The sequence below is a fragment of the Salmo salar genome, chromosome 13 (assembly GCF_965601325.2).
Source record: "Salmo salar chromosome 13, fSalSal1, whole genome shotgun sequence".
NCBI classification, from domain to species: domain Eukaryota; kingdom Metazoa; phylum Chordata; class Actinopteri; order Salmoniformes; family Salmonidae; genus Salmo; species Salmo salar.
The window spans coordinates 103,698,126-103,770,214 of NC_138303.1; the positions used below are offsets into that span (position 1 = coordinate 103,698,126).

Here is a 72,089-nt window from a genome sequence, read left to right on the forward strand (position 1 = left end):
CTAACAGACTCTAACAGTCTCTAACAGACTCTAACAGTTTCTAACAGTCCCCTCTCTCTAACAGTCTCTAACAGTCTCTAACAGACTCTAACAGTCTCCTCTCTCCAGCAGTCTCTAACAGTCTCTAACAGTCTCCTCTCTCCAATAGTCTCTAACAGTCCCCTCTCTCTAACAGTCTCTAACAGACTCTAACAGACTCTAACAGTCTCTAACAGTCTCTTCTCTCTAACAGACTCTAACAGACTCTAACAGTCTCTAACAGACTCTAACAGACTCTAACAGACTCTAACAGACTCTAACAGTCTCTAACAGTCCCCTCTCTCTAACAGTCTCTAACAGTCTCTAACAGTCTCTTCTCTCTAACAGACTCTAACAGTTTCTAACATTCTCTAACAGTCTCTACCAGTTTCTAACATTCCCCTCTCTCTAACAGCCCCCTCTTTCTAACAGACTAGCAGTCTCCAACAGTCTCTAACAGTTTCTAACTGTCACTTCTCCCTAACAGCCCTTTCTTTCTAACAGTCCGCTCTCTCTAACAGTCTCTAACAGTCTCTAACAGTCCCCTCTCTCTAACAGTCTCTAACAGACTCTAACAGTCCCCTCTCTCTAACAGTCTCTAACATTCTCTAACAGTCCCCTCTCTCTAACAGACTCTAACAGTCTCTAACAGTCTCTAAGAGTCCCCTCTCTCTAACAGTCTCTAACAGTCCCCTCTCTCTAACAGTCTCTAACAGTCTCTAACAGTCCCCTATCTCTAACAGTCTCTAACAGTCTCTATCAGTCCCATCTCTCTAACAGTCTCTAACAGTCTCTAACAGTCCCCTCTCTCTAACAGTCACTAACAGACTCTAACAGTCCCCTCTCTCTAACAGTCTCTAACAGCCTCTAACAGTCCCCTCTCTCTAACAGTCTCTAACAGTCTCTAACAGTCCCCTCTCTCTAACAGTCACTAACAGTCTCTAACAGTCCCCTCTTTCTAACAGTCTCTAACAGTCTCTAACAGCCCCCTCTCTCTAACAGTCTCTAACAGTCTCTAACAGTCCCCTCTCTCTAACAGTCTCTAACAGTCCCCTCTCTCTAACAGTCTCTAACGGTCTCTAACAGTCCCCTCTCTCTAACAGTCTCTAACAGACTCTAACAGCCTCTAACAGTCCCCTCTCTCTAACAGTCTCTAACGGTCTCTAACAGTCCCCTCTCTCTAACAGTCTCTAACAGACTCTAACAGTTTCTAACAGTCCCCTCTCTCTAACAGCCCCCTCTTTCTAACAGACTAACAGTCTCCAACAGTCTCTAACAGTGTCTAACTGTCGCTTCTCCCTAACAGCCCCCTCTTTCTAACAGTCCGCTCTCTCTAACAGTCTCTAACAGTCTCTAACAGTCCCCTCTCTCTAACAGTCTCTAACAGTCTCTAACAGTCCCATCTCTCTAACAGACTCTAACAGTCTCCTCTCTCCAACAGTCTCTAACAGTCTCCTCTCTCTAACAGACTAACAGTCTCTAACAGTCTTTAACAGTCTCTAACAGTCCCCTCTCTCTAACAGTCTCTAACAGTCTCCTCTCTCCAACAGTCTCTAACAGTCTCCTCTCTCTAACAGACTAACAGTCTCTAACAGTCCCCTCTCTCCAACAGTCTCTAACAGTCTCTAACAGACTCTAACAGTCTCCTCTCTCTAACAGACTAACAGTCTCTAACAGTCTCTAACAGTCTCTAACAGACTCTACCAGTTTCTAACAGTCCCCTCTCTCTAACAGACTCTAACAGTCTCTAACAGACACTAACAGACTCTAACAGTCTCTAACAGACTCTAACAGACTCTAACAGTCTCTTCTCTCTAACAGACTCTAACAGTTTCTTACAGTCTCTAACAGTCTCTACCAGTTTCTAACAGTCCCCTCTCTCTAACAGCCCCCTCTTTCTAACAGACTAACAGTCTCCAACAGTCTCTAACAGTGTCTAACTGTCCCTTCTCCCTAACAGCCCTCTCTTTCTAACAGTCAGCTCTCTCTAACAGTCTCTAACAGACTCTAACAGTCCCCTCTCTCTAACAGTCTCTAACAGTCTCTAACAGTCTCTAACAGTCCCCTCTCTCTAACAGTCACTAACAGTCTCTAACAGTCACTAACAGTCTCTAACAGTCCCCTCTTTCTAACAGTCTCTAACAGTCTCTAACAGTCCCATCTCTCTAACAGTCTCTAACAGTCTCTATCAGTCCCCTCTCTCTAACAGTCTCTAACAGCCTCTAACAGTCCCCTCTCTCTAACAGTCTCTAACAGTCCCCTCTCTCTAACAGTCTCTAATAGCCTTTAACAGTCCCCTCTCTCTAACAGTCTCAAACAGTCCCCTCTCTCTAACAGTCTCTAACAATCTCTAAGAGACTCTAACAGTCTCTAACAGTCCCCTCTCTCTAACAGTCTATAACAGTCTCTAACAGCCTCTAACAGTCCCTTCTTTCTAACGGTCTCTAACAGTCCCCTCTCTCTAACAGTCTCTAACAGTCCCCTCTCTCTAACAGTCTCTAACAATCTCTAAGAGACTCTAACAGTCTCTAACAGTCCCCTCTCTCTAACAGTCTATAACAGTCTCTAACAGCCTCTAACAGTCCCCTCTCTCTAACAGTCTCTAACAGTCTCTAACAGTCCCTTCTTTCTAACAGTCTCTAACAGTCTCTAACAGTCCCCTCTCTCTAACAGTCCCCTCTCTCTAACAGTCTCTAACAGTCTCTAACAGTCCCCTCTCTCTAACAGTCCCCTCTCTTTAACAGTCTCTAACAGTCTCTAACAGTCTCTAACAGTCCCCTCTCTCTAACAGTCCCCTCTCTCTAACAGTCTCTAACAGTCTCTAACAGTCCCCTCTCTCTAACAGTCCCCTCTCTTTAACAGACTCTAACAGTCTCTAACAGTCCCCTCTCTCTAACAGGCTCTAACAGTCCCCTCTCTCTAACAGCCTCTAACAATCTCTAACAGTCCCCTCTCTCTAATAGTCTATAACAGCCCTCTCTCTGTAGCAGTCTGTAACAGACTTTAACAGTCTCTAACAGTCCCCTCTCTCTAACATTACATCCTTCTGAGCAAGTCTGTGTGATGTAGTGTGAGCTGACATGGCTGTCTGTCTGTTGTTCATACTAACAGGAAAGTCCCGATGTTCGCTGTGGAGGCAATCTTCCGGAACTGCGTTCCCGTAGGTGCTCCAACTATGAATTCTTCATTGACAAGCAGATCGGATACGGATATATCCACAACCCTGACAGAAGAGTGGTGAGCAATGTATAGTTAGCTATACACACAGACTAGCTCCCCTGTCCGTGACTCAACTCAGCTCACCCACACACACTGTCTATGTCACTACCACCACCACAAGTAGAACGAACATTAACAGGCTTTTTATTCCTTCTTGGTTGGGATATGGGATTTATATTATAATTGGTTGTGTTCTGATGATTGGCAGACAGGATAACACTCTCCTGGTTTCCAGCCTTTTAGAAACGCCTCAGTGCTGCTCTGCTCTTCTGCCCCCTCTGGCCGTGAAGCTATGACTCCTCTCAGAGCTTGTGTGAAGCTATGACTCCTTTCAGAGCCTGTGTGAAGCTATGACTCCTCTCAGAGCCTGTGTGAAGCTATGACTCCTCTCAGAGCCTGTGTGAAGCTATGACTCCTCTCAGAGCCTGTGTGAAGCTATGACTCCTCTCAGAGCCTGTGTGAAGCTATGACTCCTCTCAGAGCCTGTGTGAAGCTATGACTCCTCTCAGAGCCTGTGTGTGTGTGTGTGTGTGTGTGTGTGTGTGTGTGTGTGTGTGTGTGTGTGTGTGTGTGTGTGTTCTGATCTGAAGCTCAGTCTCTCTCTATTATCAGTCATGAGTCATCATCTCTTGGATCTAGCCTGATCACCTCAGCCTACACACACACACACACACACACACACACACACACACACACACACACACACACACACACACACACACACACACACACACACACACACACACACACACACACACACACACACACACACACACACACACACACACACACACACACACTGAGCCTCTGCTTAGTAAAGATAGTAATCTGACTACTATTATTGTCTCCTTGTGTTGGAGCAGATTTCCAGCTCTGCATATAATAACACCACATCAGCATGTCTTGCATTTTAACAACTTCATATTTGATTCAGAATGATTAATGATTCAAATAAAATCAAATTATGTTGGTCACTTATAGCATACAGTTGAAGTTTACATACACTTAGGTTCGAGTCATTAAAACTCGTTTTTCAACCACTCCTCAAATATCTTGTTAAACAAACTATAGTTTTGGCAAGTCAGTTAGGACATCTACTTAGTGCATGACACAAGTCATTTTTCCAACAATTGTTTACAGACAGATTATTTCACTAATAATTCACTGTATCACAATTACAGTGGGTCAGAAGTTTACATACACTAAGTTGACTGTGCCTTTACACAGCTTGGAAAATTCCAGGAAATTATGTCATGGCTTTAGACGCTTCTGATAGGCTAATTGACATAATTTGAGTCAATTGGAGGTGTACCTGTGGATGTATTTCAAGGCCTACCTTCAAACTCAGTGCCTCTTTGCTTGACATCGTGGGAACATCAAAGTAAAAAAATTGTAGACCTCCACAAGTCTGGTTCACCCTTGGGAGCAATTTCCAAACATCTGAAGGTACCACGTTCATCTGTACAAACAGTACTACACAAGTATAAACACCATGGGACCACGCAGCCGTCATACCACTCAGGAAGGAGACCCGTTCTCTCCTAGAGATGAATGTACTTTGGTGCGAAAAGTGCAAATCAATTACAGAACAGCAGCAAAGGACCTTGTGAAGATGCTGGAGGAAACAGGTACAAAAGCATCTATATCCACAGTAAAACGAGTTCTATATCGACATAACCTGAAAGGCCACTCAGCAAGGAAGAAGCCACTGCTCCAAAACCACCATAAAAAAGCCAGACTACGGTTTGCAACTGCAAAGGTGGACAAAGATCGTACTTTTTGGAGAAATGTCCTCTGGTCTGATAAAACAAAAATACATATTTGGCCATAATGACCATCGTTATATTTGGAGGAAAAAGGGGGAGGCTTGCAAGCCGAAGAACACCATTCCAACCGTGAAGCACGGGGGTGGCAGCATCATGTTGTGGGGGTGCTTTGCTGCAGGAGGGACTGGTGCACTTCACAAAATAGATGGCATCATGAGGGAGGAAAATGATGTGGATATATTGAAGCAACATCTCAAGACATCAGTCAGGAAGTTAAAGCTTGGTCGCCAATGGGTCTTCCAAATGAACAATGACCCCAAGCATACTTCCAAAGTTGTGGCAAAATGGCTTAACGACAACAAAGTCAAGGTATTGGTGTGGCCATCACAAAGCCCTGACCTCGGTCCTATAGAACATTTGTGGGCAGAACTGAAAAAGTGTGTGCTAGCAAGGAGGCCTACAAACCTGACTCCGTTACACCAGCTCTGTCAGGAGGAATGGGCAAAAATTCACCCAACTTATTGTGGGAAGCTTGTGGAAGGCTACCCGAAATGTTTTACCCAAGTTAAATAATTTAAAGGCAATGCTACCAAATACTATTTGAGTGTATGTAAACTTCTGACCCACTAGGAATGTGATGAAAGAAATAAAAGCACAAATAAATAATTCTCTCTAATATTATTCTGACATTTCACATTCTTAAAATAAAGTGGTGATTCTAACTGACCTAAGACAGGGAATTATTAGTAGGATTAAATGTCAATAATTGCGAAAAACTGAGTTTTAATGTATTTGGCTAAGGTGTATGTAAACTTCCGACTTCAACTCTACATATGAGATGAGTAATGAAAATATTATTAAAGTGACTAGTGTTCCATTATTAGTGGCCAGTGATTTCAAGTCTATGTATATAGGGCAGCAGCCTCTAAGGTGCTAGTGATGGCTATTTAACAGTCTGATGGCCTTGAGATAGAAGCTGTTTTTCAGTCTCTCGGTCCCAGCTTTGATGCACCTGTACTGTCCTCGCCTTCTGGATAATAAAGGGGTGAACAGGCAGTGGCCTGGTTGTTGTCCTTGATTATCTTTTTGGCCTTCCTGTGACATCGGATGCTGTAAGTGTCCTGGAGGGCAGGAGGGCCCACGGTGATGCGTTGGGCAGACCGCACCACCCTCTGGAGAGCCCTGCGGTTATGGGCAGTGCAGTTGCCAGGTGGTGATACAGCCCGACAGGATGCTCTGAATTGTGCAGCTGTAAAAGTTTGTGAGGGTTTTAGGTGGCAAGCCAAAATTCTTCAGCCTCTTGAGGTTGAAGAGGCGCTGTTGCACCTTCTTCAAAACACTGTCTGTGTGGGTGGGCCATTTTAGATCTTCAGTGATGTGTACGCCGAGGAACTTGAAGCTTTCCACCTTCTCCACTGCGGTCCCGTCTATATGGACAGAGGGGTGCTCCCTCTGCTGTTTCCTGAAGTCCACGATTAGTTTACGTTGAGTGAGAGGTTATTTTCCTGGAACCACACTCCCAGGGCCCCTCGCTTCCTCCCTGTAGGCTGTCTCGTCATTGTTGGTAATCAGGCCTACTACTGTTGTGTCATCTGCAATCTTGATGATTAAGTTGGAGGCGTGCATGGCCACTCAGTCATGGGTGAACAGGGAGTACAGGAGGGGGCTGGGCACGCACCCTTGTGGGGACCCTGTGTTGAGGATCAGCGAAGTGGAGGTGTTGTTTCCTACTTTCACCACCTGGGGGCGGCCCGTCAGGAAATCCAGGACCCAGTTGCACAGGGCGGGGTTAACCAGGGTTTCTGCGGGGACATGTTCTTTGTGTATCTTAACTGTTAACCAGGGTTTCTGGGGGGCCATGTTCTTTGTGTATCGAAGCTGTTAACCAGGGTTTCTGGGGGGACATGTTCTTTGTCTATTGAAGCTGTTAACCAGGGTTTCTGGGGGGCCATGTTCTTTGTGTATCGAAGCTGTTAACCAGGGTTTCTGGGGGCCATGTTCTTTGTGTATCGAAGCTGTTAACCAGGGTTTCTGGGGGGCCATGTTCTTTGTCTATTGAAGCTGTTAACCAGGGTTTCTGGGGGGCCATGTTCTTTGTGTATCGAAGCTGTTAACCAGGGTTTCTGGGGGCCATGTTCTTTGTCTATTGAAGCTGTTAACCAGGGTCTCTGGGGGGCCATGTTCTTTGTCTATTGAAGCTGTTAACCAGGGTTTCTGGGGGGCCATGTTCTTTGTGTATCTTAACTGTTAACCAGGGTTTCTGGGGGGTCATGTTCTTTGTGTATCTTAACTGTTAACCAGGGTTTCTGCGGGGACATGTTCTTTGTCTATTGAAGCTGTTAACCAGGGTTTCTGGGGGGCCATGTTCTTTGTGTATCTTAACTGTTAACCAGGGTTTCTGCGGGGACATGTTCTTTGTACCACACATGGATTTATATGTGAATCCATGTGTATGTCCTGTGTTATTCTCTTCCGTACCCCCGCCCCCTTGCCACTACCCAGCCAAGCATGTTGTGACTCAGTGGATGACCGTTGTCTTGTTCACTAAGCTGCTGCTGGACTGTATGGTAGAGACAGGGCAGGCGTGTGTGTGTGTGTGTTAAGGCTGTGGTATGTTGGGGTTTAAGACACCACATCTCCAGGTCCCCTCCTGTCCCAGAGGATCTATTCCCCTCTCCCTTATCATTAGTCACACATCCCATCCCATCACATCAGCCCAACACAGCGTAGCATTAGAGCAGAGCAGCGTGTCAGAGTGCAGAGCACACAAACACAAACACACACACACACACATTCACACAGCCCTGGCCCTGGCCCAATGCTGCAGCCCTCCACAGGCCCCGCCTACGTTGCAGCCCACCACAGGCCCTGCCTACACTGCACCCCTCCACAGGCCCCGCCTATACTGCAGCCCTCCACAGGCCCTGCCTACGTTGAAGCCCTCCACAGGCCCTGCCTACATTGAAGCCCTCCACAGGCCCTGCCTACGTTAAAGCCCTCCACAGGCCCTGCCTACGTTGAAGCCCTCCACAGGCCCTGCCTACATTGAAGCCCTCCACAGGCCCTGCCTACGTTAAAGCCCTCCACAGGCCCTGCCTACGTTAAAGCCCTCCACAGGCCCTGCCTACACTAGAAGGGAGGAAGAGAAAGGAAAGGAGGGTGAAAGAGAGGAAAGGAGGGAGAGAGGGAATGGGAATCAGAGAGGACAGAAGGAGGGAGGAGAGGACAAGTGAGCGAGGGGATGAAAGACTCAGCATGAAGTACTGACAGGAAGAGAGACAGGAAGAGAAGAGAGAGGTGGGAAAGAGATGGTGTGAAATAACGATTTGGAATGGATCAGGCTAAGGAGGGTCTTGGCTAGGCTGGGGCCGGGGCCGGGATAGAGGCTAGGCCAGTAGACTTCCACTGCGGTTGAGCTAGTGTCCAGGCTTGGGCCTGGGTTAGACAAGCCTCCAGACAAGCTCGTTTGTGGAACAGAGCCAGGGCTACAGCACTGCGAGGGAAGGAAGCAAAGGAACAGACTCATCGGACCCGAATGGTTTTGACATTGAGACGTGAATGAACTGGTGTAAGTGTTTTGTGACCTCATCAGAGTCTATCTTAGACCTCTTTTTTAAATGTGGTTTTCATTAAAGAAAGAGACTACTCTTGGGTAGGAGCTTTCGGCCAGTAACCAAAATGTTGCTGGATCGAATCCCGAATCTGACAAGGTAAAAATCTGTCGTTCTGCCCCTGTTCCCTGGGCGCCGATGACGTGGTTAAGGCAGCATCCCCCCTCACCGCTTTGATTCAGAGGGCTTGGGTTAAGTGCGGAAGACACATTTCAGTTGAATGCATGCATTCATTTGTACAACTAACTAGGTATTCCTTCCCTTTCCCTATTTCCCTACTAAAATCCATTAGCTGATGTGTCCATGTAACTGTTGAATTGTTGGGAGCATATTCAGAGCGTGCGACTTCTTGTCTTTATTTTTCTACATTAAAGAAAAATTTATTATAAAATACTTAGCATGGAATAGTTATTTTGAAGAGAGGAGTCAGGTTTAGTTTAGCATCATTAAAAACAGTCTCAGGTTCTCTGAGCTGACAGTTCTTAAGGATGGATTAAGAACTGTCTTTAAACACTCTGGGACAATTGCAACCATCGATGAGCCACCAGCTTATCGCCAGCTGATCTCTCGTTAAACCATCAATACGCACTAAAACCACCTGCACTGCTGATCTCAATTGCAACCAATATTGGCCAGCAATTTACCACTACATAACTCGGATGTTGAGGTTATCTTTATTCTTGATGGCAGCCAACATTTTTCAATACTATTTCATCCTCTGGTTGGTATTATCCTTGGAACAACCCCTTACAATAAAATATTGCAGTCAGAGTGGAGTATAACTGCAATAACGTGTGCTGCAAATACCGTATTCTTATCGGCAGACTCAACAGCCTTGGTTTCTCTAATGACTGCCTCGCCTGGTTCACTAACTACTTCTCAGATAGAGTTCAGTGTGTCAAATTAGAGGGCCTGTTGTCCGGACCTCTGGCAGTCTCTATGGGGGTGCCACAGGGATCAATTCTCGAGCCAACTCTTTTCTCTGTATATATATACATGATGCCGCTCTTGCTGCTGGTGATTCTTTGATCCACCTCTACGCAGACAACACCATTATGTATACATCTGGCCCTTCTTTGGACACTGTGTTTACTAACCTCCAAACGAGCTTCAACGCCATACAACACTCTTTCCGTGGCCTCCAAATGCTCTTAAATGCTAGTAAAATGAAATGCATGCTCTTCAACCGATCGCTGCCCGCACCTGCCCGCCCGACTAGCATCACTACTCTGGACGGTTCTGACTTAGAATATGTGGACAACTATAAATACCTAGGTGTCTGACTAGACAGTAAACTCTCCTTCCAGACTCATATTAAGCATCTCCAATCCAAAGTTAAATCTAGAATTGGCTTCCTATTTCGCAACAACACCTCCTCTCATGCTGCCAAACTTACCCTCGTAAAACTGACTATCCTATCGATCCTTGCCTTCGGCGATGTCATTTACAAATTAGCCTCCAACACTCTACTCAGCAAATTGGATGCAGTCTATCACAGTGCCATCCGTTTTGTCACCAAAGCCCCATATACTACCCACCACTGCGACCTGTATGCTCTCGTTGGCTGGTCATATTCATCGCCAAACCCACTGGCTCCAGGTCATCTATAAGTCTTTGCAAGGTATAGCTCCGCCTTATCTCAGCTCACTGGTCACCATATCAATACCCACCCGTAGCACATGCTCCAGCAGGTATATTTCACTGGTCATCCCCAAAGCCAACACCTCCTTTGACCGCCTTTCCTTACAGTTCTTTGCTGCCAATGACTGGAACGAAATGCAAAAGTCACTAAAGTTGGAGACTTATATCTCCCTCACTAACTTTAAGCATCAGCTGTCAGAGCAGCTTACCGATCGCTGCAGCTGTACGCAGCCCATTTGTAAATAGCCCATCCAACCAACTACCTACCTCATCCCAATATTTGTTTTTGTTTTTCTGTTCTTTTGCACACCAGTATTTCTACTTGCAGATCCTCATCTGCACATATGTCACTCCAGTGTAAATTGCTAAATTGTAATTAGTTCGCCACTATTGGCCTATTTATTGCCTTACCTCCTTATTTCATTTGCACACACTGTGTACAGATCTTTCTATTGTGTTATTGACTGTACGTTTGTTTATCCCATATGTAACTCTGTGTTGTTGTTTTTGTCGCACTGCTTGCTTTATCTTGGCCAGGTCGCAGTTGTAAATGAGAACTAGTTCTCAACTGGCCTACCAGGTTAAATAAAGGTGAAATTTAAAAATGTTTAAAAAAATTAAATACTGAGTCCAAAATAACCGTTTTTTTGCTGCAGTAGTTTTGCTGTGTAACTGCAGTTACAGTGCAATATAACTGCAGTTATTCTGCAATTACTGTGCCAAAATACCACAGTCAACTGCAGTTACTGCAATTTCAAAACTGCAATATTTTTTTGTAAGGGAACTTAGTCCTATTTTATGAGCACACTAAGGTAGATGTTATCTATTTGAAAATCGTTCCATACAACTGAAATAAAGTATTTCCTCGTTTACTGTGGCAATTTACCCAACACGTTGAATGAATGGAAAACCTATGATAATGGTGTTGCCTACTTGTATTATTTTATTAACTATTTTTTATATAAAATTTTCCAATATGGTCATTTCTTATCAAGATTATGGCAAAAATATCCGTGGACAGTCCATATTTGAAATGTTTAACTAAATCAAGTAAATAGTGATTGACTTATTTAATCTATATTTTTTTAGCAAATTAAAATGGGGTCTAAAGTTATTTAGAATGGCATGTATTATACACTGCTCAAAAAAATAAAGGGAACACTTAAACAACACAATGTAACTCCAAGTCAATCACACTTCTGTGAAATCAAACTGTCCACTTAGGAAGCAACACTGTTTGACAATAAATTTCACATGCTGTTGTGCAAATGGAATAGACAACAGGTGGAAATTATAGGCAATTAGCAAGACACCCCCAATAAAGGAGTGGTTCTGCAGGTGGGGACCACAGACCACTTCTCAGTTCCTATGCTTCCTGGCTGATGTTTTGGTCACTTTTGAATGCTGGCGGTGCTTTCACTCTAGTGGTAGCATGAGACGGAGTCTACAACCCACACAAGTGGCTCAGGTAGTGCAGCTCATCCAGGATGGCACATCAATGCGAGCTGTGGCAAGAAGGTTTGCTGTGTCTGTCAGCGTAGTGTCCAGAGCATGGAGGCGCTACCAGGAGACAGGCCAGTACATCAGGAGACGTGGAAGAGGCCGTAGGAGGGCAACAACCCAGCAGCAAGACCGCTACCTCCGCCTTTGTGCAAGGAGGAGCAGGAGGAGCACTGCCAGAGCCCTGCAAAATGACCTCCAGCAGGCCACAAATGTGCATGTGTCTGCTCAAACGGTCAGAAACAGACTCCATGAGGGTGGTATGAGGGCCCGACGTCCACAGGTGGGGGTTGTGCTTAATAAATTGGGTGAATTTTGGCCCATTCCTCCTGACAGAGCTGGTGTAACTGAGTCAGGTTTGTAGGCCTCCTTGCTCGCACACGCTTTTTCAGTTCTGCCCCAAAATGTTGAATAGCATTGAGGTCAGGGCTTTGTGATGGCCACTACCAATACCTTGACTTTGTTGTCCTTAAGACATTTTTCCACAACTTTGGAAGTCTGCTTGGGGTCATTGTCCATTTGGAAGACCCATTGGCGACCAAGCTTTAACTTCCTGACTGATGTCTTGAGATGTTGCTTCAATATATCCACATGATGCCATCTATTTTGTGAAGTGCACCAGTCCCTCCTGCAGCAAAGCACCCCCACAACATGATGCTGCCACCCTGTGCTTCACGGTTGGGATGGTGTTCTTCGGCTTGCAAGCCTCCCCCTTTTTCCTCTAAACATAATGATGGTCATTATGGCCAAACAGTTCTATTTTTGTTTCATCAGACCAGAGGACATTTCTCCAAAAAATACGATCTTTGTCCCCATGTGCAGTTGCAAACCGTAGTCTGGCTTTTTTATGGCGGTTTTGGAGCAGTGGCTTCTTCCTTGCTGAGCGGCCTTTCAGGTTATGTCGATATAGGACTCATTTTACTGTGGATATAGATACTTTTGTACCTGTTTCCTCCAGCATCTTAACAAGGTCCTTTGCTGTTGTTCTGGGATTGATTTGCACTTTTTGCACCAAAGTATGTTCATCTCTAGGAGAGATCACATCTCCTTCCTGAGTGGTATGATGGCTGTGTGGTTTCATGTTGTTTATACTTGCGTACTATTGTTTGTACAGATGAACGTGGTACCTTCAGGCATTTGGAAATTGCTCCCAAGGATGAACCAGACTTGTGGAGGTCTACAATTTACTTTCTGAGGTCTTGGCTGATTTCCTTTGATTTTCCCATGATTTCAAGCAAAGAGGCACTGAGTTTGAAGGTAGGCCTTGAAATACATCCACAGGTACACCTCCAATTGACTCAAATTAGCCTATCAGAAGCTTCTAAAGCCATTACATTATTTTCTGGAATTTATCCAAGTTGTTTAAAGGCACAGTCAACTTAGTGTATGTAAACTTCTGACCCACTGGAATTGTAATACAGTGAATTATAAGTGAAATAATCTGTCTGTAAACAATTGTTGGAAAAATTACTTGTGTCATGCACAAAGTAGATGTCCTAACCGACTTGCCAAAACTATAGATTGTTAACAAGATGTGTATGTAAACTTCCGACTTCAACTGTATGTGCTGATGTAAAAAGGACTTTACAAATACTTTATTTATTTTATTTAACCTTTATTTAACTAGGCAAATCAGTTAAGAATAAATTCTTATTTACAATGATGGCCTACCAAAAGGCAAAAGGCTTCCTGCGGGGACGGAGCCTGGGATTAAAAAAATAAACAATAATAAATACAATATAAATACAGGACAAAACACACATCACAACAAGAGAGACAACATAGCAAGGCAGCAACACATGACAACACATTTGATTGACTGATCAGCCTTTTGGTTTCAATGCTCCTGATGGGTTGATATTTCATTGGGGGCGAGAGTAGAGAATCTAGACCAGCTGTCTGGTATCGTAGTCACTTGACACGGTAACAACAGGAGATCAACTAATCTGATGGTTTATCCTTGTAGGTTTTCCCTAGCAATCAAGCTTATTTTAACCAGGAGGTGAATGTAATCTCCTGTTTGTAGCGTTTTAAGACATCCAGTGCTAACCTGCAGGAGGTTAAGTTCTGCCTGTTCGTTGCAAAGCAGGTTAAGTTCTGCTTGTTCGTTGCAATCAAGCCTCAGAGGTGTTGATTTAACCATGTTTGTGTGTGCTCTCTCTCTCTCAGGTCAATGCTGACTTTTTAAAGATTGAGAAGTTCACTCTGGAGGGAATCGGAATGGTATTCGAGGCTAAGGCACACCTCAAGTTGCACTTTGACCCCTCAAACAACTGCGTGAAGGACATTTACCCTGCTGACCACCTTATCCTAGAGAGATATACACGGTTATCAAAACGTCACACCAGGGTAAGCCTACACAAAACATAGCCCTTATTTTAACTATTTCTAAAATTCCCTATGGGAAAAATGAATGGTGGAAAAACGATTGGAACCATTTCCCTGTTTGACCGCTAGGTTTTATGGGTATTATGACTCTTACTGTGGTACTCTATGTTGTGTCAATATTAGTGTTGTATACTGCGCTATGTTAATTGCAGAACTGAATACCCAGTGTATTCTTCTTGCTGAATTGGAGTCAATGATAATGAATTAACGAAAGATAATTACTTGCCTGTATAAAACAAAAGGTAGAACTGCTTGCCTGTGAATTCTTCAATACACTTTATTGATTCATTTCAAATGCAATGCAGGAATTCTTTCTTTGGGATGGACAATAATGTGATTTGTTAAGCATGGGACTAGAACTAGGCTTAATCTGTCTCTGGGTAACTAGTCCTATATGTCCAAATCAATTGAGTGACAGGTTTAGAAGACTTTAACATGTATCATTGATATGCAGTTCTTGATGTCAATAATTAACATACAGCTTAAAATGATAAACCACGATGACCAGTAAAATCAAGCTTTATATTTATCCACCATTATCTTCACCCATCAATGTGACAATGTTTTAAGATTCATTGGACAATAAATATCTGGTGAGAGATGTTGGAGTATGTTTTAATTCACTGTGTAAGAATACTGGAATGTGATGATGACAGAGCTGACATCATGCTAGTCCTTGTGTTGTTGTGGTGGAGGTGAAGTACATCACCAGAGAGAGAAAGAGAAGGAGGGGGTTGTTATTCAGACAGAGGAGAGGGTCTTCAGCAGGGCGTCAGACCTCCTCACCTCTATCAGGCTGCACCACGGTGGGCTCACTGCTCTGTGAGGGCAGCTTGCCCCCTTCACACGGGTAGCGGGGCCTCTGGAGCTGTGATGTCACAACAGGAAGCTCCTGCCTTTCCCAGTCGCCCTGGCACAAAACAAACACAGAAGCAGTCAGTCAGGCAAGGTGTGTGTGTGTGTGTGTGTGTGTGTGTGTGTGTGTGTGTGTGTGTGTGTGTGTGTGTGTGTGTGTGTGTGTGTGTGTGTGTGTGTGTGTGTGTGAACTTCATTGTACTGTGAAGACCTTAACTGTACTGTGAACTTTTGACTTGTTTTGTGTGATGGTTAAGCGCACATTTGAACTGTTGAACTGTGTGTTTGATCATGTGTGGTGGTATGTGTTTCTGTGCAGTGTTTCTCTATGAGAATATGCCCTATACGGTAGAGTTAGTCACCAGGTCCCTATACGGTAGAGTTAGTCACCAGGTCCCTATACGGTAGAGTTAGTCTCCAGGTCCCTATACGGTAGAGTTAGTCTCCAGTCACCAGGTCTATACGGTAGAGTTAGTCTCCAGTCACCAGGTCCCTATGCAGTAGAGTTAGTCACCAGGTCCCTATACGGTAGAGTTAGTCACCAGGTCCCTATACGGTAGAGTTAGTCTCCAGGTCCCTATACGGTAGAGTTAGTCTCCAGTCACCAGGTCTATACGGTAGAGTTAGTCTCCAGTCACCAGGTCCCTATGCAGTAGAGTTAGTCACCAGGTCCCTATACGGTAGAGTTAGTCTCCAGTCACCAGGTCCCTATACGGTAGAGTTAGTCTCCTGTCACCAGGTCCCTATACGGTAGAGTTAGTCTCCTGTCACCAGGTCCCTATACGGTAGAATTAGTCACCAGGTCCCTATACGGTAGAGTTAGTCTCCTGTCACCAGGTCCCTATACGGTAGAGTTAGTCTCCTGTCACCAGGTCCCTATACGGTAGAGTTAGTCTCCTGTCACCAGGTCCCTATACGGTAGAGTTAGTCACCAGGTCCCTATACGGTAGAGTTAGTCTCCAGTCACCAGGTCCCTATAGAGTTAGTCACCAGGTCCCTATACGGTAGAGTTAGTCACCAGGTCCCTATACGGTAGAGTTAGTCACCAGGTCCCTATACGGTAGAGTTAGTCACCAGGTCCCTATACGGTAGAGTTAGTCACCAGGTCCCTATACGGTAGAGTTAGTCTCCAGTCACCAGGACCCTATACGGTAGAGTTAGTCTCTAGTCACCAGGTCCCTATACGGTAGAGTTAGTCACCAGGTCCCTATATGGTAGAGTTAGTCTCCTGTCACCAGGTCCCTATACGGTAGAGTTAGTCTCCTGTCACCAGGTCCCTATACGGTAGAGTTAGTCTCCAGTCACCAGGTCCCTATACGGTAGAGTTAGTCACCAGGTCCCTATACGGTAGAGTTAGTCTCCAGGTCCCTATACGGTAGAGTTAGTCTCCAGGTCCCTATACGGTAGAGTTAGTCTCCAGGTCCCTATCTCCAGGTCCCTCTCCAGGTCCCTATAGAGTTAGTCACCAGGTCCCTATACGGTAGAGTTAGTCACCAGGTCCCTATACGGTAGAGTTAGTCTCCAGGTCCCTATACGTTAGAGTTAGTCACCAGGTCCCTATACGGTAGAGTTAGTCTCCAGTCACCAGGTCTATACGGTAGAGTTAGTCTCCAGTCACCAGGTCCCTATACGGTAGAGTTAGTCTCCTGTCACCAGGTCCCTATACGGTAGAGTTAGTCACCAGGTCCCTATACGGTAGAGTTAGTCTCCAGGTCCCTATACGGTAGAGTTAGTCACCAGGTCCCTATACGGTAGAGTTAGTCACCAGGTCCCTATACGGTAGAGTTAGTCTCCAGTCACCAGGTCCCTATACGGTAGAGTTAGTCACCAGGTCCCTATACAGTAGAGTTAGTCTCCAGGTCCCTATACGGTAGAGTTAGTCACCAGGTCCCTATACGGTAGAGTTAGTCTCCAGTCACCAGGTCCCTATACGGTAGAGTTAGTCACCAGGTCCCTATACGGTAGAGTTAGTTTCCAGTCACCAGGTCCCTATACAGTAGAGTTAGTCTCCAGGTCCCTATACGGTAGAGTTAGTCACCAGGTCCCTATACGGTAGAGTTAGTCTCCTGTCACCAGGTCTATACGGTAGAGTTAGTCTCCAGTCACCAGGTCCCTGATAGAGTAGAGCTCCCAAGTGGCACAGCGGTCTAAGGCACTGCATCTCAATGCAAGAGTCGTCACTACAGTCCCTGGTTTGAATCCAGACTGTATCACATCCGGCTGTGATTGGGAGTCCCATAGGGCGGTGCACAATTGGCCCAGCGTCGTCTGAGTTTGGCTGGGGTAGGCCGTCATTGTAAATAAGAATGGGTTCTTAACTGCCTAGTTAAATAAAGGTTAAATAAATAAATCAAAATAGAGTTAATCTCCAGTCATCAGATGATTGGCTGGCATATTGCCTCTGAACACGGGGACCTGGTTGGCAAGTCAGTAAGAGATCAATGGCCGCAGGTGAGGATACCATGGTAAATTTAACACTCACTAAATGCCTGCCTCACCTGCCACTATCCTTGTCTGTTACTGTCCCAGCAGCCATCAGCCAGGCCAGTCAGCCGCATACACACCTCTCCAGCCAGCCATGCTCTCACCCAGACTACTGGTGAATGATTTCAGACTGACAGCGATGGGGGAGGAGGATTGTTATGGTGATGCTCATATACGGTATCAGGGCCAGTCTGAGAGCCGAGTAGCAGTAAACTGTTACCGTAAATGATCAGAACAGACTGCACCCTGCAATCTATACTCCCATTTCATTTAATGGTGACGCAGCATGTGCTGCGCAAACTCTTTTTAAAATTTGATGAATATCGTTTTGGATTTCCAGCAGCAGCTCAGAGTGTGTATGTACCGGTACTGTACTAGACTTCCTGTACTATACTCACAGGGAAGAGCTTGGTGAAGGGCTGGTAACAGGCCATGGAGATGGGAGAGGTGTTGTAGAGAGTTCAGCACCTCTCCACTGTCCTGAACTATACATAACCATACTCTACTGTACTATATATACATAACTATACTCTACTGTATTGTCCTGTACTATACACAACTATACTCTACTGTACTGTCCTATACATAACTATACGCCACTGTACCACACATACTGTACTATACAAAACTATACTCTTCTGTACTGTCCTGTACCATACATAACTATACTCTACTGTACTGTCCCTGAACCTATACATAACTATACTCTACGGTACTGTCCTGAACTATACATAACTATACTCTCCTGTACTGTCCTGTACCATACATAACTATACTCTACTGTACTATACATAACTATACTCTCCTGTACTGTCCTGTACCATACATAACTATTCTCTTCTGTACTGTCCTGTACTATACATAACTATACTCTACTGTACTGTCCTGTATTAAACATAACTATACTCTACTGTACTGTCATGTACCATACATAACTATACTCTACTGTACTGTCATGTACCATACATAACTATACTCTACTGTACTATACATAACTATACTCTACTGGACTGTCCTGTACCATACATAACTATACTCTACTGTACTATACATAACTATACTCTACTGTACTGTCCTGTACCATACATAACTATACTCTACTGTACTATACAGAACTATACTCTCCTGTACTGTCCTGTACCATACATAACTATTCTATTCTGTACTGTCCTGTATTATACATAACTATACTCTACTGTACTGTCCTGTATTATACATAACTATACTCTACTGTACTGTTCTGTACATAACTGTACTCTACTGTGCTGTGCTATACTATAACTGTACTATACTATCCTGTACTCCAACTGTACTCTACAGTCCTGTACTATAACTGTACTCTACTGTCCTGTACCATAACTCCAGGTCCCTATACTGTCCTGTACTATACCTGTACTCTACTGTCCTGTACTATACTATAACTGTACTCTACTGTCCTGTACTATACAATCAAATCAAATTTTATTAGTCACATGTGCCAAATACAACAGGCGTAGACCTTAGAGTGAAATGCTTACTTACGAGCCCCTAACCAACAATGCAGTTTTAAAAAATACGGATAAGAATAAGAAATAAAAGTAACAAGTAATTAAAGTGCAGCATTAAAATAACAATAGCGAGACTATATACAGGGGTGGTACCGGTTCAGAGTCAATGTGCGGGGGTATCGGTTAGTTGAGGTAATATGTACATGTAGGTAGAGTTATCAAAGTGACTATGCATAGATGATAACAACAGAGAGTAGCAGCGGTGTAAAAGAGGGGGAGGGGGGTGTGACGCAAATATTCTGGGTAGCCATTTCATTAGGTGTCCAGGAGTCTTCAGGAGTCTTGAACCTAGACTTGGAGCTCCGGCACTGCTTGCCGTGCAGAAGCAGAGAGAACAGTCTATGACTAGGGTGGCTGGTGTCTTTGACAATGTTTAGGGCCTTCCTCTGACACCGCCTGGTATAGAGGTCCTGGATGGCAGGAAGCTTGGTCCCAGTGATGTACTGGGCCATTTGCACTACCCTCTGTAGTGCCTTGCGGTCGGAGGCCGAGCAGTTGCCATACCAGGCAGTGATGCAACCAGTCAGGATGCTCTCGATGGTGCAGCTGTAGAACCTTTTGAGGATATGAGGACCCATGCCAAATCTTTTCAGTCTCCTGAGGGGAATAGGTTTTGTCGTGCCCTCTTCACAACTGTCTTGGTGTGCTTGGACCATGTTAGTTTGTTGGTGATGTGGACACCAAGGAACTTGAAGCTCTCAACCTGCTCCACTGCAGCCCCGTCATTGAGAATAGGGGCGTGCTCGGTCCTCTTTTTCCTGTAGTCCACAATCATCTCCTTTGTCTTGATCACGTTGAGGGAGAGGTTGTTGTCCTGGCACCACACGGCCAGGTCTCTGACCTCCTCCCTATAGGCTGTCTTGTCGTTGTCGGTGATCAGGCCTACCATTGTTGTGTCATCTGCAAACTTAATGATAGTGTTGGAGTCGTGCCTGGCCGTGCAGTCATGAGTGAACAGGGAGTACAGGAGGGGACTGAGCACGCATCCCTGAGGGGCCCCTGTGTTGAGGATCAGTGTGGCGGATGTGTTGTTACCTACCCTTACAAACTGGGGGTGGCCCGTCAGGAAGTCCAGGATCCAGTTGCAGAGGGAGGTGTTTAGTCCCAGGATCCTTAGCTTATTGATGAGCTTTGAGGGCACTATGGTGTTAAATGCTGAGCTATAGTCAATGAATAGCATTCTCACATAGGTGTTCCTTTTGTCCAGGTGTGAAAGGGCAGTGTGGAGTGCAATAGAGATAGTATCATCTGTGAATCTGTTGGGGCGGTATGCAAATTGGAGTGGGTCTAGGATTTCTGGGATAATGATGTATATGTGAGGCATGACCAGCCTTTCAAAGCACTTCATGGCTACAGACGTGAGTGTTCTTGGGCACAGGCACTATGGTGGTCTGCTTAAAATATGTTGGTATTACAGACTTCGATAGGGAGAGGTTGAAAATGTCAGTGAAGCCACTTGCCATTTGGTGAGTGCATGCTCAGAGTACACGTCCTGGTAATCCATCTGTCCCTGCGACCTTGTGAATGTTGACCTGTTTAAAGGTCTTACTCACATTGGCTGCGGAGAGAGTGATCACACAGTTGTCTGGAACAGCTGGTGCTCTCATGCATGTTTCAGTGTTATTTGCCTCGAAGCGAGCATAGAAGTAGTTTAGCTCGTCTGAGAGGCATGTGTCACTGGGCAACTCTCGGCTGTGCTTCGATTTCATAGTCTGTAATGGTTTGCAAGCCCTGCCACATCCGACAAGCGTAAGAGCCGATGTAGTACAATTCAATCTTAGTCCTGTAATGACACTTTTCCTGCTTGAAGGTTTGTCGGAGGGCATAGCGGGATTTCTTATAAGCTTCCGGGTTAGAGTCCCGCTCCTTGAAAGTGGCAGCTCTAACCATTAGCTCAGTGTGGATGTTGCCTGTATCCATGGCTTCTGGTTGGTGTATGTATGTACAGTCACTGTGGAGACAACGTCATCGATGCACTTATTGATGAAGCCAATGACTGATGTGGTGTACTCCTCAATGCCATCGGAGGAATCCCAGAACATATTTCAGTCTGCTAGCAAAACAGTCCTGTAGCTTAGCATTTGCTTCATCTGATCACTGTTTTATTGATCTAGCCACTGGTGCTTCCTGATTTAATTTTTGCTTGTAAGCAGGAATCAGGAGGATAGAATTATGGTCAGATTTGCCAAATGCAGTACAAGGGAGAGCATTGAATGCATCTCTGTCTGTGGAGTAAAGGTGGTCCAGAGTGTTTTTTCCTCTGGTTGTACATTTAACATGCTGATAGAAATTTGGCAAAACAGATTTAGGTTTCCCTGCATTAAAGTCCCCGGCTACTAGGAGCGCCGCCTCTGGGTGACCGTTTTCTTGTTTGCTTAGGGCGGAATACAGCTCATTCAATGCTGTCTTAGTGCCAGCCTCTGACTGTGGTGGTATGTAAACAGCTATGAAAAATACAGATGAAAACTCTCTAGGTGGATAGTGTGGTCTACAGCTTATCATGAAATACTGTACCTCAGGCGAGCAACAGCTTGAGACTTCCTTAGATATCGTGCACCAGCTGTTATTTACAAAAAGACATAGTCCGCCGCCCCTTGTCTTACCAAATGCAGCTGTTCTATCCTGCAGGTGCAGCGTACAAAGCTTTATGTAACTTTATGTACAAAAATAAGTTACAAACAGGGCAAATAAACGAATAAAAAAACACAATCGGTTGGGGACACTTAAAACGACTGCCTTCTTCTCCGGCGCCATATTTAAAATATTTACTATAACTGTACTCTACTGTCCTGTACTATACCTGTACTCTACTGTCCTGTCCTATACTATAATGTACTCTACTGTCCTGTACTATACTCACAGGGAAGAGCTTGGCAGAGGACTGGTTACAGGCCATGGAGATGGGAGCGGTGTTGTAGAGAGAGTTGAGCACCTCTCCACTGAAGGAGTCCCAGGACAAAGAGGAGAACTGGTCCGTCACGCTGGTCTGACCACAGCTACACGCATCACCACCCTGGAACCTGAGAGGGGAGCGGGGAGGGGGAGGGGAGGGAGGAGGGTGAGGTAGGGGGAGGGAGAGAGGAGGGAGCAGGGGAAGGATGAGAGGATAGTGAAGGAGGATTGTTAGAGGGGAGGGAAGAGGGAGCAGGGGGAGGATGAGAGGACAGTGAAGGAGGGTGAGGGAGGATGAGACATTGAATGTCCAAGCATGGTCATGCTCATGTTAGTACTCCCTCATAGACAGAGCTTGTTGTAAAAACAAATAAGGAGCATACGGAGAACCAGGTTTATGTGAATGAATATGGAATGGGAGGTAGATCATCTATGAAAGAACTGGAATCTATCAAATACCATTACCTGTATCCTTTCGAATCCCTTTTTATACTGTGCCTTCAGAAAGTATTCAGAGCCCTTGACTTTTTCCACATTTTACTATGTTTCAGCCTTATTCTAAAATGGATTAAATAAAAAATCCTGAGCAATCTACACACAATACTAATGACAAAGCAAAAACAGGTTTTTAGATTTTCTGCAAATGTATTAAAAATAAAAAACAGAAATGAACATAAGTATTCAGACCCTTTGCTATGAGACTCAAAATTGAGCTCAGGTGCATCCTGTTTCCATTGATCATCCTTGAGATGTTTCCACAACTTGATTGGAGTCCACGTGTAGTAAATTCAATTGATTGGACATGATTTGGAAAGGCACACACCTGTCCATATAAGGTCCCACAGTTGACAGTGCATGTCAGAGCAAAAACCAAGCCATGAGGTCAAAGGAATTGTCCGTAGAGCTCCGAGACAGGATTGTGGGAAGGGTACCAAAGATTTCTGCAGCATAGAAGGTCCCCAAGAACACAGTGGCCTTCATCATTCTTAAATGGAAGAAGTTTGGAACCACCAAGACTCTTCCTAGAGCTGGCCGCCTGGCCAAACGGAGCAATCAGGGGAGAAGGGTCTTGGTCAGGGAGGTGACCAAGAACTTGATGGTCACTCTGTCAGAGCTCTAGAGTTCCTCTGTGGAGATAGGAGAACATTCCAGAAGAACAACCATCTCTGCAGCACTTGACCAATCAGGCCTTTATGGTAATGTGGCCAGACGGAAGCCACTCCTCAGTAAACGGCACATGACAGCCCGCTTGGAGTTTGCCAAAAGGCACCTAAAGACTATCAGACCATGATAAACAAGATTCTCTGGTCTGATGAAACCAAGATTTACTCTTTGGCCTGAATGCCAAGCGTCACGTCTGGAGGAAACCTGGAACCATCCCTACGGTGAAGCATGGTGGTGGCAGCATCATGCTATGATGCTATGGGGATGTTTTTCAGGGGCAGGGACACTAGTCAGGATTGAAGGAAAGATGAACGGAGCAAATTACAGAGAGATCCTTGATGAAAACCTTGTCCAGAGGTCGGTTCACGTTCCAACAGGACAACGACCCTAAGCACACAGCCAAGACAATGCAGGAGTGTCTTCGGGACAAGTCTATGAATGTCCTTGAGTTGCCCAGCCAGAGCTCGGACTTGAACCCGATCGAACATCTCTGAAGAGACCTGAAAATAGCAGTGCAGCAACGCTTCCCATCCAACCTGACAGAGCTTGAGAGGATCTGCAGAGAAGAATGGGAGAAACTCCACAAATACAGGTGTGCCAAGCTTGTACATCATACCCAAGAAGACTCAAGGCTGTAATCGCTGCCAAATGTGCTTCAACAAAGTACTGAGTAAAGGGTCTGAATACTTATGTAAATGTGATATTCAGTTTTTTTATTTATACATTAGCAATAAACATTTTAAACTGTTTTTGCTTTGTCATTATGGGGTATTGTGTGCAGATTGATGAGGTGGGAAAAATGTAATCAATTTTAGAATAAGGCTGTAATGTAACAAAATGTGGAAAAAGTCAATGGGTCTGAATACTTTCCGAAGGCACTGTATACACTGAGTGTTCAAAACATTAAGAACTATTTTCTTGACATAGACTGACCAGGTGAATCCAGGTGAAAGCTATGATCTATTATTGATGTAAATTGTTAAATCCACCAATCAGTGAAGATGAAGGGGAGGAGACATGTTAAAGAAGCATTTTTATGCCTTGAGACAATCGAGACATGGATTCAGAGGACAAATGGGCAAGACAAAAGATTTAAGCACCTTTGAATGGGGTATGGTAGTCACTGCCAGTCGCACTGGTTTGAGTGTGTCAAGACCTGCAACGCTGCTGGGTTTTTCAATCTCAATAGTGTCCCGTGTATCAAGAATGGTTCACTACCCAAAGGATATCCAGCCAACGGCAGGCCAGTGGTCGAAAATGGGTTATTAATGAAAGAGAACAAAGGAGGCATTGTGCAGAGCAATAGAAGGGCTACAGTTAGTCAACTGACAGTCCAACATTGGTGCCCAAAGAGCCATAAAATAATGCAAACTCGTTGTACCTTGACATGAATGGGGTAATGGCAGCCGACGACCGTATAGAGTTCCACTTCTTTCAGGAAAAAACAAGCAACTGTGGTTGCAGTGGGCTATGGAACATAAACACTGGAGAATTGGAAAAACATTGGCTGGTCCGATGAATCCCACTTCCTGCTGTTTCACGCTTAACTGGAGTATGGGGAAAACCCTGAGTACATGCATCCATCATGCCACGTGTCAACATTGCAGGCTGGTACCCAGGGTTGGGGAGTAACAGATTACATTTACATTATTTAGCAGATGCTCTTATCCAGAGCGACTTACAGTAGTGAATGCATACATTTCATACATTTTTTGTTCAGTACTGGTCCCCCATGGGAATTCAACCCACAACCCTGGCATTGCAAACACCCATGCTCTACCAACTGAGCCACACAGGATTACCCCAAAAAACAGTAAATGTAATCCGTTACCTTACCAGCAAAAATTTTTTTTATCAGATTACCGACACTTTTGAAAAACCAGTCTGAGATATGGCTTTTTCTTTGCAACTCTGCCTAGAAGGCAAGCATCCCGGAGTCGCCTCTTCACTGTTGACATTGAGACTGGTGTTTTGCAGGTAGCATTTAATGAAGCTGCCAGTTGAGGACTTGTGAGGCGTCTGTTTCTCATACTAGACACTCTAATGTACTTGTCCTCCCACGCCTCTTTCTATTTTGGTTAGAGACAGTTTGTGCTGTTCTGTGAAGGGAGTAGTACACAACGGTGTATGAGATCTTCAATTTCTTGGCAATTTCTCGCATGGAATAGCCTTCATATCTCAGAACAAGAATAGACTGATGAGTTTCAGAAGAAAGTTCTTTGTTTCTGGCCATTTTGAGCCTGTAATCGAACCCACAAATGCTGATGCTCCAGATACTCAACTAGTCTTTAAGAAGGCCAGTTTTATTGCTTCTGTAATCAGCACAACAGTTTTCAGCTGTGCTAACATAATTGCAAAAGGGTTTTCTATTGATCAATTAGCCTTTTAAAATGATAAACTTGGATTAGCTAACACAACGTGCCATTGGAACACAGGAGCGATGGTTGCTGAGAATGGGCCGCTGTACACCTATGTAGATATTCCATAAAAAAATCGGACTTTTCCAGCTACAGTAGTCGTTTGCAACATTAACAATGTCTTCACTTGTATTTCAGATCAATTTGATGTTATTTAATTGGACTATTTTTTTTGCCTTTCTTCCAAAAACAAGGATATTTCTAAGTGACCCCAAACTTTTCAACAGTAGTGTATATCCACTGATTCTTGAAGAATATAACTTAAATGCCTCATGACCTTAGTTCAATTGACACATTCCATGAGAACCCGAAATATAAGCTTGTTTTTCTCCAATGTTTATAAATATTGTAAATGTAAACAAACACTGTATAGCCTCATGACATGGTTAAAACAATACTTTGATATCATGGATGGCCAGTCCTTGCATCCGTAGCTCTGTCTATAAACCTCAGTGGTTACATTTCTCCAGGCCCTTCCCTCAGCTTTTTAACCAAAATAGAGGCGGGGCAACCGTTTTGTTTTTGTTTCATCTATGAATTTGCACTTCAAACAGATGCATATTATTAAGATATCAAAGGGTCACCAACAAAAAGGCAAACAATAGGCCTATAGCAAATGCAGCATATGGCATTCATTTTTCACATGTAAATAGCAGTTTTCAGTAGTGCTCAAAGCATGCCATTCCATGAGCACAAAATCATAATCAACAGAGTAGGGCTGGCTAATAAGTCCTTAGTTTTGGGGTTATACTCAGGTTAAACAATTTGGATAATCTATACTTCCATATTTCCAAGTCCTATTCTTGAAGATCAAGGGGTATAACATTTATTGGAATGACTGGAATTCTGATACACTTTGGTTTTTAACGTAAAGTTACAATGTAATCGTATTATTATATGTAGTAGAAAGCTGATGGGTTAGAAGAAGCCTACATAACCAAACCATAAAGTAAAAGTTTACATCCATGTATGGCAGCTATGTAAACTTTAACATTGATTTATCCTGCAATAGATGTCATTCAATTGGTAACATACAATTTTGTCTTCTTCTAATGCCTCTTAAGGGGAAAGTAATCTAAAAGTAACTCCATGTAATCAGATTACGTTACTGAGTTTGGGTAATCCAAAAATTGCGTCACTGATTACAATTTTGGACAGGTAACTAGTAACTGTAACGGATTACATTTAGAAAGTAACCTACCCAATCCTGCTGGTGCCAGGTGGTGGTGTGGGGTGTGTTTTCATGGCGCACATTGGGCTCCTTAATAAAAGTGGAGCAACGTTTGAATGCCACAGGATACATCATTGTCAATCAGGTGCATCCCTTCATGGCAGCAGTGTACCCATCTGCAAAATTATTTTTTCAGCAGGATAATGGTCCTTGCCACAAGGTTAGGATTGTCCAGGAATGGATTCATAAACATGACAGTGAATTCAGCTTACTCCAGTGGCCTGCCCAGTCACCAGATCTCAATCCAACTGAGCATCTGTGGGATGAGATGGAACGAGCTGTTGTGTGTAGATTGGTGAGATACATTTTTTTTAAATCCATTTTAGAATAAGGCTGTAACGTAACAAAATGTGGAAAAGGTCAAGGGGTCTGAATACTTTCCGAAGGCACTGTATATAGTTTATTTCCTAATCGTGCTGGATTCCAATTGTATCGGCCAATCTACCAATCACTCTAATCTTAATTCCAACCCTCAGATGTCCACAGACTAACCCATCCTTACCCATTTTACTCTTTCCTTTTGCAATACATCCCTCTATTTTACTGTGATGTCTTACGAGGGTCTGGAACCTCTCCATTTGTACCATTTCTATTGAGATTTCCCTGAAAATAAATACTTTACCAAAGAGTAAAATCCTATTTCCTTTTGATTGTGAATTTTCAGATCTCCTAACAATACTGTTTGTAGGTCCATCTGAACACAGACATTATGACTTCATAACCATCGAAGGACAGTACCAAGAGAGATTATCCATTCATTCTGTTTCCTCGTGGCAGTCTGCACAGTCTGACTGTTCAATGCCCCATATATAGATTTTTACATTTTTTTGTGACGATAATTTAATAATTTTCTTTAAATTGAATAGTTCGGATTGATGCGTACATTGCTGTTTTTGTATATCAGTTCATAAACACGATTCCATGGTATTGGGACATCACAAATTTGTTCCCAAACTGTCTTTGAATTTTATGTGACATAGCTGTCACACCTCTGGACCTTGTGTTGGTGATTGTTTTATATAAGGAATGGAATGAGTCGTTTTCTTCTGCTGGTTCGTGTGACATCTGTGTGGATTTAATCTGCTGAACAGTAACAGCTGTTTGATGAGGAGAATATTGATTGTTCTCCAGAGATTGATTCTCTAATGGTAGCTGAGTCAGCAAAAAACGGAAATGAAGACGCAGTGTGTGTTTGGTTAAAGATGACAGCTAGCTCTTCTTAATAAAGAGGATGGGTGTTACCTAGAAATGAAGCTATCCTGTGCGTGTGTTACCTGCAGATGAAGCTACAGTACTGTGTGTGTGTGTGTGTGTGTGTGTGTGTGTGTGTGTGTGTGTGTGTGTGTGTGTGTGTGTGTGTGTGTGTGTGTGTGTGTGTGGTGCACCCCTGCACACCCACTCCCCCAAGTTGGTGTGCCCATCGCAGGAGGTTGGTGGCACCTTAATTGGGGAGGATGGGCTCATGGTAGTGGCTGGAGCAGAATTAGTGGAATGGTATCAAAAACATCAAGGAATCGTATCAAACACATCAGGGAATCGTATCAAACACATCAGGGAATTGTATCAAACACATCAGGGAATCGTATCAAACACATCAGGGAATCGTATCAAACCCATCAGGGAATCGTATCAAACACATCAGGGAATCGTATCAAACACATCAGGGAATCGTATCAAACACATCAGGGAATCGTATCAAACACATCAGGGAATCGTATCAAACACATCAGGGAATCGTATCAAACACATCAGGGAATTGTATCAAACACATCAGGGAATCGTATGAAACACATCAGGGAATCGTATCAAACACATCAGGGAATCGTATCAAACACATCAGGGAATCGTATCAAACACATCAGGGAATCGTATCAAACACATCAGGGAATCGTATCAAACACATCAGGGAATCGTATCAAACACATCAGGGAATCGTATCAAACACATCAGGGAATCGTATCAAAAACATCAGGGAATCGTATCAAAAAATGCCATTTCATTGGCTCCATTCCAGACATTATTATGAGCCGTCTTCCCCTTTACCAGCCTTCTGTGGTGCCTGTGCACTGTATATTACCTGTTGATGAAGCTGAAGTACTTCTGCAGGTATCCAGGGTCAACGTTACTCTTACAGAGCTCTAGTTGAGTTCTGGGGTAGTAGTGTACATAGTTCACACACATCTCCTCCATGATCCCAAAGCCTCCCTGGATTAAAATGAGGAGAGAGAGACAGAGAGAGGTTAAAGAGAGATGTTAGAGAGAGAGGTTAGAGAGAGAGGTGTGAGAGAGAGGTGAGAGAGAGAGAGAGAGAGAGAGAGGGATACTTCAACTGGTGACTATCCAGGAAAATACAGAAAAAGGAGCTCTCCATTGCTGGGTAAATCTGATTGTTTACTTGTCCTGTCAATAAATCTATCAGCTTACATTTCCGCATCAATCGTTTTCTTCAGCGCTTTGAGTAGGAAAAAGGTGGGAGGCACCTATATACCTTCTCAGGGGACTGTCCCGCTCATCATGTCAATCAAACATGTCAATAACATCAATACTGTCAGTAGTAGCAACTACACAGGTTATTCAAGCAAGATTATGATCATCAGTCAAGATTCCTCCCAATACATTCCAGACTCCTCCCATACGTCCCAGACTCCTCCCATTACATTCCAGACTCCTCTCATACATTCCAGACTCCTCCCACACATTCCAGACTCCTCTCATATGTTCCAGACTCCTCCCACACATTCCAGACTCCTCCCACACATTCCAGACTCCTCTCATATGTTCCAGACTCCTCCCAATACATTCCAGACTCCTCTCATACATTCCAGACTCCTCCCACACATTCCAGACTCCTCTCATATGTTCCAGACTCCTCCCAATACATTCCAGACTCCTCTCATACATTCCAGATTCCTCCCACACATACCAGACCCCTCCCCATACATTCCAAACGCCTCCCATACATTCCAGACTCCTCCCATACATTCCAGACTCCTCCCCATCCATTCCAAATGCCTCTCATACATTCCAGACTCCTCCCATACTTCCCAAACGCCTCCCATACATTCCAGATTCTTCCCTATACATTCCAGACTCCTCCCATACAGACATTCCAGACTCCTCCCCATACATATACATTCCAGACTCCTCCCCATATATGTACATTCCAGGCTCCTCCCCATACATATACATTCCAGACTCCTTCCCCATACATATACATTCCAGACTCCTTCCCCATACATATACATTCCAGACTCCTCCCCATACATATACATTCCAGACTCCTCCCCATACATATACATTCCAGACTCCTTCCCCATACATATACATTCCAGACTCCTCCCCATACATATACATTCCAGACTCCTTCCCCATACATATACATTCCAGACTCCTCCCCATACATATACATTCCAGACTCCTTCCCCATACATATACATTCCAGACTCCTCCCCATACATATACATTCCAGACTCCTCCCCATACATATACATTCCAGACTCCTCCCCATACATATACATTCCAGACTCCTTCCCCATACATATACATTCCAGACTCCTCCCCATACATATACATTCCAGACTCCTCCCCATACATATACATTCCAGACTCCTCCCCATACATATACATTCCAGACCCCTCCCCATACATATACATTCCAGACCCCTCCCCATACATATACATTCCAGACTCCTCCCATACATATACATTCCAGACTCCTCCCCATACATATACATTCCAGGCTCCTCCCCATACATATACATTCCAGACTCCTCCCCATACATATACATTCCAGACTCCTCCCCATACATATACATTCCAGACCCCTCCCCATACATATACATTCCAGACTCCTCCCCATACATATACATTCCAGGCTCCTCCCCATACATATACATTCCAGACTCCTCCCCATACATATACATTCCAGACCCCTCCCCATAAATATACATTCCAGACTCCTCCCCATACATATACATTCCAGACCCCTCCCTATACATTCCAGACTCCTCCCCATACATACCAGACTCCTCTCATACATTCCAGACTCCTCCCCATACATTCTAGACTCCTCCCATACATTCCAAATGCCTCCCATACATTCCAGACTCCTCCCCATACATTCCAAATGCCTCCCATATGCTCCAGACTCCTCCCATACATGCAAAAAGACTCTCATACGTTCCTGACTCCTCCCAATACATTCTAGACTCCTCTCATACATTCCAGACTCCTCCCCATAAATTTCCCTGTGGCTCAGTTGGTAGAGCATGGTGATTGCAGCGCCAACATGGTGTGTGCAACGTCAGCGTTGTGGGTACAATTCCCACGGGAGGCCAGTACAAAAAAATGCATGAAATGAAATGTATGCATTCACTACTGTAAGTCGCTCTGGATAAGAGCGTCTGCTAAATGACTAAAATGTAAATTCCAGACTCCTCCCATACATTCCAGACTCCTCCCCATACATTCCAAATGCCTCTCATACATTCCAGACTCCTCCCCATACATACCAGACTCCTCCCCATACTTTCCAAACGCCTCCCATACATTCCAGACTCCTCCCATACATATACATTCCACACTCCTCCCCATATATATACATTCCACACTCCTCCCCATATATATACATTCCAGACCCCTCCCCATACATATACATTCCAGACTCCTCCCATACATATACATTCCAGACTCCTCCCCATACATATACATTCCAGACTCCTCCCATACATATACATTCCACACTCCTCCCCATACATATACATTCCAGACTCCTCCCTATATATATACATTCCAGACCCCTCCCTATACATATACATTCCAGACCCCTCCCCATACATATACATTCCAGACTCCTCCCCACACATATACATTCCAGACTCATTCCTATACATTCTAGACCCTGTCCATACATTCCAAATGCCTCTCATACATTCCAGACTCCTCCCCATACATACCAGACTCCTCCCCATACTTTCCAAACGCCTCCCATACATTCCAGACTCCTCCCATACATATACATTCCACACTCCTCCCATATATATACATTCCAGACTCCTCCCTATACATTCCAGACTCCTCCCATACATATACATTCCAGACCCCTCCCTATACATATACATTCCACACTCCTCCCATACATATACATTCCAGACTCCTCCCCATACATATACATTCCAGACTCCTCCCATACATATACATTCCACACTCCTCCCATACATATACATTCCAGACTCCTCCCCATACATATACATTCCAGACTCCTCCCCATACATATACATTCCAGACCCCTCCCTATACATATACATTCCAGACTCCTCCCCATACATATACATTCCAGACTCCTCCCCATACATATACATTCCAGACCCCTCCCCATACATATACATTCCAGACTCCTCCCCATACATATACATTCCAGACCCCTCCCCATACATATACATTCCAGACTCCTCCCCATATATATACATTCCAGACTCCTCCCCATACATTTACATTCCAGACTCCTCCCCATAGATTCCAGTCTCCTCCCCATACATTTCCGACTCCTCCACATACATCCCACTTGAATTGCAAAAGACAGATATCAACATTGAAAAAATGTATTTAGCAAAACAGATGAGATAGACAGCCGTTCATTCAAACCTTTTGGTTCAATGCAATCTAAGCAGACGATCCAAAGTATCTCTCTCTGTAACAATTTCCTCACTATATTGCAACCTCTGGAGGAAAGAGAAACTTTCTCAATTCTCCCTCCATGCCCTCATCATAACCCCAGAAACACTGAGGACAGTGTGTGAGTATGTGTGTTTATATTTGTGCATGTGTCTGTTCGTGCAATTGTACGTGCGTAAGAGTGAGTGTGTGCCCACTGCTGTCCACTGCTCTCAGCATCAGAGGAGAGGAGGAGAGAGCATCATCATCGTCATCATCATCATCCTCCAGCCCAGAGCCTCCTTCTCACTGTGTCTGACCCCAGATTACTGAGATCTGGGCTGGGCAGTAGAGCCACTCTGAGCCCTGCCTGTCTGTGGTAGGATAGACCCACATTAACACATTAATCTGGTTGGCTAAAGTTACTAGATAGAGGCTTCGAACACAGTCACTGCTGTGAGAGCATCGAAACCGTTATGTATCATGGGTAGATTGTGATTAACTGACTATTCTATAAATAGTATTGAGTTATTTCTGAAGGTGGTTTGTAGATCAGTCAGTCTAGACTCGCCTTCAAGTGCATGTGTGCATGTATGCATGTTTGCGGTCTGCATAACCATTTGCTATATTACATGGCTGCACTTGTAGTGAAAACCAAACATACTCACCACTGTAGGCTGGCTCCTGTCCTCTGTGTTGTATGTACACTTTGTCAAGAGGACGTCACCCTGTTGGGGACATACACACTCAAATCAGGCAATGTTCTGCCAATGTTTTACACGTATCCTCCTAGAGGGTAACAACAAGTTACCATGGTTTACAGAATATTTGTGTTGTTCCTTTTTATTTTTAAACAGGCAACTCTGCATCTCTGTTGTTCTGCAGCAGAGCAGTGACAGACTGTAGTTGTAGTAGTACTGTGTATCATCTCTGTTGTTCTGCAGCAGAGCAGTGACAGACTGTAGTTGTAGTAGTACTGTGTATCATCACTGTTGTTCAGCAAGAGAGCAGTGACAGACTGTAGTTGTAGTGGTACTGGGTATCATCTCTGTTGTTCTGCAGCAGAGCAGAGACAGACTGTAGTTATAGTAGTACTGTGTATCATCTCTGTTGTTCTGCAGCAGAGCAGAGACAGACTGTAGTTGTAGTAGTACTGTGTATCATCTCTGTTGTTCTGCAGCAGAGCAGAGACAGACTGTAGTTGTAGTAGTACTGTGTATCATCTCTGTTGTTCTGCAGCAGAGACAGACTGTAGTTGTAGTAGTACTGTGTATCATCTCTGTTGTTCTGCAGCAGAGCAGAGACAGACTGTAGTTGTAGTAGTACTGTGTATCATCTCTGTTGTTCTGCAGCAGAGACAGACTGTAGTTGTAGTAGTACTGTGTATCATCTCTGTTGTTCTGCAGCAGAGCAGTGACAGACTGTAGTTGAAGTAGTACTGTGTATCATCTCTGTTGTTCTGCAGCAGTGACAGTCTGTAGTTGTAGTAGTACTGTGTATCATCTCTGTTGTTCTGCAGCAGAGACAGACTGTAGTTGTAGTAGTACTGTGTATCATCTCTGTTGTTCTGCAGCAGAGCAGTGACAGACTGTAGTTGAAGTAGTACTGTGTATCATCTCTGTTGTTCTGCAGCAGAGCAGTGACAGACTGTAGTTGAAGTAGTACTGTGTATCATCTCTGTTGTTCTGCAGCAGTGACAGTCTGTAGTTGTAGTACTACTGTGTATCATCTCTGTTGTTCTCGTCTTGTTTCACCCTCAGTCATCTTCTCTTCCTCATGTCTGTAATAGTCCCTTCTTTCTCTCACTGCCCCTGTTCCCTTTACCGGATGTTATTCCATAGACAAAACACACCGTACTGTGTGGTATCTTATCCCACCTGCTGAGACAGCTGTGACAGTAGAAAGGGGAGCATACTTACAGGCAGCACTGTCACCATCTTCCTCAGCATTCTGATTATCTGGAGGAGGAGACAACATTCACATCGATTGAATTGCTTTCAAAACACAATGATCCAGTGGAAAAGGTTAGTAGAGGTGCTGACTAACGGCGAGTAAACTGTAGGCTATAAGAAATAATAATAAAGAGATTCGTACTCACTCTATGCAGTGTAAACTCCCAGTCATTCATTGGGTAAAACACCAACATTTCACCTTCACCCTGAAGAAGTCACTGTGATGCTGAAACGTTGATGGTGTTTAACCCAATAAATGACTGGCAGCGTGTATATACAGAGTGTAACTCTCTTTATTTATTTTTATAAAACACAATGATCTGGCTGTGATTTCTTGTTTTGATTAAAGTTGTCTTGTATCTAGATTAGTCAGAAGATATGAGCTGGATACAAGGAAGAGTGTTGTACAGGCAGGTGGTTAGAAGATATGAGGAAAATAGTTCTAATACATGCAGAGAGAGTCTCAATAGAAAGTCTTACATGACACTTTTTTGTATTGCTAGGTATTACTACACTGTTGGAGATAGAAACACAAGCACTTCGCTGCACCTGCGATAACATCTACACATAAAAATTGTTTATGTCCCTCAAGGTTGCATCTAGACTATTTAGAGAAAGGATATGAATACAGATCAGTTAGAGAAAGGATATGAATACAGATCAGTTAGAGAAAGGATATGAATACAGATCAGTTAGAGAAAGGATATGAATACAGATCAGTTAGAGAAAGGATATGAATACAGATCAGTTAGAGAAAGGATATGAATACAGGTCAGTTAGAGAAAGGATATGAATACAGATCAGTTAGAGAAAGGATATGAATACAGATCAGTTAGAGAAAGGATATGAATACAGATCAGTTAGAGAAAGGATATGAATACAGATCAGTTAGAGAAAGGATATGAATACAGATCAGTTAGAGAAAGGATATGAATACAGATCAGTTAGAGAAAGGATATGAATACAGATCAGTTAGAGAAAGGATATGAATACAGGTCAGTTAGAGAAAGGATATGAATACAGATCAGTTAGAGAAAGGATATGAATACAGATCAGTTAGAGAAAGGATATGAATACAGGTCAGTTAGAGAAAGGATATGAATACAGGTCAGTTAGAGAAAGGATATGAATACAGATCAGTTAGAGAAAGGATATGAATACAGATCAGTTAGAGAAAGGATATGAATACAGGTCAGTTAGAGAAAGGATATGAATACAGGTCAGTTAGAGAAAGGATATGAATACAGATCAGTTAGAGAAAGGATATGAATACAGATCAGTTAGAGAAAGGATATGAATACAGGTCAGTTAGAGAAAGGATATGAATACAGGTCAGTTAGAGAAAGGATATGAATACAGATCAGTTAGAGAAAGGATATGAATACAGATCAGTTAGAGAAAGGATATGAATACAGATCAGTTAGAGAAAGGATATGAATACAGGTCAGTTAGAGAAAGGATATGAATACAGATCAGTTAGAGAAAGGATATGAATACAGATCAGTTAGAGAAAGGATATGAATACAGATCAGTTAGAGAAAGGATATGAATACAGGTCAAGGGAGAGTTGTGTTGTTCTGCAGCAGCAAACCAGGTGTGTGTGTCTTGCCTCACTGAACCTTGGAGAGTTTAGTAGTACCTTAACAGAGGAGAGTGAGAGAGAGCTCTGTGTGTGCGTGTGTGTTTGTTGGTGCATACAGTATGTACCCAGAGGGGTTACCTGATAGTGGGTGCTGAAATGCTTATCCTCCTGTACCACCTTCACCTCTCTTCCACCCCTCACCAGGACCGTCCTCACCCCTCTCCCCGCCAAGTGAGTGTGCAGCTGGGACGCAAAGATGTTGATCCCCCCTGGAGGAAGGGCCTGGTGGAGGTCATGAGAGGAATTGGACACGTTAAGAAAGGTACATTTACGATATTCTAACTCCTGTCAGTTTCATTTGTACTGAGATATTGTACTGTAGTTCTAGCCATGTAAGTAGAAATATTATCTGATTACAATAAGACAAAGGGGGTCATTTATGCTCATGACAAGTATTACAATGCCTTACAACCACATGTTAGTGCATTATACCTGGGGGTTTTAAGTCAAATGTTACCAGCCTGGTTCCATTGTTATTGAAGGTCCAGGAGTGGTTCCAGTCCTGTATCTACAGTAGACATCCCTGAGGGATATTGTAACCTACCAACAGTCTGTCTATACATTTTCTAAGGATTTATATTACAAGGATATTGTACTAATAGTTTGTGTAAACGTTTTCTAAGGATTTATGTTAGAAGGATATTGTACTAACAGTTTGTGTGAACGTTTTCTAAGGATTTATGTTAGAAGGATATTGTACTAACAGTTTGTGTCAACGTTTTCTAAGGATTTATGTTAGAAGGATATTGTACTAACAGTCTGTGTACACTTGGACGTGCAGAATCCTGTGAGATGGAAGTTCTGTTCTCTGGGTGGTATGGCCATGACCGGGGTGTAGACCAGCCCAAGCTCCATGATGCCCGCGTCGTACCTCCTTAAGCTGGGGGTGTGGTAGAGACGCACCCCAGAGTTGTCCTTACGACCTGCATGGGGACACAGCACAACCAGAACCTGTCAGAGAGGAGGGGACACAGGAAGGAGGAGAGGTAGAGGGAGGGGCGGAGTCTTGAAGGAGGATGCGAGACTGAAGGGAGGTACGTGGGGGAAGAAAGGGGGTAGAGGGGGAAGGAAAGGGGAGATAGAAGGGGAGTAGGGGTGAGGGAAGAAGAGGAGTGGGGTAGGGGATAACAGATGAGAGAAGGATGGGGTTTAGGAAGAAGGGGTAGAGGGCGTGATGGATGACATAGGGAGGGGAGAGATGAAGACAGGTGTTGAATAGAAGGAAGATGGAAGAAGCAGGGGAGATATTGGGAGACTATAGAGCAGAGCTATACAACTGGTACTTCTGGTTTTCATTCTCTGCCTCCAATCAGGGAACACCGGGTGGGTGGACTGTTAACAATCAGTGGCAGTAATTGATCAATTTACCACCAGGTAGAAAATAAAACGAGCAGTACTACATTGCTGAGGACTGGTAATTGAATAGCCCAGCTCTAAGGTTCTCAGGGGTAGAATAGTATATAACTCTGTGATGGGCAGGTCGTTTTACCTGATATGAGGAGTGGGTTGTGGTAGTGTACCTCTAGGCGAAGGAACCTGGAAGACGCTGGTCCTCCTAGAGGCAGCCCTGCATCAGCTGGGTAGTAGAAAGACTACACACGCACACACACACAGGTGTGTTATTTTATCACTGAGCATCATGTTATTTTATCACTGAGCATCATGTTATTTTATCGTTGAACATCATGTTATTTTATCACTGAACATCATGTTATTTTATCACTGAACATCATGTTATTTTTATCACTGAACATCATGTTATTTTTGTCATTGAACATCATGCTATTTTTATCATTGAACATCACATTATTTTATCATTGTGAACATCACCTTATTTTATCACTGAACATCACATTATTTATCATTGCACATCACATTATTTATCATTGAACATCACATTATTTATCATTGAACATCACATTATTTATCATTGAACATCACATTATTTATCATTGAACATCACCTTATTTTTTATAATTTAACATCACATTATTTTTTATAATTTAACGTCACATTATTTTTTGTAATTTAACATCATGTTATTTTTATCACTGAACATCATGTTATTTTATCACTGAACATCATGTTATTTTATCACTGAACATCATGTTATTTTATCACTGAACATCATGTTATTTTATCACTGAACATCATGTTATTTTATCACTGAGCATCATGTTATTTTATCACTGAACATCATGTTATTTTATCACTGAACATCATGTTATTTTATCACTGAGCATCATGTTATTTTATCACTGAGCATCATGTTATTTTATCACTGAGCATCATGTTATTTTATCACTGAGCATCATGTTATTTTATCACTGAACATCATGTTATTTTATCACTGAACATCATGTTATTTTATCACTGAGCATCATGTTATTTTATCACTGAACATCATGTTATTTTATCACTGAGCATCATGTTATTTTATCACTGAGCATCATGTTATTTTATCACTGAGCATCATGTTATTTTATCACTGAGCATCATGTTATTTTATCGTTGAACATCATATTATTTTATCATTGAACATCATGTTATTTTATCACTGAACATCATGTTATTTTATCACTGAACATCATGTTATTTTATCACTGAGCATCATGTTATTTTATCACTGAGCATCATGTTATTTTATCACTGAGCATCATGTTATTTTATCACTGAGCATCATGTTATTTTAACGTTGAACATCATGTTATTTTATCGTTGAACATCATGTTATTTTATCACTGAACATCATGTTATTTTATCACTGAACATCATGTTTTTTTATCATTGAACATCATGTTATTTTATCACTGAACATCATGTTATTTTATCACTGAACATCATGTTATTTTATCGTTGAACATCATGTTATTTTATCACTGAACATCATGTTATTTTATCACTGAGCATCATGTTATTTTATCACTGAACATCATGTTATTGTATCATTGAACATCATGTTATTTTATCACTGAACATCATGTTATTTTATCACTGAGCATCATGTTATTTTATCACTGAACATCATGTTATTTTATCATTGAACATCATGTTATTTTTATCACTGAACATCATATTATTTTATCACTGAACATCATGTTATTTTTGTCACTGAACATCATGTTATTTTTATCACTGAACATCATGTTATTTTATCACTGAACATCATGTTATTTTTGTCACTGATCATCATGTTATTTTTATCACTGAACATCATGTTATTTTATCACTGAACATCATGTTATTTTTGTCACTGATCATCATGTTATTTTTATCACTGAACATCATGTTATTTTATCACTGAACATCACATTATTTTATCATTGAACATCACATACTTTTTTATCATTTAACGTCACATAATTTTTTTGAATTTAACATCACATTATTTTTTATCATTTAACGTCACATTATTTTTTGTAATTTAACATCATGTTATTTTTATCACTGAACATCATGCTATTTTATCACTGAACATCATATTATTTTATCACTGAACATCATGTTATTTTATCATTGAACATCACATAATTTTTTATCATTTAACGTCACATAATTTTTTTGAATTTAACATCACATTATTTTTTATAATTTAACGTCACATTATTTTTTGTAATTTAACATCATGTTATTTTTATCACTGAACATCATGCTATTTTATCACTGAACATCATGTTATTTTATCACTGAACATCATGTTATTTTATCGTTAAACATCATGTTATTTTTATCACTGAACATCATGTTATTTTATCACTGAGCATCATGTTATTTTATCACTGAACATCATGTTATTTTATCGTTAAACATCATGTTATTTTTATCACTGAACATCATGTTATTTTATCACTGAACATCATGTTATTTTATCACTGAGCATCATGTTATTTTATCACTGAACATCATGTTATTTTATCACTGAACATCATGTTATTTTATCGTTAAACATCATGTTATTTTTATCACTGAACATCATGTTATTTTTATCACTGAACATCATGTTATTTTATCACTGAACATCATGTTATTTTATCACTGAACATCATGTTATTTTATCACTGAACATCATGTTATTTTATCACTGAACATCATATTATTTTATCACTGAACATCATGTTATTTTATCACTGAACATCATGTTATTTTATCACTGAACATCATGTTATTTTATCGTTGAACATCATATTATTTTATCACTGAACATCATGTTATTTTATCACTGGACATCATGTTATTTTATCACTGAACATCATATTATTTTATCATTGAACATCATGTTATTTTTATCACTGGACATCATGTTATTTTATCACTGAACATCATGTTATTTTATCACTGAACATCATATTATTTTATCACTGAGCATCATGTTATCTTATCACTGAGCATCATGTTATTTTATCACTGAACATCATGTTATTTTATCACTGGACATCATGTTATTTTATCATTGAACATCATGTTATTTTTATCACTGGACATCATGTTATTTTATCATTGAACATCATGTTATTTTATCACTGGACATCATGTTATTTTATCACTGAACATCATGTTATTTTATCACTGAACATCATGTTATTTTATCACTGAACATCATGTTATTTTATCACTGAACATCATGCTATTTTATCACTGAACATCATGTTATTTTATCACTGAACATCATGTTATTTTATCACTGAACATCATGTTATTTTATCACTGAACATCATGTTATTTTATCACTGAGCATCATGTTATTTTATCACTGAACATCATGTTATTTTATCACTGAACATCATGTTATTTTATCACTGAACATCATGTTATTTTATCACTGAGCATCATGTTATTTTATCACTGAGCATCATGTTATTTTATCACTGAGCATCATGTTATTTTATCACTGAACATCATGTTATTTTATCATTGGACATCATGTTATTTTATCACTGAACATCATGTTATTTTATCACTGAGCATCATGTTATTTTATCACTGAACATCATGTTATTTTATCATTGGACATGTGAATCATCCACCATAAAAGGAGTAGTTTCAGCCAACCCAGGAAGAAAATAGCTCTTATTGATCCAGAGAAGACTAAAACTGCACCGAGTTTGTTTCTCTCTATTTCTATCTTCTATAACCATCACTATATATCTCTATGGTGTATGTTCCCCTAACGTGTTCCGAGGATCTGTTCATAAAAGAGATAGACGATTAAACAAAAATACTTCTGGAGATAAAACTTATTGTCATATCAATCTTATTAGCATTCCGGAGAGGAGAGGAGAGGAGAGGAGAGGAGAGGAGAGGAGAGGAGAGGAGAGGAGAGGAGAGGAGAGGAGAGGAGAGGAGAGGAGAGGAGAGGAGAGGAGAGGAGACGAGAGGAGAGCTTGTGGATCTTTTCTCTCCCCCGGCCTGGCACCATCCCTAGGACTATTTTACATAACTGGTCTTTCTCTTCCTCCTCCTCCTCCTCCTCCACACTCTCCCCTATCTCTCTCTTCCCCCTGTCTTTCTTTTTCTCGCCTTCCTCCTCTTCTTTCGCCTCCCTTCTTTTATAATGCAAGATTTCCCTTTAGATGTGTGTGGGATCCAGAATGTGCTAAAACTGAACAGGCCTGTATATTTCCTAGCTAATCTCATCTCTCCAGCTCTGCTTCTACCCTCGCCACTCAGCAGAACACATGATTTCTGTTTTGTTTTCGCCGTCTGCTAATCCAATGGGAGGGCTCAGAGGCTTGGCACTAGGCACCAGTTCTCTGGCTGTGATGTGATTCTTATCCAGTAAGACATGTCTTCCTCTGCCTCACACATCCCAGAGTGTCACCACCACCTACATGAACACACACACAAACACACAGATTCACACACACACACTCACACACACACAGATTCACACACACACACACACACACAGATTCACACACTCTCACACACACACACACACAAACACACAGATTCACACACACACTCACACACACACACAGAGTCACACACTCTCACACCCACACAAACACACAGATTCACACACACACACACACACACACAGATTCACACACTCTCACACACACTCTCACACACACTCACACACACACAAACACACTCACACTCATACACACACAACCACACACTCACACACACACACACACAAACACACACACACACAGATTCACACACACACTCTCACACACAGATTCACACACTCTCACACACACACACACACACACACACACACAGATTCACACACTCTCACACACACTCTCACACACACTCACACACACACAAACACACTCACACACACACACACACACACACACACACACAAACACACACACACACAGATTCACACACACACTCTCACACACAGATTCACACACTCTCCCCCCCCCCCACACACACACAGATTCACACACTCTCTCCCCCCCCCCACACACACACACACACACACACACACACACACACACACACACACACACACACACACACACACACACACACACACACACACACACACACACACACACACACACACACACACACACACACACACACACACAGATTCACACACTCTCACACACACACACATACACACAGATTCACACACTCACACACACACTCACGCACACAGATTCCCCCCCCCCACACACACACACACACACACACACACACACACACACACACACACACACACACACACACACAGATTCACACACTCTCTCACACACACACACACACACACACACACACACACACACACACTCACACACACACAAACACACAGAGGCACATACAAACACTCACAGACACACAAACACACGCTTCTCTCCTCTCATCTCCTCACCACCACACACCAGCTCCTCCAGAGACTGCTTCCCTGCTCTCATCAAAACATACTTCTATTGAACCAAACATGACATTATTCAGAGATAGCTATTTTCCTAGTAACATTCTCTGAGGCTTTTATGGTTTCTCTGAGTTTTTTCCTCAGTTTGTCTCTGTTTCTGTGGATCTCTAGTCTCTCAGACTTTACCACCCTGCCTCTCTACTACCTGGTTGAAACGTCTGTGTTCAATACCGAAAGAGTTGAACAGCAGGCTCTTACTGTTCAGGACTCTACTATGTTAACCAATTATGCCCTCAAAGTGGCAGTGTATCTACAGTGCCTTCAGAGAGTATTCACACCTCTTGACTTTCTCCACATCTTGTTGTGTTACAGCCTGAATTTAAAATGGACTAAATGTAGATGTTTTTGTCTCTGGCTTTAACACAATACCACATAATGTCAAAATGGAATGATGTTTTTAGAAATGTTTACAAATTAATTAAATATGAAAAGCTGAAATGTCTCGGGTCAATAACTATTCAACCCCTTTGTTATGGCAAGCCTACATAAGTTTAGGAGTAAGTTAAAGTCACATAATAAGTTGCATGGGCTCACTCTGTGCAATAATAGTGAACATCACAGATTCAACCACAAAGACCAGGGAGGTTTTCCAATGCCTCGCAAAGAAGTGCACCTATTGGTAGATGGGTAAAATGTAAAAAGCAGACACTGAATATCCCTTTGATTATGGTGAAGTTATTAATTACACTTTGGAGGGTGTATCAATGCACACAGTCACTACACAGATACAGGCGTCCTTCCTAACTCAGTTGCCGGAGAGACAGGAAACCGCTCAGGGATTTCACCATTAGAACAATGGTGACTTTAAATCAGTTACAGAGTTTAATGGCTGTGATAGGAGAAAACTGAGGATGGATCAGCAACATTTTAGTTACTCCTTAATAAGTAATCTGTTGTATTTGCCCCAAACATAACAGTTTGTATTCAGGACAAAAAGTTAATTGATTTGACACATTTTTTTGCAATATTACTTTTAGTGCCTTGTTGCAAACAGGATGCATGTTTTGGAATATTTGTATTCTGTAGAGGCTTCCTTCTTTTCACCCTGTCATTTAGGTTAGTATTGTGGAGTAACTCCATTGTTGTTGATCCATCCTCAGTGTTCTCCTATCACAGCCATTAAACTCTGTAACTGATTTAAAGTCACCATTGGCCTCATAGTGAAATCCCTGAGCAGTTTCCTTCCTCCGACAACTGAGTTAGGAAGTACGCCTTGATACACCCTCCAAAGTGTAATTAATAACTTCAACATGCTCAAAGGGATATTCAATGTCTGCTTTTTTTTTACCCATCTACCAATAGGTGCCCTTCTTTGCGAGGCATTGGAAAACCTCCCTGGTCTTTGTGAATGAATCTGTGTTTGAAGTTCACTGCTCGACTGAGGGACCTTACAGATAATTGTATGTGTGGGGTACAGAGATGAGGTAGTCATGAAAAAATAATGTGAAAGCACTATTATTGTCCATGCAACTTATTATGTGACTTGTTAAGCACATTTTTACTCCTGAATTTTTTTTAAGCTTGCCATAACAAAGGGGTTGAATAGTTATTGACCCAAGACATTTCAGCTTTTCATTTTTAATTCATTTGTAAACATTTCTAAAAACATCATTCCAGTTTGACATTATGTGGTATTGTGTTTAGGCCAGAGACAAAAAGCATCTACATTTAGTCCATTTTAAATTAAGGCTGTAACAACAAGATGTGGAGAAAGTCAAGGGGTGTGAATACTTTCTGAAGGCACTGTAAGCACTTGAAAAAAATGAATACTTTTTGAACCTAGTTCGGGGTGGTGTGTGTGTGTGTGTGTGTGTGTGTGTGTGTGTGTGTGTGGTGTGTGTGTGTGTGTGTGTGTGTGTGTGTGTGTGTGTGTGTGTGTGTGTGTGTGTGTGTGTGTGTGTGGTGTGTGTGTGTGTATTACCTTAGCCCCCATAGCCCAAGCCGCCAGGACATGGCGACAGTAGTTGAGGCTGGCGGGCTTCATCTTGGAGTCACAGGATCCGCTGTACTGTGGGACTGTACTCATCTCAGGAGAACACTCAAACACTTCCATGTGGTGCACTATGGCCTCGTTACCAGGGGTTACCACCGACTCATACTGGGGTGGGGGTGATGAAGAGGGAGGAGGATGAGGAGGGGGAGGAGGAGGAGGAGGAAAGAAGAGGTGGAAATTGATTGGTATTGACTCCGCTGTTTTGATTTTCAAACTCATTGCTATGCCCAAGGATTGGGTAGGGCTAAGCAATACGGTTGGGAGGGATATTGTCATATTGATTACATTTATACACTTATCCAAATCTATTCGAATGCCTAGGGGCCAGGGTTTGATGGAATTGGACTCGATGGTTCCATCCATAGAAATAGAATTACTGAGAATAATCCTAATAGAATTACTAAATGTCATTCCAATTCTATTGAATAACTAAATGTCATTCTAATTCTATTGAATAACTAAATGTCATTCTAAATCTATTGAATAACAAAATGTCATTCTAATTCTATTGAATAACTAAATGTCATTCTAAATCTATGGAATTACTAAATGTCATTCTAATTCTATGGAATTACTAAATGTCATTCTAATTCTATGGAATAACTAAATGTCATTCTAATTCTATGGAATAACTAAATGTCATTCTAATTCTATGGAATTACTAAACGTCATTCTAAATCTATGGAATTACTAAACGTCATTCTAATTCTATGGAATTACTAAACGTCATTCTAATTCTATGGAATTACTAAACGTCATTCTAATTCTATGGAATTACTAAACGTCATTCTAATACTATGGAATTACTAAACGTCATTCTAATTCTATGGAATTACTAAACGTCATTCTAATTCTATGGAATTACTAAACGTCATTCTAATTCTATGGAATTACTAAACGTCATTCTAATTCTATGGAACTACTAAACGTCATTCTAAATCTATGGTTCCATCATTGTATAGGACGAGGTTCAGTGGTTTACCATGACGATGTGGTTCTTGGGCATGTTGGGGGGCAGTTGGAAGATGTGGCACCAGTAGGTGGTCTCCTGGGTGGGGATGGTGATGTCAGGGGTCCGGACCTCCAGGGTCTGTACGTCTCGGGGCAGGGAGGGGGACGGGGTGTCTGGGCGCAGCAGGAGGGCCCTCTGCACTCCTGTCTCGATCTGGGACAGGTTGAGCTGCTGGAGAGAGCGGATTGGCTGATCCAACACTCCGTAGATCAGGTGAACGGTACCCTCCTGGCAATCAGAATCAAGCACAAAGTCTTTATTATTCTGCTCTTTACCTCTTTTCACCTGCTATACTGTTCTCTCTCTGTCTCTCTCTGTCTCTCTCTCTGTCTCTCTCTTTTCACCTGCTATACTGTTCTCTATCTCTGTCTCTCTCTCTGTCTCTCTCTCTGTCTCTCTCTCTGTCTCTCTCTCTGTCTCTCTCATTTTTCACCTGCTATACTGTTCTCCCTCTGTCTCTCTGTCTCACTCCCTATCTTTATTTATCTCTCACTCTCTGTCTCACTCCCTATCTTTATTTATCTCTCTTTCTATCTCCCTATCTTAATTTATCTCTCTCTCTCTCTCCCTCTCTCTCCCTATCTTTATTTATCTCCCCCCTCTCTCTCTTCCTATCTTTATTCATCTCTCTCTCTGTCTCTCTCTCACTCCCTATCTTTATTTATCTCTCTCTCTATCTCCCTATCTTTATTTCTCTCTCACTCTCTGTCTCACTCCCTATCTTTATTTATCTCTCTCTCTATCTCCCTATCTTTATTTCTCTCTCACTCTCTGTCTCACTCCCTATCTTTATTTATATGTCACTCTCTGTCTCACTCCCTATATTTATTTATCTCTCACTATCTCCCTATCTTTATTTTACTCTCACTCTCTGTCTCACTCCTTATTTTTATTAATCTCTCTCTGTCTTACTCCCTATCTTTATTTCTCTCCCTCTTTATTTCTCTCTCCCTATCATTATTTCTCTATTTCTTTCTCTCTCTCTCTCTCTCTCTCTCTCTCTCTCTCTCTATCTTTATTTATCTCCCCTCTCTCTCTCTTTCTCTCGCTCTATCTTTATTTATCTCCCCTCTCTCTCTTTCTCTATCTTTATTTATCTCCCCCCTCTCTCTCTCTCTTTCTCTCTCTCTCACTTTCTCTCTCTCTCTCTCTCTCTCTCTCTCTCTCTCTTTCTCTCTCCCCCATCTTTATTCATTTATCTCTCTCTCTCCCTATCTTTATTTATCTCCCCCTCTCTCTCTCTATCTTTATTTATCTCCCTCTCTATCTCTCTCTCTCTCTCTCTTTCTCCCCTCTTTCTTTCTCCGTCTCTCTCTCAATTCAATTCAAGGGGCTTTATTGGCATGGGAAACATATGTTAACATTGCCAAAGCAAGTGAAGTAGATAATATACAAAAGTGAAATAAACAATAAAAATGAACAGTAAACATTACACTCACAGAAGTTCCAAAAGAATAAAGACATTACAAATGTCATATTATGTATATATACAGTGTTGTAAGGATGTACAAATGATTAAAGTACAAAAGGGAAAATAAATATGGGTTGTATTTACAATGGTGTTTGTTCTTCACTGGTTGACCTTTTCTTGCGGCAACAGGTCACAAATCTTGCTACTGTGGTATTTCACCCAGTAGATATGGGAGTTTATCAAAATCGGGTTTGTTTTTGAATTTTTGTGGATTTGTGTAATCTGAAGGAAATATGTGTCTCTAATATGGTCATACATTGGGCAGGAGGTTATGAAGTTCAGTTTCCACCTCATTTTGTGGGCAGTGTGCACATATCCTGTCTTCTCTTGAGAGCCAGGTCTGCCTTTCTCAATAGCAAGGCTATGCTCACTGAGTCTGTACATAGTCAAAGCTTTCCTTAAGTTTGGGTCAGTCACAGTGGTCAGGTATTCTGCCACTGTGTACTCTCTGTTCTCATGATTTGGGTCTAATTTTATTTCTGTCCTGGACCAGCTTGCTTATGGGACTCTTCTACAGGTTCATCTCTCTGTTGGTGATGGCTTTGTTATGGAAGGTTTGGGAATCGCTTCCTTTTAGGTGGTTGTAGAATTGAACGGCTCTTTTCTGGATTTTTATCATTATCAGGTATTGGCTTAATTCTGCTCTGCATGCATTATTTGGTGTTCATGGAGGATATTTTTGCAGAATTCTGCATGCAGAGTCTCAATTTGGTGTTTGTCCCATTTTGTGAATTCTTGGTTGGTGAGTGTATTCCAGACCTCACAACCATAAAGGGTAATGGGTTCTATAACTGAGTCAAGTATTTTTAGCCAGATCTTAATTGGTATGTTGAATATTATGTTCCTTTTAATGGCATAGAATGCCCTTCTTGCCTTGTCTCTCAGATTGTTCACAGCTTTGTGGAAGTTACCTGTGGCGCTCATGTTTAGGCAAATGTATGTATAGTTTTTGTGTGCTCTAGGGCAATGGTGTCTAGATGGAATTTGTATTTGTGGTCATGGCGACTGGACCTTTTTTGGAACAGCATTATTTTGGTCTTACTGAGATTTACTGTCAGGGCCCAGGTCTGGCAGAATCTGTGCAGAAGATCTAGGTGCTGCTGTAGGCCCTCCTTGGTTGGGGACAGAAGCACCAGATCATCAGAAAACAGTAGACATTTGACTTCAGATTCTAGTAAGGTGAGGCCGGGTGTTGCAGACTTTTCTACTGCCCTCGCCAATTCGCTGATATATAAGTTGAAGAGGGTGGGGCTTAAGCTGCATCCCTGTCTCAACCCCACGCCCCTGTGGGGGTTTTGCCTATTTTAACTGCACACTTGTTGTTTGTGTACATGGATTTTATAATGTTGCATGTTTTTCCTCCAACACCACTTTCCATCAATTTGTACAGCAGACCCTCATGCCAAATTGAGTCAAAGGCTTTTTTGAAATCAACAACGCATTTAGGGGCGGCAGGTAGCCTAGTGGTTAGAGCGTTGGACTAGTAACCGCAAGGTTGCAAAATCAAATCCCTGAGCTGACAAGTTGAAAATCTGTCATTCTGCCCCTGAACAAGGCGCCCACTGTTCCTAGGCCGTCATTATAAAGAAGAATTTGATCTTAACAGACTTGCCTAGTTAAATAAAGGTTAAAAAAAAGACTTTGCCTCTGTTTTGGTTTGTTTGTTTGTTTGTCAATTAGGATGTGCAGGATTAATATGTGATCTGTCGTGCAATAATTTGGTAAAAAGACAATTTGACATTTGCTCAGTATATTGTTTTCACTGAGGAAATGTAGGAGTCTGCTGTTAATGATAATACAGAGGATTCACCCAAAGTTACTGTTGACGCATATCCCACAGTAGTTATTGGAGTCAAATTTGTCGCCACTTTTGTGGATTGGGGTGATCAGTCCTTGGTTCCACATATTGGGGAAGATGCCAGAGCTGAGGATGATGTTAAAGAGTTTAAGTATAGCCAATTGAAATTTGTGGTCTGTATATTTGATCATTTCATTGAGGATACCATCAACACCACAGGCCTTTTTGGGTTGGAGGGTTTTTATTTTGTCCTGTAGTTCATTCAATGTAATTGGATAATCCAGTTGGTTCTGGTAGTCTTTAATAGCTGATTCTAAGATTTGTAATTGATCATGTATATGTTTTTGCTGTTCTTTGTTATAAAGCCAAAAAGATTGGAGAAGTGGTTTACCCATACATCTATATTTGGATAGATAACTCTTCGTGTTGTTGTTTGTTTAGTGTTTTCTAATTTTCCCAGAAGTGGTTAGAGTCTATGGATTCTTCCATCACATTGAGCTGATTTCTGACGTGCTGTTGCTTCTTTTTCCGTAGAGTATTTCTGAATTGTTTTAGTGATTCACTCCCTCTCTCTCGTTCACCCTCTCCCTCTGTGTGTCTCTCTCTCTCTGTCTCTCTCTGTCTCTCACCTCTATGATGTAATCTCTGGGGTCGCATGTGCTGAAGGGTCTCTTGAACAGCAGGGAGAATCCCTCAGGTGTCTGCCTGGTGTCCATCAGCTGGTAGTCCTGTTGGCTGTCCAGACTCACATGACCCTGACTGTCACTCCACGCATCCTGGAGTAACACACACAGAGAGAAACAAGCACACACCCATAGGTCCGAATACACACACACACACATGCATGCACGCACATACACACAAAGACAGATACTAGATCAATTTTATGGACAGCAATCCACATGCTGGGCAATTGCAATTAAAGAACCCTAGAGATCTCACAGCCACCCCAACCCTATGAGACAGCGATGCCAAGCAATGGCCAAGTGAGCGTGCAAGATGCATGTCCCAGGAGCAGGGGCGGAAATCCCGGGGAGGACGGGGGGGACACGACCCCCCCATCCTGGGAAAAATATGATTTGTCCCCCCCAATATATCACTGAAACATAACTATGTAATTTAAATAATATTAATAATACGCAATGAAAGCAATTGTGCTGATTACAGACACTTAATAGCGCGTTTTTAAGTTTCAAAAGATTGCGATCCCCCCACCCTTTGCCTCACAATGGTTTGATCCACTGCCAGTTCCTTAGTTGGCAAGGTAACAGAGGGGTGGTATCCACTGTCTGAAAGGCACTCAATGAACGTAACTGACGTGAGGTTAATCCAGTCAATCGCACACACACACTAGCTGAATATGCAGAGCTAGCGGGCAAATATTAACTATTAAGCTAGCTAGTAATTATTCCATTTATGTGGCCTCGTCAAAGATGGAATCTTTGCTATCGTCAATTTATTCCAAGATCAGCATGCAGATGATGTAAGTTAGTGCTTCAAAGTCCCTGTGATAAGGTTAGCGATAAACTGAAGTCCAAACTGAACAGAACTACACTCTCTTCTACCATTGTCTTAAATATATTTAATGGTCTCGTTGCAAAAGCTAAATTGTCGCAAGGGAACTTTTATTTATTTATTTTATTTCACCTTTATTTAACCCGGGTAGCAAAGAATTGGTGCTCGCTAGCTTTGCAAATTCAGCTATTGTTGGAAGCCAGCCAATATGAAACAAACTATTAAAATTACAAAAGGTTGCAGCATATGTTGTGTAAATGGTGAACTCATACAGCTGTCAACTCTTGTCATTTTAATCCGTTTCACATTTGCTAGCTACCTTTAAGATCGAAGCCCAAATAGAATGATAAAAGATAAGATGATAGAAGCCCATCTCCTACTGTAAATAACCTACACACTGTGTGTGTGTGTAGCCAGCCAGCCAGCCAGCCAGGTAGAAAAATGGCAGAAAAATAAAAGACGGACATCAGAGTATTTTTCAGTACACCAAAACGCAAAGTAAGAACCCTAGTAGCCTAATATCTCAAAGACTAGTTGATAAAATGTTCATAAGAAAGAAATGAAATTCTAATGGAAATGTTTCACAATGATGTCATTAGGCAGAGCAGGCAACAGATGGCACACATTTACATTACATTTTAGTCATTTAGCAGACGCTCTTATCCAGAGCGACTTACAGTAGTGAATGCATACATTTCTTTCCCGTACTGGTCCCCCGTGGGAATCGAACCCACAACCCTGGCGTTGCAAACACCATGCTCTACCAACTGAGCCACACGGGACCACATAGACAGCAGAGTTGTGGACAGATATGCAGGGACAGACTGGCAGAGACAGGGAGTCTCGGGTAAGTTTGTTGAGTCTTTGTTTGGCAACATTATGAAAGGTTCTCAATTTTTTTGACTTGTAAAATAGGAACATAATTGGAAAATGCCATGAATACCCCCACTCTCAACTTAAACTGGTGACTGAGATTTGTAAGATTTGTTAAAGGCAATGGTATTGCTGTTGTGATTAGTTGTGTAGTTTTGGGTACCGGTAGTTAGGAATACGGCAAACACCTTATTTCTTTGGTTCCTCAATATACATTTACCATGTTACAATGTAGGCTATGTGTTACAGCACTACTTTTGGTGTCCCCCTCAGGAATTGCTCTTGAGAAAATTTCATGTAATTGTCCCCTCCAAAGTTGATATCAGATTTTCGCCCCTGAGTTACACGCCAGGAGCCAATGGTAACAACTGAATCTGTCTCCTCCAATCACGTCGTCCGCATGTAACATGCACCGAGAACCAGCCATCCAATACATGTTTGTTCCACCTTACATGATTGCTTGAGGTTGGGGCAGTGTAGCCACACATTTATTAAAAAGCCCAAATGAACCAGGGATGCTCCATGTGTCAGAGTTAGTTAGGCTCTGTGCACCTCAGACTCCATTTTGAAGCAGTTTCACTGTGCTGTTGTGACCAAAGTGGTCCTAGGATTTTAACAGAAGTTCTGAGTTATCTCTCTATCCTCATCCCTCATCCCTCTCTCCCCTTTCATCCCTCTCTCTCTCTCCACTCATCACTCCCTGTTGGACCTACTCCCTTGTACAGGGATTGGAGGGGCCGTTCAACATTAATTTGGAGAGAGGGCGCAGAAGGAAGATAGGCAGTTTTTCACAGAGAGTCAGGCAGGCAGAGAGTCAGGCAAACCAGGGACGGGTCCAGGCAGAGAATCAGGCAGACCAGGGACGGGTCCAGGCAGAGAGTCAGGCAAAACATGGACGGGTCCAGGCAGAGAGTCAGGCAGAGCAGGGACGGGTCCAGGCAGAGAATCAGGCAGACCAGGGACAGGTCCAGGCAGAGAATCAGGCAGACCAGGGCCGGGTCTTGGCAGAGAGTGAGGCAGACCAGGGACAGGTCTAGGCAGAGAGTTAGGCAGGCCAGGGACGGGTCCAGACAGAGAGTTAGGCAGACCAGGGACGGGTCCAGGCAGGGAATCAGGCAGACCAGGGACGGGTCTAGGCAGAGAGTTAGGCAGGCCAGGGACGGGTCCAGACAGAGAGTTAGGCAGACCAGGGACGGGTCCAGGCAGGGAATCAGGCAGACCAGGGACGGGTCCAGGCAGAAGCAGGAGGAGTGAAAAGGGATGTATAATGTATGTGTGCTGCAGATTAGTATCGAGAGAGAGAGAGAGAGAGAGAGAGAGAGAGAGAGAGAGAGAGAGAGAGAGAGAGAGAGAGAGAGAGAGAGAGAGAGAGAGAGAGAGAAATATCTGTGATGGGCTGGCACACCGTTGTGACCTTTCTGCTCCCAACAGCCTTTCCCTAAGGGCAGTAGGCTGGGAAAGAGGATCTCATCCTACATAGACCGACAGTAGGCTGGGAAAGAGGATCTCATCCTACATAGACAGACAGTAGGCTGGGAAAGAGGATCTCATCCCACATAGACAGACAGTAGGCTGGGAAAGAGGATCTCATCCTACATAGACAGACAGTAGGCTGGGAAAGAGGATCTCATCCCACATAGACAGACAGTAGGCTGGGAAAGAGGATCTCATCCCACATAGACAGACAGTAGGCTGGGAAAGAGGATCTCATCCCACATAGACAGACAGTAGGCTGGGAAAGAGGATCTCATCCCACATAGACAGACAGTAGGCTGGGAAAGAGGATCTCATCCCACATAGACAGACAGTAGGCTGGGAAAGAGGATCTCATCCTACATAGACAGACAGTAGGCTGGGAAAGAGGATCTCATCCTACATAGACAGACAGTAGGCTGGGAAAGAGGATCTCATCCTACATAGACAGACAGTAGGCTGGGAAAGAGGATCTCATCCTACATAGACAGACAGTAGGCTGGGAAAGAGGATCTCATCCCACATAGACAGACAGTAGGCTGGGAAAGAGGATCTCATCCCACATAGACAGACAGTAGGCTGGGAAAGAGGATCTCATCCTACATAGACAGACAGTAGGCTGGGAAAGAGGATCTCATCCCACATAGACAGACAGTAGGCTGGGAAAGAGGATCTCATCCTACATAGACCGACAGTAGGCTGGGAAAGAGGATCTCATCCCACATAGACAGACAGTAGGCTGGGAAAGAGGATCTCATCCTACATAGACAGACAGTAGGCTGGGAAAGAGGATCTCATCCCACATAGACAGACAGTAGGCTGGGAAAGAGGATCTCATCCCACATAGACAGACAGTAGGCTGGGAAAGAGGATCTCATCCTACATAGACAGACAGTAGGCTGGGAAAGAGGATCTCATCCCACATAGACAGACAGTAGGCTGGGAAAGAGGATCTCATCCCACATAGACAGACAGTAGGCTGGGAAAGAGGATCTCATCCCACATAGACAGACAGTAGGCTGGGAAAGAGGATCTCATCCCACATAGACAGACAGTAGGCTGGGAAAGAGGATCTCATCCCACATAGACAGACAGTAGGCTGGGAAAGAGGATCTCATCCTACATAGACAGACAGTAGGCTGGGAAAGAGGATCTCATCCCACATAGACAGACAGTAGGCTGGGAAAGAGGATCTCATCCCACATAGACAGACAGTAGGCTGGGAAAGAGGATCTCATCCCACATAGACAGACAGTAGGCTGGGAAAGAGGATCTCATCCTACATAGACAGACAGTAGGCTGGGAAAGAGGATCTCATCCCACATAGACAGACAGTAGGCTGGGAAAGAGGATCTCATCCTACATAGACAGACAGTAGGCTGGGAAAGAGGATCTCATCCTACATAGACAGACAGTAGGCTGGGAAAGAGGATCTCATCCTACATAGACAGACAGTAGGCTGGGAAAGAGGATCTCATCCTACATAGACAGACAGTAGGCTGGGAAAGAGGATCTCATCCTACATAGACAGACAGTAGGCTGGGAAAGAGGATCTCATCCCACATAGACAGACAGTAGGCTGGGAAAGAGGATCTCATCCTACATAGACAGACAGTAGGCTGGGAAAGAGGATCTCATCCTACATAGACAGACAGTAGGCTGGGAAAGAGGATCTCATCCTACATAGACAGACAGTAGGCTGGGAAAGAGGATCTCATCCTACATAGACAGACAGTAGGCTGGGAAAGAGGATCTCATCCCACATAGACAGACAGTAGGCTGGGAAAGAGGATCTCATCCTACATAGACAGACAGTAGGCTGGGAAAGAGGATCTCATCCTACATAGACAGACAGTAGGCTGGGAAAGAGGATCTCATCCTACATAGACAGACAGTAGGCTGGGAAAGAGGATCTCATCCTACATAGACAGACAGTAGGCTGGGAAAGAGGATCTCATCCCACATAGACAGACAGTAGGCTGGGAAAGAGGATCTCATCCTACATAGACAGACAGTAGGCTGGGAAAGAGGATCTCATCCCACATAGACAGACAGTAGGCTGGGAAAGAGGATCTCATCCTACATAGACAGACAGTAGGCTGGGAAAGAGGATCTCATCCCACATAGACAGACAGTAGGCTGGGAAAGAGGATCTCATCCTACATAGACAGACAGTAGGCTGGGAAAGAGGATCTCATCCTACATAGACAGACAGTAGGCTGGGAAAGAGGATCTCATCCCACATAGACAGACAGTAGGCTGGGAAAGAGGATCTCATCCCACATAGACAGACAGTAGGCTGGGAAAGAGGATCTCATCCCACATAGACAGACAGTAGGCTGGGAAAGAGGATCTCATCCCACATAGACAGACAGTAGGCTGGGAAAGAGGATCTCATCCTACATAGACAGACAGTAGGCTGGGAAAGAGGATCTCATCCCACATAGACAGACAGTAGGCTGGGAAAGAGGATCTCATCCCACATAGACAGACAGTAGGCTGGGAAAGAGGATCTCATCCTACATAGACAGACAGTAGGCTGGGAAAGAGGATCTCATCCTACATAGACAGACAGTAGGCTGGGAAAGAGGATCTCATCCTACATAGACAGACAGTAGGCTGGGAAAGAGGATCTCATCCCACATAGACAGACAGTAGGCTGGGAAAGAGGATCTCATCCCACATAGACAGACAGTAGGCTGGGAAAGAGGATCTCATCCTACATAGACAGACAGTAGGCTGGGAAAGAGGATCTCATCCTACATAGACAGACAGTAGGCTGGGAAAGAGGATCTCATCCCACATAGACAGACAGTAGGCTGGGAAAGAGGATCTCATCCTACATAGACAGACAGTAGGCTGGGAAAGAGGATCTCATCCCACATAGACAGACAGTAGGCTGGGAAAGAGGATCTCATCCTACATAGACAGACAGTAGGCTGAGATCCTTCCTATTATAAGACTCCTGTCCTCACATGGAAAGTGAGATGTTCTTTTGAGAGCATTGCAAAATTTAGCAGACATTAAATGTTTATTTTGAGAAATGTTTATTTTCTCTTGGTGTGGGAAACTTCTAGATGATCGCAAGTCTGTACTAGTTTATTGTGTATACAGCATTTCCAGAAATTGGTTTTCACATGATGTCAACATTCATTTTTGTCCATGCAGTTTGGATCTATTAATTCTTAATCTTGTCAAAAGTTTGATATGCAACAAATGGCCATTTCAATGGCCTTATTTATTCTCTACTTTAGGATGATGTGGACACATCCTGCCTGGCAGTCTACCATCAACAGAACCAGCTCTTACATAAAGCAATATAACGGGTACCAGCAACAATGTGGCAGATTGGCGTGTTCCTTACTCAATCTTGTTCTGGGGGCAGCTCTGCCTCGAGGGCAGAAACAAATGGGATTGGTTAAATTTAGGCAAGTAATCCTAATTGGTTAAGGTTAGGCGTTGTGCTTTCTTTCTTTCACGCAATCATTCACATTTGTTCTGCCCTGGAGGCAGCATTGCACTCTGAATCAGATTGAATAAGGAAAACACCACTGAGCTACAGCATTATCCCTCCCATGTGGGAATGAAACCCTCAACCTTGGTAAACATCACACTCTCTAATGAACCTGCCAAGTCATTGGAACCACATTGAGCCACTGTCTCTCTTATACTAGCAGAAGCACCCCTTATTGAAAGCAACAGAACAGGACCCAAATGCTATTCCCTATATAGTACACTACTTCTGACCAGAACCCTGGTTAAAAATTGGTCACCTCATAGGAAATAGAATGCTATTTGGATGCAAACTAGGACTAGTGCCCTTCCCATCCCAAACTAGGACTAGTACCCTTCCCATCCCAAACTAGGACTAGTGCCCTTCCTTTCTCCAAACTAGGACTAGTGCCCTTCCTTTCTCCAAACTAGGACTAGTGCCCTTCCTTTCTCCAAACTAGGACTGGTGCCCTTCCTTTCTCCAAACTAGGACTAGTGCCCTTCCTTTCTCCAAACTAGAACTAGTACCCTTCCCATCCCAAACTAGGACTGGTGCCCTTCCTTTCTCCAAACTAGGACTGGTGCCCTTCCTTTCTCCAAACTAGGACTAGTACCCTTCCCATCCCAAACTAGGACTAGTGCCCTTCCTTTCTCCAAACTAGGACTGGTGCCCTTCCTTTCTCCAAACTAGGACTAGTACCCTTCCCATCCCAAACTAGGACTAGTGCCCTTCCTTTCTCCAAACTAGGACTAGTGCCCTTCCTTTCTCCAAACTAGGACTGGTGCCCTTCCTTTCTCCAAACTAGGACTGGTGCCCTTCCTTTCTCCAAACTAGGACTGGTGCCCTTCCTTTCTCCAAACTAGGACTAGTACCCTTCTCATCCCAAACTAGGACTAGTGCCCTTCCTTTCTCCAAACTAGGACTGGTGCCCTTCCTTTCTCCAAACTAGAACTAGTACCCTTCCCATCCCAAACTAGGACTAGTGCCCTTCCTTTCTCCAAACTAGGACTGGTGCCCTTCCTTACCCCAAAGTAGGACTAGTACTTACAATATGCCACTTCCTTACCCCAAAGAAGGACTGGTGGCCGTCGTCCCAGAGGACCACCAGGTCAGCGTTGGTGAGCTCCCCGCGGTCGGACATCCCCAGGACCAGGCCATGTTTCATTTCGCTGCAGCGCACCTCCAGATAGAGCTCCTGGAGGGGGTAGGAGATGTTCCAAGAGAGCTGAAGGTGTCCACGTGGGTCCAGGGGCATGTGGTAGGGCAGCTGCACCGGGGTGGAGGTGGAGGTGGATCCTCCCCTGGAGGGGCTGGCAGCAGGATCTACCTGGTAGGAGGCTACCAGGATCACCACCAGGGTGGCTAAGACTGTCAGGTACATCAGAGTCACGTCCTGCAGCCTCAGGTCCTTGTTGAAGAGGCGCATACCGTGCAGAGACTATCGTCTGGGTTGGTGGGTTGATTAGTCGGTTGGTCAGTCAGCCGGTGTCAGTAGGATGGTGAGTTGGTTAGTTGGTTGTTTGGTCTGTTAGTCTCAGTGTAACTCAGTCCTCACAAATTGAAGTGCCTCTCTTTCTCTTGTCTACCAGTTGTAGTTGTTTTTTCACAGTAACGCTCTCTTCTCTTTCTCCTTATATCTCCAGGTGGTTCCTCATGCCAATGTCTCTAAGCCTGGTTAGTGGGTTATCCGGTTTTTTCACAGTATCCTGTCTTCTCAGTTCCTCATCTTTTTCTAACTAGTCTCTTTTTCTCTCGATTGAACGCCATCGAACACCGTCAGCTTTTTTTCTTTCTCTGTCCTGTCTCTTCTTGGTTGGTGTCTCTCCTTTGGCTTGTGTCTCTCTCTGTCTCTGGGACCTGTCTCATCCCTCTCACTCTCTTTCTAGTCTTTTAAAGGATATCCCATGTGACCCCTGACTCTTTATCTGGTTTAATGACATTATGTTTGTTGACCAAAATTCAATTGTTTTCATTAAGCCCTCGGGTCAAGCACGGTTTTCGACATCTGCCAGTCCATAATTGATCCTAATGGACCATGGACATTATCAATGGCAATCCAGACAGACTAACTGAGTTTTATTGCCTATTCAATCTCCTCTGGTTTTGGCCTCATAGGCCAATTGGGGATGTATGGCTGGATTTAAGGGAAGTCTGACGCTCAAACTCTGACCTTGGTTGCTATCTGTCTGATCAGGCAGCAGAACAGCCACAACATGTACGTGAGCCATTCTAGCACCGCATCACCTGACCAGTCAAAACTCCGGGAACTTTCGCCATGACAACTGCTTTGAGATTATGATCTGACGAAATAAAACACATTTTTTTTGTGATTTTAGTTTGTCGTGACATGATATCAAACCAGACTTTACAGCTCTCTGGTTAACTCTCATGTTCTTCTGCAGATGGTGCTTTCATTGCTTTTACTGTCTATTCAACAACAAATAGCACTGACAGAAAGGCCTGTAATAACGGAAACAGAAATATTCATAATTAATGAGGACATTTTTATGAATATGCCAATTTTAGTCCTTGTAGAGTAATTATTTTAATCTGGAGTAAGACACACACACACACACACACACACATTTTGCTATTTGTCCTTGTTGCTGAAAGCCAGTATCGTGCTATCGATCTCACCAGGTGTTGGTTTTCAAGGAACAAACAATCATCCTTCACCTGGCTTTCACCTGGCTTTTCACCTGGCTTTCACCTGGCTTTTCACCTGGCTTTCACCTGGCTTTTCACCTGGCTTTCACCTGGCTTTCAACTGGCTTTCACCTGGCTTTCAACTGGCTTTCACCTGGCTTTTCAACTGGCTTTTCACCTGGCTTTCACCTGGCTTTCACCTGGCTTTCACCTGGCTTTCAACTGGCTTTCACCTGGCTTTTCACCTGGCTTTCACCTGGCTTTCACCTGGCTTTCAACTGGCTTTCAACTGGCTTTCACCTGGCTTTCACCTGGCTTTCAACTGGCTTTCACCTGGCTTTCACCTGGCTTTCAACTGGCTTTCACCTGGCTTTCAACTGGCTTTCACCTGGCTTTCACCTGGCTTTTCAGGAAGCTAATTCAAACAGGTGGAGGCACAATGTCTCGGAAGTAAAAGAGCATTAACCCTCACTATTGTCCTGCCCTCCTCTTTGTGTGTGCGTGTGCGTGTGTGTGTCAGGTAACACACCATTAATCCCCACCATTACCCACCCCTCCAGGGTTAGAGGAAGATACAATCAGAAGGCTGTCAATAGCGTAGTGTTTTTCTCAATCAAGATACATGGACACCTTCTTGTTTACCGAAAAGGTCAGCAGGGGATGGAGGGAGAGAGAGAGGGAGGGAGGGAGAGGTTAAGAGTAGCAGAGAGAGGCAGCATGGGTAATGTAATGATAGGCTGTGCCCTGAAGCCATGGGGCTGCTGTGTCTTATAGCCTGAGAGACATGACAATGCACCAGGCAGGCCCACACGGAGCTGGCTGACACTCTACTGGCTCCTTCTACTAGCTCCACTTCCTTCCTTCCTCCACTGATGCAGTAGCGGCATAAACGACAAGCCACAAAAGAAGGCTGTGAACTAGAGAAAAGAGAGAGAGAGGAACAGAGAGCTAGAAAGCGCGAGAAAGCAAGAGAGCGAGAGAGAGAGCAAGAGAGAGAGAGCAAGAGAGAGAGAGAGAGAGAGAGAGAGAGAGAGAGAGAGAGAGAGAAAGGGAGAGGGAGACATGACTAGAGGCTGGGACAGTGAGTTGAACTGGGACCAGAGAGCTTGAGGCCCTCACTGACATTATCCAGCCTGGAACAAGCCAGTCACTCCTCCTGGAACATCCCAGCATACTGTACTGTGCTCAGCTAAGCTAGGACAGGACGGGGTGGGACATGACAGGACAGGAGGACAGAACAGAAGAGGGTAGGACAAGAACAGGACGGGATGGGACAGCACAGAATAAGGCAGGACAGGAGTGAACAAAGACAGGACAGGACAGAGCAGGGGACATGGACGGGGGGGTCTGGACTAGGACAGTGGGGGTGGGGGTGGGGTCTGGACTAGGACAGTGAGGGTGGGGGTCTAGACATGGACAGTGGGGGTAGGGGTCTGGACTAGGACAGTGGGGGTGGGGGTCTTTACATGGACAGTGAGGGTGGGGGTCTGGACTAGGACAGTGGGGGTGTGGTCTGGACATGGACAGTGGGGGTGTGGTCTGGACATGGACAGTGGGGGTAGGGGTCTGGACTAGGACAGTGGGGGTGGGGGTCTGGACTAGGACAGTGGGGGTGGGGGTCTTTACATGGACAGTGGGGGTGTGGTCTGGACATGGACAGTGGGGGTAGGGGTCTGGACTAGGACAGTGGGGGTGGGGTCTGGACTAGGACAGTGGGGGTGGGGGTCTGGACATGGACAGTGGGGGTGTGGTCTGGACATGGACAGTGGGGGTAGGGGTCTGGACTAGGACAGTGGGGGTGGGGGTCTGGACTAGGACAGTGGGGGTGGGGGTGGGGGTCTGGACATGGACAGTGAGGGTGGGGGGCTGGACTAGGACAGTGGGGGTGGGGGTCTGGACTAGGACAGTGGGGTTGGGGGTTGTCTGTCTGTCTGTCTGTCTGTCTGTCTGTCTGTCTGTCTGTGTGTGGGTTGTCTGTCTTTGTCTCTTTTGAAGACCTGTCTGTCTGTCTCTCTGTGACAGCTGTCTGTCTCTGCCTGTGTGGGAGGGCTGTCTGTCTGTCTCTGTCTGCGCGGGAGAGCAGTCTGTCTCTGTCTGTCTGGGAGGGCTGTCTGTCTCTGTCTGTGTGGGAGGGCTGTATTGTCTCTGTCTGTCTGGGAGGGCTGTATTGTCTCTGTCTTTCTGAGAGGGCTGTATTGTCTCTGTCTGTGTGGGAGGGCTGTATTGTCTCTGTCTGTCTGGGAGGGCTGTATTGTCTCTGTCTGTCTGGGAGGGCTCTATTGTTTCTGTCTGTCTGAGAGGGCTGTATTGCCTCTGTCTGTCTGGGAGGGCTCTATTGTCTCTGTCTGTCTGGGAGGGCTGTATTGTCTCTGTCTGTCTGGGAGGGCTCTATTGTCTCTGTCTGTCTGGGAGGACTGGATTGTCTCTGTCTGGGAGGGCTCTATTGTCTCTGTCTGTCTGGGAGGGCTGTATTGTCTCTGTCTGGGAGGGCTCTATTGTCTCTGTCTGTCTGGGAGGGCTGTATTGTCTCTGTCTGTCTGGGAGGGCTCTATTGTTTCTGTCTGTCTGAGAGGGCTGTATTGCCTCTGTCTGTCTGGGAGGACTGGATTGTCTCTGTCTGGAGGGCTGGATTGTCTCTGTCTGTCTGCGAGGGCTGTATTGTCTCATGGGAGAGCAGGAGGAGAACAGAATAAAATAACCTCACTTCTGTCTTCCTACATCTATGAATAATACAGAGCCTCGTCACTACAACACAGCCCAATCTCAGCCCCCTCCTCTAATATTTTACAGTTGAATCATTTATGCAATAAAAACACAGTTTTTTGCTTTCTCTCAAACTATCTTCCCTCATCTGAGATGAGCTCTCGGGGTGAGGAGGAGGATGAGGAGGATGGGGGGGGGGGAGGATTAGGGTGAGGACGGACAGAGATGGACTAGGGGAGGAGAGAGGGCAAGAGGGAGAAAGAGAGAGATTTGTGACCTGTTGCCACAAGAAAAGGGCAACCAGTGAAGAACAAACACCATTGTAAATACCAATATTTATGTTTACTTATTTTCCCTTTCGTACTGAAACTATTTGCACATCATTACAACACTGTATAAATATATAATATGACATTTGAAATGTCTTTATTCTTTTGGAACTTTTGTAAGTGTAATGTTCCAGTTTCAACTGTTCTGCCTGCAGCTATGGAACCCTGACCTGTTCACCAGACATGCTACCTGTCCCAGACCTGCTGTTTTCAACTCTCTAGAGACAGCAGGAGCGGTAGAGATACTCTCAATGATTGGCTATGAAAAGCCAACTGACATTACTCCTGAGGTGCTGACCTGTTACACCCTCTACAACCACTTTGTGTATTATTATTTGACCCTGCTGGTCATCTATGAACATTTGAACATCTTGACCATGTTCTGTTATAATCTCCACCCGGCACAGCCAGAAGAGGACTGGCCACCCCTCATAGCCTGGTTCCTCTCTAGGTTTCTTCCTAGGTTTTGGCCTTTCTATGGAGTTTTTCCTATCCACCGTGCTACTACACCTGATTTGCTTGCTGTTTTGGGTTTTAGGCTGGGTTTCTGTACAGCACTTTGTGACATCAGCTGATGTAAGAATGGCTTGAAACTGGAGGGTTGAAACTGGAGCAGCAGCACGGCCAGGTGGACTGGGGACAGCAAGGAGTCATCAGGCCAGGTAGTCCTGAGGCATAGTCCTAGGGCTCAGGTCCTCCGAGAGAGAGAAAGAAAGAAATTAAGAAAGAAAGAGAGAAGGAGAGAAAGAAAGAGATAGAAAGATAGAGAGAGAGAGAATTAGAGAGAGCATACTTAAAACCTGTTGAGGACAGACGTTCTGCTAGCGGAACGCCTAGCCAATATCCAATGGAACAGCGTGGCGCGAAATACAAAAACCTCAAAAATCCAACAATTTCAATTTCTCAAACATACGATTATTTTACACCATTTTAAAGATACACTTCTCCTTAATCCAACCACATTGTCTGATTTCAAAAAGGCTTTACAGCGAAAGCAAAACATTAGATTATGTTAGGAGAGTACATAGACCAAAATAACCACACAGCCATCTTCCAAGCAAGGACATGTGTCAATAAAACCCAAAACACAGCTAAATGAAGCACTAACCTTTGACGATCTTCATCAGTTGACACTCCTAGGACATTATGTTACACAATACATGTATGTTTTGTTCAGTCAAGTTCATATTTACATCCAAAAACAGCATTTCACATTGGCGCGTGATGTTCAGAAAATGTATTCCCACCAAAAACTTCCGGTGAATTTACAAAAATACTCATCATAAACGTTGACAAAATACATAACAATTATTTTAAGAATTATAGATACAGAACTCCTTTATGCAACCGCTGTGTCAGATTTTAAAATAGCTTTACAGAGAAAGCACATTTTTCAATATTCTGATTACATAGCTCGCCGTTCCCGGCGAGCTATTCAGACACCCGCCAAGTTCGGGGCAACCTAAACTCAGAATTAGTATTAGAAATATGCTCTTACCTTTGCTGATCTTCGTCAGAATGCACTCCCAGGACTGCTACTTCCACAAGAAATGTTGTTTTTGTTCGAAATAATCCATAGTTATGTCCAAATACCTCCGTTTTGTTTGTGCGTTCAGGTCACTATCCAAAGGGTAATGCGCGAGCGCAATTCGAGACACAAAAAGTCAACATTTTCCATTACCGTACTTAGAAGCATGTCAAACGCTGTTTAAAATCAATTTTTATGGTATTTTTAACGTAAAATAGCGATAATATTCCAACCTGACAATAGCGTATTCATTCAAGGAGAAAAAGAAAAAACAGCGTGCTCGCGGGACCGCGCATATCCAATCCCTTTGTTGCCAGGCAGACCACTCAGTAACTGAGCTCCTATACTCTGCCCAGTGACAGAAGGCTCAAACCACTTTCTGAAGGCTTTAGACAGCCAATGGAAGCCTTAGAAAGTGCACCGTAACCCCACAGATACTGTAGTTTCGAAAGGGACTAGAAAGAAGAACTACAATTCTCAGATCCTCCACTTCCTGGTTGACTTTTTCTCAGGTTTTTGCCTGCCATATGAGTTCTGTTATACTCACAGACACCATTATACTCACAGACACTACTAATAATATGCATATTCTCGTTACTGGGCAAGAGTAGTAACCAGTTTAAATCGGGTATGTTTTTTCATCCGGCCATGAAAATACTGCCCCCTATCCATATCAGGTTTTAAATTCACACAGGACACCGGAAAAGGCAGGAGAACGACTCCAGATATAACAGACTGACCCTAGCCCTCCGACACATAAACTACTGCAAGATAAATACTGGAGGCTGAGACAGGAGGGGGCGGGAGACACTGTGGCCCCATCTGACGATACCCCTGGACAGGGCCAAACAGGCAGGATATAACTCCACCCACTTTGCCAAAGCACAGCCCCCACACACCACTAGAGGGATATCTTCAACCACCAACTTACCATCCTGAGACAAGGCTGAGTATAGCCCACTAAGATCTCCGCCACGGCACAACCCAAGAGGGGGCGCCAACCCGGACAGGAAGATCACGTCAGTGACTCAACCCACTGAAGTGACGCATCCATCCTAGGGACGGCATGGAAGAGCACCAGTAAGCCAGTGACTCAGCCCCTGTAATAGGGTTTGAGGCAGAGAATCCCAGTGGAGAGAGGGGATCCGGCCAGGCAGAGACAGCAAGGGCGGATCGTTGCTCCAGTGCTTTTCCGTTCACCTTCACACTCCTGGTCCAGACTATACTCAATCATAGGACCTACTGAAGAGATGAGTCTTCAATAAAGACTTAAAGCTTGAGACCGAGTCTGCATCTCTCACATGGGTAGGCAGACCATTCCATAAATATGGAGATCTATAAGAGAATGCCCTGCCTCCAGCTGTTTGCTTAGAAAGTCTAGGGACAGTAAGGAGGCCTGCGTCTTGTGACCGTAGCGTACGTGTAGGTATGTACGGCAGGACCAAATCGGAAAGATAGGTAGGAGCAAGCCCATGTAATGCTTTGTAGGGTAGCAGTAAAACCTTGAAATCAGCCCTTGCCTTAACAGGAAGCCAGTGTGGAGAGGCTAGCAGTAGAGTAATATGATAAAAAATGTTTGTTCTAGTCAAGATTCTAGCAGCCGTGTTTAGCACTAACTGAAGTTTATTTAGTGCTTTATCCGGATAGCCAGAAAGTAGAGCATTGCAGTAGTCTAACCTAGAAGTGACAAAAGCATGGATACATTTTTCTGCATCATTTTTGGACAGAAAGTTTCTGATTTTTGCAATGTTACGTAGATGGAAAAAAGCTGCCCTTCTTGATAGTCTTGATATGTTCGTCAAAAGAGAGATCAGGGTCCAGAGTAACGAGGTCCTTCACAGTTTTATTTGAGACGGCTGTACAACCATCAAGATTAATTGTCAGATTCAACAGAAGATCTCTTTGATTCTTGGGACCTAGAACAAGCATTTCTATTTTGTCCGTGTTTTAAAGTAGAACATTTGCAGCCATCTACTTCCTTATATCTGAAACACAGGCTTCCAGGGAGGGCAATTTTGGGGCTTCACAATGTTTCATAGAAATGTACAGCTGTGTGTCATCCACATAGCAGTGAAAGTTAACATTATGTTTCTGAATGACATCACCAAGAGGTAAAATATATAGTGAAAACAATAGTGGTCCTATAACGGAACCTTGAGTAACACCGAAATGTACAGTTGATTTGTCAGAGGACAAACCATCCACAGAGACAAAATGATATCTTTCCGACAGATAAGATCTAAACGAGGCCAGAACTTGTCCATGTAGACCAATTTGGGTTTCCAATCTCTCCAAAAGAATGTGGTGATCGATGGTTCTCCTATGTCAAGAGAGAGGGTATTGGCCCAGGGAGGAATCTCAGAATACTAGACATTTAGGAAATTGAAACAACCTCTGTAAAGTCTGGGACAGTAAAGCTGCAGGGCATCCTCAGTCTGGGACAGTAAAGCTGCAGGGCATCCTCAGTCTGGGACAGTAAAGCTGCAGGGCATCCTCCGTCTGGGACAGTAAAGCTGCAGGGCATCCTCAGTCTGGGACAGTAAAGCTGCAGGGCATCCTCAGTCTGGGACAGTAGCTGCAGGGCATCCTCATGCCGTTCCAGCAGGACTTTTACTGGATCAAAGAGAGAGCACAGCAGATAAAACTCTCTCGCTGTGACGATTCCCCCATCCTGAGTGAGTCTGAGGATAGTCACCCCCCCAGCACTGAACATACCCAGGTCCCACAACTGCACTGCTCCTCCATCATTGAGAGGGATATATTCACAGAGCTGGAGAGAGACATGGTGGAGCTCAGAGAGCTAGTCCACACAATACAGACAGAACAAACCCCCCCCCCCAACAAGACCCGGACGGCAGCATGTGGAGTTGGACGGATGTCTGAGAGAGCTGGCTGCTCTACGGACTGAGGTGAGAGAATTTAAAGAGGCACACATGGCACTGAATGATGAGGTGAGAAAGCTGAGGTGTGACAGAGAGCAGGACACTCCCCCAGAGAAGCCAGCAGAACAGCCCACCTCAGACCCGGACCACAACCTCAACACCACAATGGGACAGACAACACAGGACCCACCAACCCAACAGACCCCACCCCTCCCTGTCAGCTCCCCAAATAGCTCTATTGACAACCCCCCCCCCCCCACACACACGCACACATACATCCACTGAGTACACACAAAAGAACAGAGATTGTGCTCCTCATTGACTCAAAGGGCAAATACATCAAGAGGGTCAACTTTTTCCCAAACACAAAGTGGCTAAGCTCTGGTGCCCAAACACTAGGCATGCCCTGGAGCTGTTGTCAGACAGACTAGGGTCCCCCAGCCACACCATAATTCACATGGGCACCAATGACATGAGGGCCCAGCAGGAAAGGGTGGGCCTTCTTCCACTTCTTTCACTTTCCCCAATGCAAAAGTGGTTGTCTCCACCCAGCTACCACGAAAATACTATCACCCTGCCACAATACAGCGGGTGAATACAAGCATTTCGCGAGACTGTGCCTCAAAACCTAATGTCTACCTGGCCCACCACTCCACCCTGGACTTGAACAGCCTTTCAGACCAGGTCCACCTCTACAAGGCAGCAATCCTAACTTTTGCCAGGACCCTGAAGGACGTCACCCTCAACCGTAGCCCCAGCACCTCACACAGGTGCAACAGACACCCCGTCCAGACCAGCGAGACACCCTCCCAGACCTGCAAGACCCCCTCTCTCAGACCTGCACCGAGTGAACCCATGCCAAGAGGACCTACACCCAGAACACAGCATCCCCAGCCACACCCCAACCAGCTACGACCACCCCAAGCAAACCCTGGCCACACCCTATATAGACCGCCGAATATCAGACCTATGCCCCTTCTGCCCACCTCATGCCCACCGCCCCTGCGGCAAGGACCTCAACATGACAGCAGGACATATGCCCAGGCCATAAGTAGAGCAACAGGCCCAGCCCCCACTGCTACAACGCCCAAGCCCCATCCTGCGACCTAAGAGGTATGTATCAGATGCTCAACATGCTCTGCTCACACCTACTGTGATTGTCCGGGCCTAGACCACACAAAAACAACACTAGACACTATGGAACACAATGCTTTTACTATCTCATCCTGGAATAAAACAAGGTCTGAGGTCATCTGCCTTTGGCCTAAAGAGCATGAACCCAGACTTCATCAAATAAAATGGAAATACAGACATTGTCATTCTACAAGAAACATGGTATAAAGGAGACGGACCCACTGGTTGCCATCTAGGTTACAGAGAGCTGGTAGTCCCATCCACCAAACTACAAGGTGTGAAACAGGGAAGAGACCCAGGGGGTATGCTAATTTGGTAAAGAGCAGACCCACTCTATTAAATTTGTCAAAACAGGAACATTTTACATCTGGCTAGAAATGAATAAGGAAATTATCTCAACAGAGAAAAATGTGTTAATGTGTGCTACCGATATCCCCCCAGTAAAATCCCCATACTTTAACGACCACAGCTTCTCCATCTTGGAGGGGGAGATCAACCATTTCCAAGCCCAGGTACATGTAGTAGTCTTTGGTGACCTAAATGCCAGAACTGGACAAGAACCTGACACCCTTAGCACACAGGGGGACAAACACCTACCTGGAGGTGACAGCATTCCCTCCCCCATATGCTCCCCTTGACCCAACTACGACAACATAACCAACACAAAATGGGTCACAACTCCTGCAGCTCTGTCGGATGCTGGGTATGTACATAGTCAATGGTAGGCTTCGAGGGGACTCCTATGATAAGTACACCTATAGGTCATCTCTCGGCAGTAGTACTGTAGACTACTTTATCAGTGACCTCAACCCAGAGTCTCTTAGAGCGTTCACAGTCAGTCAACTGACACCCTTACCAGATCACAGCAAAATCAAACTCTACTTGAATAGAGCTGTGCTCAATCATGAGGCATCAAAGCCAAAGGAACTGAATAATATTAAGAAATGCTATAGATGAAAGGAAAGTAGTGTGGAAATCTAACAAAAAAATATTAGGCAAAAACAAATTCAATCCCTTTTAGACAATTTCCTGGACAAAATGTTTCACTGTAATAGTGAAAGTGTAAACCTAGCAGTAAAAAAACCTAAACAGTATATATGATCTCTCAGCTTCCCTATCAAATCTAAAAATGTCAAGCAGACAACCTAAGAAAATGAACAACACTGACAAATGGTTAAATGAAGAACGCAAAAACCTAAGAAAGAAATTGAGAAACCTGTCCAACCAAAAACATAGAGACCCAGAAAACCTGAGTCAACGCCTTCACTGTGGTGAATCACTAAAACAATACAGAAATACACTACGGAAAAAGAAGGAACAGCATGTCAGAAATCAGCTCAATGAAAATGGAAAAATCCATAGCATATAACCACTTCTGGGAAATAATAAACAAACAACAACACGAAGAGTTATCTATCCAAAATGGAGATGTATGGATCAACCACTTCCCCAATCTTTTTGGCTCGATAACAAAGAACAAACAGCAAAAACATACATGAATAAATCAAATCAAAATCAAATCAAATTGTATTTGTCACATGCGCCGAATACAACAGGTGTAGACCTTACAGTGAAATGCTTACTTTCAAGCCCTTAACCAACAATGCAGTTTTAAGAAAATACCAACAAAAAAAGTAATAGATAAGAATAACAAATAATTAAAGAACAGCAGTAAATAACAATTGTGGTGCTATATACAGGGGGTACCGGTGTCGAGGTAACTGAGGTAATATGTACATGTAGGTAGAGTTATTAAAGTGAATATGAATAGATATAAGAGAGAGTAGCAGCAGCGAAGATGAGGGGGCGCATGCAAATAGTCTGGGTAGCCATTTGATTAGCTCTTCAGGAGTCTTATAGCTTGGGGGCAGAGGGAACAGTCTATGACTGGGGTGGCTGGAGTCGTTGACAATTGTTAGGGCCTTCCTCTGACACCGCCTGGTTAGAGGTCCTGGATGGCAGGAAGCTTGGCCCCGGCGATGTACTGGGCTGTACGCACTACCCTCTGTAGTGCCTTGCGGTCGAAGGCCGAGCAGCTGCCATACCAGGCAGTGATGCAACCCATCAGAATGCTCTCAATGGTGCAGCTGTAAAACCTTTTGAGGATCTGAGGACCAATGCCAAATCTTTTCAGTCTCCTGAGGAGAATAGGTTCTGTCGTGCCCTCACGACTGCCTTGGTGTGCTTGAACCATGTTAGTTGTTGGTGATGTGGATGCCAAGGAACTTGAAGCTCTCACCTGCTCCACTACAGCCCCGTCGATAAGAATGGGGCGTGCTCGGTCCTCCTTTTCCTGTAGTCCACAATCATCTCCTTTGTCTTGATCACGTTGAGGGAGATGTTGTTGTCCTTGCACCACGTGGTCAGGTCTCTGACCTCCTCCCTATAGGATGTCTAATCATTGTCGGTGATCAGGCCTACCACTGTCATCATTAAGTTTGACCACTGTTGTGTCAAACTTAATGATGGAGTGCAGTCATGAGTGAATAGGGAGTACAGGAGGGGACTGAGCACACATCCCTGAGGGGCCACCGTGTTGAGGATCAGCGTGGCGGATGTGTTGTTACCTACCCTTACCACCTGAGGGCGGCCCGTCAGGAAGTCCAGGATCCAGTTGCAGAGGGACGTGTTTAGTCCCAGGAACCTTAGCTTAGTGATGAGCTTTGAGGGCACTATGGTGTTAAACGCTGACCTATAGTCAATGAATAGCATACTCCATAGGTGTCCCTTTTGTCCAGGTCTGAAAGGGCAGTGTGGAGTGCAATAGAGATTGCATCATCTGTGGATCTGTTGGTGCAGCATGCAAACTGGAGTGGGTCTGGGGTTTCTGGGATAATGGAGTTGATATGAGCCATGACCAGCCTTTCAAAGCATTTCATGACGCGTCCCACCTACTCAACAGCCAGTGTAATCCCGTGGCGCGATATTCAAATACCTCAAAAATGCAAAAACTTCAATTTTTCAAACATATGACTATTTTACACCATTTTAAAGACAAGACTCTCGTTAATCTAACCACACTGTCCGATTTCAAAAAGGCTTTACAACGAAAGCAAAACATTAGATTATGTCAACAGAGTACCCAGCCAGAAATAATCAGACTCCCATTTTTCAAGCTAGCATATAATGTCACATAAACCCAAACCACAGCTAAATGCAGCACTACCCTTTGATGATCTTCATCAGATGACAACCCTAGGACATTATGTTATACAATACATGCATGTTTTGTTCAATCAAGTTCATATTTATATCAAAAACCAGCTTTTTACATTAGCATGTGACTAGCATGTGACTAGCATTCCCACCGAACACTGCTGGTGAATTTACTAAATTACTCACGATAAACGTTCACAAAAAACATAACAATTATTTTAAGAATTATAGATACAGAACTCCTCTATGCACTCGATATGTCCGATTTTAAAATAGCTTTTCGGTGAAAGCACATTTTGCAATATTCTCAGTAGATAGCCCGGCATCACAGGGCTAGCTATTTAGACACCCAGCAAGTTTAGCACTCACCAAAGTCAGATTTACTATAAGAAAAATGTTATTACCTTTGCTGTTCTTCGTCAGAATGCACTCCCAGGACTTCTACTTCAATAACAAATGTTGGTTTGGTCCCAAATAATCCATTGTTAAATCCAAATAGCGGCGTTTTGTTCGTGCGTTCAAGACACTATCCGAAAGGGTAAATAAGGGTGACGAGCATGGCGCATTTCGTGACCAAAAAATTCTAAATATTCCATTACCGTACTTCGAAGCATGTCAACCGCTGTTTAAAATCAATTTTTATGCAATTTTCTCGTAAAAAAACGATAATATTCCGACTGGGAATCTGCGTTTAGGTAAAAAGAGGAAAGAAAATAAAGCACGGGGTCGACTTGTGCACGCGCCTAAGCCCATTGTCCTCTGATCGGCCACTTGCCAAACGCGATAATGTGTTTCAGCCAGAGGCTGCCTCGATATCATTCAGCTTTTTCCCGGGCTCTGAGAGCCTATGGGAGCCGTAGGAAGTGTCACGTTAGAGCAAAGATCCTCAGTCTTCAATAAAAAGAGCCAAGATGAACAACAACTTGTCAGACAGGCCACTTCCCATATAGAATCCTCTCAGGTTTTTGCCTGCCATATGAGTTCTGTTATACTCACAGACACCATTCAAACAGTTTTAGAAACTTTAGGGTGTTTTCTATCCAAAGCCAATAATTATATGCATATTCTAGTTACTGGGCAGGAGTAGTAACCAGATTAAATCGGGTACGTTTTCTATCCGGCCGTGTCAATACTGCCCCCTAGCCCTAACAGGTTTAAGCAGGTTACCTTAGTGTGGGACTATGGTGGTCTGCTTAAAACATGTTTGGT

The 72,089-nt window shown here is 43.7% G+C and overlaps 1 protein-coding gene across 2 annotated transcripts; it reads right to left on the minus strand.

The window, feature by feature from the left end:
• Window positions 1-14,402: 14,402 nt before the first annotated feature.
• LOC106568424 (dopamine beta-hydroxylase (dopamine beta-monooxygenase)) lies at window positions 14,403-58,365 on the minus strand. Of its 2 annotated transcripts, none has more exons than XM_014138744.3 (12): window positions 57,569-58,365; window positions 49,778-49,924; window positions 45,850-46,107; window positions 44,796-44,972; window positions 37,469-37,571; window positions 36,736-36,902; window positions 36,058-36,201; window positions 34,305-34,343; window positions 33,054-33,113; window positions 28,811-28,938; window positions 21,890-22,049; window positions 14,403-15,053 (listed from the first exon to the last, which is right to left on the minus strand). In XM_014138744.3, exons 1-12 carry the CDS (start codon window positions 57,926-57,928, stop codon window positions 14,916-14,918), a joined length of 1,881 nt encoding a protein of 626 aa, XP_013994219.1. In that variant the 5' UTR covers window positions 57,929-58,365; the 3' UTR covers window positions 14,403-14,915. The 2 variants fall into 2 exon arrangements, with proteins under 2 accessions (XP_013994219.1, XP_013994218.1); XM_014138743.3 differs by having other exon boundaries at window positions 57,551-58,365.
• Window positions 58,366-72,089: the final 13,724 nt, after the last annotated feature.

Excerpts from the sequence above, each read along its gene's own strand:
- LOC106568424 (XM_014138743.3), bottom strand. The coding sequence starts at position 57,928 with ATGCGCCTCTTCAACAAGGACCTGAGGCTGCAGGACGTGACTCTGATG. Across the intron at positions 46,108-49,777 it reads CCAGAGATTACATCATAGAG|GAGGGTACCGTTCACCTGAT; the intron begins GTGAGAGACAGA and ends TCTGATTGCCAG. Across the intron at positions 34,344-36,057 it reads ATTTCAGCACCCACTATCAG|ATAATCAGAATGCTGAGGAA; the intron begins GTAACCCCTCTG and ends CTCCTCCTCCAG.